Source organism: Biomphalaria glabrata, chromosome 10 (genome assembly GCF_947242115.1).
Source record: "Biomphalaria glabrata chromosome 10, xgBioGlab47.1, whole genome shotgun sequence".
NCBI lineage: Eukaryota > Metazoa > Mollusca > Gastropoda > Planorbidae > Biomphalaria > Biomphalaria glabrata.
Window position 1 is genome coordinate 7,690,317 of NC_074720.1, and position 52,577 is coordinate 7,742,893.

The 52,577-nt window shown below is 36.3% G+C and overlaps 2 protein-coding genes and 3 non-coding genes across 6 annotated transcripts in view; 1 reads left to right on the forward strand and 4 right to left on the reverse strand.

Annotated features, from left to right (window-relative positions):
- The window catches only part of LOC106068346 (metal cation symporter ZIP14-like), an 11,827-nt gene extending 7,052 nt beyond the window's left edge, over positions 1-4,775 (reverse strand). Inside the window, exons 1-2 of the mRNA XM_013227694.2 lie at positions 4,253-4,775; positions 164-341 (exon numbers count right to left, since the gene is read on the reverse strand). Coding sequence (XP_013083148.2) covers positions 164-341; positions 4,253-4,513 — 439 coding nt within the window. The 5' untranslated portion in view covers positions 4,514-4,775. The remainder of the gene's footprint in view (positions 1-163; positions 342-4,252) is intronic.
- Positions 4,776-13,503: 8,728 nt separating this feature from the next.
- LOC106068344 (metal cation symporter ZIP14-like) lies at positions 13,504-38,154 on the reverse strand. 2 transcript variants are annotated; one of them, XM_056045006.1, is made up of 7 exons: positions 37,603-38,154; positions 19,240-19,417; positions 17,564-17,733; positions 16,880-17,008; positions 16,281-16,584; positions 15,517-15,707; positions 13,504-14,350 (listed from the first exon to the last, which is right to left on the reverse strand). In XM_056045006.1, the coding sequence occupies exons 1-7, from the start codon at positions 37,891-37,893 to the stop codon at positions 14,201-14,203; spliced, it is 1,413 nt and encodes a 470-aa protein (XP_055900981.1). In that variant the 5' UTR covers positions 37,894-38,154; the 3' UTR covers positions 13,504-14,200. The 2 variants fall into 2 exon arrangements, with proteins under 2 accessions (XP_055900981.1, XP_055900982.1); XM_056045007.1 differs by lacking the exon at positions 37,603-38,154 and adding an exon at positions 27,138-27,611.
- Trnan-guu (transfer RNA asparagine (anticodon GUU)) lies at positions 29,296-29,369 on the reverse strand. The gene has a single exon. It is a non-coding gene; the product is annotated as a tRNA-Asn (tRNA).
- Trnan-guu (transfer RNA asparagine (anticodon GUU)) lies at positions 30,108-30,181 on the forward strand. Its single transcript has one exon. It is a non-coding gene; the product is annotated as a tRNA-Asn (tRNA).
- Trnan-guu (transfer RNA asparagine (anticodon GUU)) lies at positions 35,282-35,355 on the reverse strand. The gene has a single exon. It is a non-coding gene; the product is annotated as a tRNA-Asn (tRNA).
- Positions 38,155-52,577: the final 14,423 nt, after the last annotated feature.

A 52,577-nucleotide genomic window follows, 5' to 3' on the forward strand; every position in this document is an offset into this window, starting at 1 on the left:
TTGAAAAAAAAAAATTATAGTCGGTTGGTCTTTGCGCCAGCGACATGATACCCTTGTTAACCGTGGGCTGCAGAAACATTTGACTTTTACATTATCTGTCCAGTAGAACGCAAGGTCTGACAGGGAGACTTCATCTTACTTGACTTAAGAGTTGACCACTTACCTTCAGCTGCTGTTGGCTGGGACACTTGCTTGACATGGAACAAAGTTTCCCTGGCCACTTCAGAACAGTTCTCAGAGCTAAGCGTGTTAAGAACAACTGGCAGAGCCTTTATTAGGGCGTCAGGGGACAACACGCCATCAGCAGACAGCTTGCTGTAAATCTCTGGTATTCCAGGGCACTGAAAGTGTGTAAGTGGTCGTGTTAATCTAGATTAATGTATGTCATAAATACCATAACTCACAATGCACCGCCTCGGATTCAATCAGCACAAAGAACATATAACTAACAAGGTAAATATAACAAATACTTTTGTTAAAAACAAAGCATATATTCAGTGTAATTTTATCGACTAGTTGGGATCAGTCATGGGGATTAAATTTGTAATAGATCTAAACAAAATAATAAATGTGTGCGATTATAAATATTTTACCTTTTTTTTTTAATTGTTTAGAGCGATTTCATGTTTTTAGCTTTCTCAATGCGCTATAATTCTATCACTTGTCTGGACCAGTTTGGAGGGGGGGGGGTATCCAGTAAATGTTACCGTGATCGCTTTTTAAATGCATTTTATAAAAAAATGTGTGCAACTTGAATTCGAACTCGTTGGCTCAAGCCATCTCAGGACAACATACCAACCACTGAGCCAGCGAAGTGCTTATGAAAATAGAAAGTTAATAGTTATCTATTGTTAGTTTGAAACTTTTAATCGACGACCTAATTCTCTACACAAAGTGTAAATGGGACTAATTCAACGTATACCAGCACACCTGTCAAGTGCAATTTCTTTTCCTTGTTCGATACCTAACAAAATATCCTATTTCCACCTTTCTTTTTTTTAAACAATGTCATAAAATGGAAGATCTCCGGATGCCATAAATGGAAGAAAGAACATCGAGAGCTTCCCCAGGGCCAGACCTCTTTATAATTTCCCAGTTTTTTTAAGGAAGAGATCTTATTTTATGTTTACGTCGGCCATCTTAGCTTCCCATCCTATTAGACGTAACAAACCCTCCAACAAACCCTCCAACAAACCCTCCATCCAACACTGCAGGTAATATAGCAATAATGGAGAGACACAGACGATATCGACATTTAACACAGCAAGATAGTAATGGAAAGACGCGAGACGTGCGTATCACGTGCAGCTGGTCCTTATGCTACGGCCAAAACACGAAACCGGCCAATTCGCGATCTGGCCAGCCCATTCGCAAACTGGCCATTATCGCTTCACAACGACCGTCGCGGCGATAGATTACTGAGTGAATTGGATTAGAAGTACGTGACTATTCGGAGTCAACTGTATAGTATTAGCTAGTCATTAAATAATAGACATACTTTAAAGAGCTTTTCCTTATTAGTAATTAAAATAATAATTCAACAAAGAATTCACCACGCTAATTTACCAACTCTAACGTCATACCCTCAAAATACTAATTCATTGTCTTAGTCAGATGACCAGTACGTTTTACAGAACACCTGGACACCTGGTGCATATATTCATTTGTAAATGTATCTCCCTGCCCCTCCCTCTCTTAGATCACCATCTCTCTGCTCCAATGTATACGTTTCCTTCTGTTGATCACGTATCCATCCTACAAAGTGGACATTCACTACTGGACCAACAGCGGCAATGTTCGCCCCAGGGAGAGAAACAAAAAACGGCCTCGTTTGGAGATATCTCAGCATTAATCAAAAGTCTAAGTTTAAATATAGAAGTAGGTTATATTGATATAGAAATCGGGTACTTAACCTTTGACACCAGACCATAAATATGCTTACAATTTTTTTTTACATTGTTACATTGTTACAAGTAGAGTGTGTTTATTCATTTTAGTTTTAATCTGTTAAAAGTAGGCCCGAATCCTAATATACATTACGAACTTTACTCTAGTTTTGTTCAGTCTATTGTAATAGGTATCTGACTGTAATCTGACATTGGTTGGAGAAACGTTAAGACACTTGATCATTGTGCTGGCCACATGACACCCTCGTTAATTGCGGACCACAAAAACAGATGCCTTTACATCATCTGCTCAATAGATCACAAGTTCTGAACAATTACATTAAAAATGCTCACTCATTTTGTGTGGTACACTATATACTATATAGACATGCGAGTTTCACACTATACGTTTACCGCAGTAATCTGCTCTTTGCTATAAGTTTGATTTGTAAGATTCCATTTAGTTCTTTCTTTAAGCAATAAAATTTAGAAAAGAAACAGAAGAGAAAGCAATAAGAAGAAATGTAGTGGCTGTATAATGGAAGGCTAAGAAATAGGTTAAAGGATAAACAAAATAACCAATGTCAAGGACGAAATATTGAAAGATCCTTGTTGCCAACTAAATAACACAAATGTATTAGTGCCCTAACAAAAAGCTTAGAAATTTGATTCTACGATGCAGGCAAAATATTATCTAGTTCATCACAATATTTGGATTATGAATACTTCCGCATTCTGTACGCCGGATACACCAAACACCAAAAAAAAAAAAGCTTGCTTATTATAAATTTGTCTTCGATTGTGCTTCTTAATGTTATCCCCTTGCTAAAGTTTCCTCTTTCAGACCTTTGCGATCCACGGGGCAGATTGATGTTAAGACCATCTGTTTCTATGGCCAGCGGTTAACGAGCAGGGTGTCATGTGGCCAGCACAACGACCAACCGTCTTTACTTTTCCAAATTTAAGTCAGATACCCATTAGAGTTGGGTAATCAAAATCCTAGTCCTCACTGATATAGGAACCCAGGACCCCTGGTTCGGACGCCAAGCGCTTAACCACTCAGCCACCGCGCCCCATCCCCTTGCTAGTGAGTTAAAATTTCCCCTTTCAGATCTTGTGATCCACGGGGCAGAATGACGTTAAGGCCATCTCTTTCTATGGCCAACGGTTAACGAGCAGCGTGTCATATGGCCAGCACAACGACCAACCGTCTTTACTTTTCCCAACTTTAGTCAGATACAATCTATTAAGGGGACTAATTCAGCTTATACCACCACTTCAGTCAAGGACTATTTCTTCCCCTTGGAAAAGCGACTAATTATATCGTTATATAAACTCTCAAATTTATTTACTCGGGCTAAAAGTCAGCTTCGCTTTGTTTTCTTTAGTATGTACCTTCAGTTTATATTGAACTAATATAATATTCACTTACAAAAGCTTATAAAAGGATATACTTTTTGTGAGCCATTTTTCTGGCCACACAAATCGATTGTGTTCAATGTTGTATACTATCCATTTATATGTCGAAATGTTCACCGTACTATACATGTAGAAATCTATTCTCCGTTAGTATACCTTTGTCTTACACGCCTTGACTTTGTACATTTCAGAGTTTCCTCCAGAAGTAAAGATTATTACGTACCAGCCCGAAACTCCTGCAGTGCGACAAGGAATAAAAGGTCAAGGTTTGAACCTTGGACCAATGGGAAGACATTCCGAATGCTGGTATTCCACAATTCAAACCGAATGCGATAATCGCTTCTTCTCTTCCATATTGATTTCAACTGCCTTACGACTTTATAACAAGCAAAATAAAAAAAAAATACTTAAAAAACAAACAAACAAAGCCTGTATTAAGAGTATCAATTACTTTGGATCAGTCATGTAATTAAATTTGTAATAAGCCTCAGACGACAATCTATTAAGGGGACTTATTCAGCTTATACCACCACTTTAGTCAAGTACTATTTCTTCCCCTTGGTAAAGGAACAAATTCAGCTTATACCACCACTTTAGTCAAGTGCTATTTCTTTCCCTTGTTTGAGATACTATACAAAATAAACTATTACCAATAGTTAAATAACTAATTGGCTTTTTTTTTTTAATTGATTCTTGTGTTGTCAGGTAAAATAAATAAATGTGCAAAAATTCATGTTGATCCGAGATTTGGTGTCGGAGAAATAACGTGTACAATCTTTTGGCCAGACAGACAGAGTGAGTTAATATAAGCTTTGTAATAAAAATAAGACTAATTTACTCACATTTTAAAATATAATTAGTAAGGACGTGGTCAACCACATGAGTTTTTCAGCATATTAAACAAAAAAAAACAACAACACAAAAACCAATGCAACAATTCGACCTACCTGAATTTTCCAAGTACAGTTTCCATCAATATCTTTACACTCTCCGACCAAACTGTCCAGATACTCGGCGCTGTGAGATGTCATCTGCTGCAAGAGCACCGCGAACTCCTCTTGGCTCAGACCCCAGGCCGCGGAACCCGTGGTCCTGTTCTCCGCATAGCGTCTGACCAGCTGCAGCGCGGCCCCGTTGGGGCTTGAGTACTCGCTGTTCAACGGGGAGCTCACTGCAGCGGCAAAGAGAAGAATCAACATAAAGATCATGGTGACAAGACGTCCTCTTAGCTTGACTCTCTGTTCGTCAGATTCTATTCGTGGACAGCGCCAGTGATTCAACTTTAACCATCAACTGTGTTATCCCCCGAATATGCATTAACGACACCATATCCCTTTCAGAGTGACAGCTATCGAAGACTTTCGTTCACCATCGAGTCGTGAAAGTTTTCCAATGTCCAAACAATGCTTTTATATCATATTTTTAACCCCTAGCCAAGACAAAGAGGTGTAGAGCAGGGATAGGTGGGGGCAGAGTTGGGCTACCGTTGTAGACATATAAAAAGGTCATAAAGATGATCAGGGTACAAATGGCCTTAGCAGGTAGACTAAACTGTTTTTACCTACACCGTGTTGTCTGTTTATGGCCCTTGAAGTATTCCAAAAATAACACAAACCATAAATGTCATGCGCATCATCTCCCCTTTGCTATATCTATGTAAATATGTTAATGTCTTTATAGATCACTGACTTATGTCTTCACCAAAATAGGCACGAGACGCTTAGTGCGTAATTTGTATTGTAAAACTTTATAGTAATTTAAGTTTTCTTGATAAAAATGGAGTAGAATCGGTCGTAGATTTGAACAGTCATTAGAATCAATCAATGATAACAATTAAACATTCGAATCAATCGTTGATCCGATAGATTTAGTAGAGTCACTCGTGCAGTACTAACAATCAATCATTAGAATCAAAATAAAGTATTAATTGCATACAATTTAGAAATTCAACGTTTACCAATATTGGAGATATTTACAATTTTGGGTTTGTAACATTATAATGAAAACATAATAAATAATAATACTTTAAAAAGGCTTACACGAAGTGTAATTGTATCAATTAGTTTGGATCAGTCATGTAAATAAATTTGTAATAGATCTAGAAAAACAACTATAAATCTGTGCAAATAGAAATATTATTACCAAATGTTGTTTTCTTTTTAATGCTTTTTCATACTTTTAGCTTTCTCCATACTCTATGGTCTAATCACCTGTCTGGACAAGGAAAGAAAATAATGTGGGGGTGGGGAAAGAAAGGGATATCTGGGTGAATTTGTCCGCAATCGCTTTTTTAAAGCATTTATGAAAAAAAAAAAGGGGGGGTGGGCCTGAATAACTTCAGCCTCGTCAACAAGACATATTAACCACTCCGCTTGATAGGTGCGTACGAAAATAGAAGATTATATAGTTATGTATTGTTTATTTCAAATTTACTTTAAAGCAGCGACCTATATAAGGGACTAATTCAGACTAATTACTTCAGTCAAGTAAAATTTCTTTGCCCTTTTCGAGATACCAAACAAAATAATTAATTACCAATATTTAATTAACTAATTGGTTAATTTTTTTTTTATTGATTCATGTTTTGTCAAGTAAAAGAAATAATTGAGCACAATTTTTATTTTATCCGAGATTGGGTGTGGAAGTCAATATAAGCTTTGTAAAAATATTATTGTAGATTTCGATTACTCCAGATATCTTTTAAGTAATATGCATGCAACGAAAACTCTAAATCCAACCTCTGCTAACCTGTGGCTATAACATGGCAAAGGTTTCGGCAGTCAACCAAGAGAAGCCGTTGACCATTAGAACAAATGGTAGCACCGGTGACGCCACAATATGTATCGGGTACATGCCTATAAATAGAAAGTATTGTTGATTGTCCATATCATATACAAAGTATTCGATACATCTTGCGCCCTTGTTACCGCTGTTAACTCACATTTCTAAGCTATTTCGCTTGAAGAACAAACTATTTTGTTACTATTCCTCTATTCAGCTTGCAAGTTCTTCAGCGGGTCAAAAAAACAACAACAAGCAAACCTGGATGGACACGGTTCTCAAAAAACGGATCAAAAGACATCCCTAGAACTTTGACAGTTAATGCGTATCTTTTGGGAAAATAATTACTAGCGGATTGGCCACAGCAAGAAAACTTTTAACGCAAAGTATAATTAAAAAGTAATTTCAATTTGGCTTGAGGTCTACACAATCTATATTTAGAACACATATACGTCAGCGGGTATTCCCGTAGGGGCGCACGAATACATTAAATTCATATATTCCGCGCACCGTCTTCTAAGTCTGGATCAGACCTATATATTAAATCTAAACTGGAAAACGGACACAATTCTTATCTGATTCACTTATCACGAACTGTCAAGTTCTTTTTGTCTATGTAACCTAGATCCAACCATATTTGACAACAGAGTTAGCAAAGAAGCTTGCTGCGGCAAAAGGAACCTGGCAGTTCGTGATAAGTGAATTTGTACTTTTTTAGCATTTTAGAAGTCTCAATTTTAACTGCCAGGTTCCTTTTGTCTATAAAACCTTGAAAATTTCCTTGACAACTCTTTTTTCTTTGACGAATACATTGGTCAGCTCTGCAAGGGCATATATCTGCTGCTGCATATGCAAGACCAGATCCAACCATATCTGACTACAGAGTTAGCAAAGAGGCTTACTGTGGCATTCATATTCTCTCACATAGACTACTGCTATGCTGTGCTGGCGAGTATACCAGTTCGCAATAGTCACAAAACGGCAGCGAAATCGCGCTCCCTTGAGCTCCACTACATTCAAGAAAAACATTACGGCCTAACTGTTCTAAACATATATTTAGATTGAATATTTTAAACTGCACTAAAACAGCCAACTATTGCTATTGGGAGATTCCCTGTTTTCATCACAAATACCAATACTTACTTTGAAACTACTATAGGTTATCTAAAGGAGATGAATGCCTGGGCTTGCGCTATGGTCGAAACAATGTTGCCCACACAGCAGTTCCACCCTCTCCACACAGCTGATCTGTCTAAAGGAACGGCAAGTGCCAATGCAGTTTGGGATCAGGGGTTTCGCAGACTGGGGTGTAGCACTTTGTGCTGAAAGTTGCCTAAAAGTCGCCGGCTCCTGATTTTTCCTCAGGGTTGACTCCCAAAGCCTTTCCCACTGTGAATCTTTAAAAGTTCACTCCAGACATATGATACAATTTGATTAATTTCCCATTCAGCAAACATAAACCAGTTTTCTACATATTTTTTTTTTTAAGGAAACCTCAGAATTTGCGCTATGCAATTTTAACATTATCGTCATAGGAATCCTTGGGCCTTAGGCCTCTTTTCTTAGCCTCTTTTTTTGGGCACTCCTGCCTCTTTTGTGGGCTTTTATTATTATTATTATTATTATTATACATTGGATATTTATCACATGGACTCAAAGTTTATCAACAGACAACTAAGTCAGAAGACTAATCTTCACAAGACAGATCAAGTTTTGTTTGTTTTCATTAATCTTGAACTTTCTACCTACTATTTATGTAGATTCACTATTTTAATTACTAATTAAGTATGGATTAATCATATTTCAAAGTTTAATTTTAATTCTTTATAATTTAATATTTGTGAAACCAGTTTTCTACAAGGTATACAAATGTACAATATGGTTAAAATTAAGCAAACATTAAATATAAATAGAATTACATGCTTATAGTTGGATCTATTTTTAAGAGTAGCTATTTTAATGTCTGGCATGAAGTGCTATAGAAAGTATGATATATAGGGTAACACTTCAGCTAGTGTAGCTATCTATAGACAGAAGGTACCTTGCATATAGGTCTCTACGTGCGTCAATGTGCTGGGCAATAAATAAATATCTTATCAGGGCAATGCACAGTACGTCATCGAAGTGAGGCACTCCAGCGAAATTTTAGCAGAAGAAAGGGAAACAACTTAACCTCCACTGAATTAAAGTGTGCAAAGGGACACCACCGTGTTATTGTCACCAGACTGCGGCGTTCTGTTGAGGGTTCAAGAATTGAGACAATCAAGCACCCGGCTTCTATCTGTTTGGAGGATTTATTTGGATTTTATTCATAGACTTTAAGTCATAAAGCTATCTTCAGTAGTCGCTTCTTAAAAAAAAAATAGGCCAGGGTTTGATATATATTTTTTGTGATTTTAATATTGGACGCCATGCTAAGTTTTCTTGTACCTACTCGTGCCGGAGAGGTTATTCACCTTTCTTAGTGTCAGACCTTTGGTGATTTATGAATATTGCAGAAATAAGCTAAAAGTACATCACCTGATAACTATCATACATTTGTCTGTATTAGATTGTTGACTTTTACCCAAGATTGCGGATACGCACAGAACAGAAAAAAATTGCTAGATATTGTGTGTCTTATGTCTAAAATATAAATTATTTCAAGATAGTTGCAGGTCTTGGTGCTATATGTATTTCGAGCTGTCCACACGTTGAATCTATCTCAAAATGCGATCCTTGCCTTGCAATTCTTCTTGCCCACTCAAACAGGTTACAGGTACACAAGAATCCAGTTCTATGTCTCCAATTTGTTTGCTGTCTCAGACCATAGACCAAGAAAATTTGATATACCTTGGGAGTGTAGTCAGTGTATTAGGTGGAACAGATGAAAACATTAAACGTCGTATAACTCTAGCGCGTCAGACATTTACACAGCTAAAACCAACCTGGAAATCTACGCACATCTCAAACAAGACTAAACTAAAAATCTTTAACTCTAATGTCAAGGCTGTCCTACTGTATGGTTCTGAAACATGGAGAACAACTGAAGCGACAACAAAAAAAGTACAGACCTTCATCAACAGATGTCTGAGAAATATCCTGAAAATACACTGGTACGACAAAGTAGAAAACACCAAACTGTGGGAGATGAGTGGACAGAAAAATATAGAAGTGCAGATCTTAGAGAAGAAGTGGAGATGGATTGGTCACACCCTTAGAAAAGATAAGAGCAACAGAGCTAGGCAGGCCTTAGAGTGGAACCCCCAGGGAACAAGACGTAGAGGAAGACCAAAAAGAACATGGCGACGCAGTGTACTACAGGAAGCCGAGAGGACCGGAAAGAGCTGGGAAGCCTTAAAAAAACTCGCAAGAGACCGTGGAGAGTGGCGTGTTTTTGTCGAGGCCCTATGTTCCATGAGGAATCCAAAGGAATGATAATGATGATGATGACAGGTACACAAGGCTCCTGTCTCGGAAGACAATGGATGCACCCAGCTGAGTCAGTGGTTTTAGTTTCTTCTTGAGACGGGACAGAATCTGTTGTGGCTAATGAAGCCTATTCCGGAGTCGCTAATTCGGTCACAGGCTGTGCAAAAAATGTGAATGCATCTGTTTTAGAGCTAGCTGATAGAGCAGCTTTCTTTTTCTCTTGACTGAGGCCGCTTCGTTTCTTTTTCTCTTTTCGAGGTCCGTGCCAGCACGCACAGCATGTCTCCATGCATCCCGGGCTTGGGCTATCTCCTACCACATACTTTCGCTGATGCCTGTGGTGTTCATGTTTCGCTTGCAGACATCCCTGTAGGTTAGTTTTGGGCGGCTCATGGGTCAGACTACCTCCACAAGCTGAGCATAGAGGATGTCTTTAGGAATTCTTCCATCTGGCATGCGGTTGACATGCCCGAGCCAACGTAGTTTTCTCTGTGTCAAAAAAAGCAGAGATACTGTGCATATAGGCCAGTTTCAAAGCGTCCTGTTTGGAGATACAATTGAATACAAGACGGTATGTACGTTAAAAAGGATTTAAAAATAAAACTTTCGTTCTAATTATGTGACCATATTTTTGGAAAGACAGCTACCATCTCTTGAAAAGCTTTTTCATGTTTTCCACTGTTACATAAGATCTGAATGAAGTGGTCGTCTCCTTTCCATTAGGACTAAAACAGAAAGATTTAAAAACTCCTTTATCCCACTTTCGGTCAGAGTGTTACAAGATCATCTGTCGTCATCGAGAAGTTCATAGAAGTCTAATTCATTAAGCGCTGGTTGTGAATGTGTATGTGTTTCGTGTGTGAATGTTGTTCGAATTTGTAATTGTACAGTAGTTACGCTGATGTTGTCAATTGTAGTCAATCTAAATTTCCATTTGATTGGATCAATAAAATTATCTTATCTTATCTTATCTTATTCAGAAAAAAAAGTAAAAAAAGTTATGTTATATAATAATCTAAAAAATATACACTATTCTATGCAAATAAATAAGACTTGTTGAAGATTTCTTATGTTTTAGCTTAAAAACACTAAATTTATCAATCTCGTTTCTCAAATGTTGAAGCTATCGTTGAGTATTATTTATAGAATTCAACGCAAGGAAAAACAAAGGCCAGTGACCCGACAAACGATACGTGCCGCAAATTAGGACATATCAGAAGTGCGGGCAAACAGAGGTCTGGGGGGCATCTATCAGATGATAGCTCTAGTCACTCCGCGATACGAATCTCCATGTTTAAGATGTCCCCTCAAAATGAAAGAGTATTACATCCCCAGCCACTACCTTCCACATGATGGCGGTGGGGAAAGGTTCAAACATGGGACCATCTGAGACGACAGGCCAGAGAGCACACCACAGGACCAGGCAGCCATTTGTTGGGGGAGCAAAGAGAGATATTACCTGGCCTAGCCCTGTGGCTATGAATAGAATCTCTAGCTAGCCTATGATTACTGGGCATTATTGTTTGTAATGTGTTGTGCTATGCATATTGATATTTATGAATTTTTCGGCTCGAAGTTCAAGGTTACATATATTCGGAATAATTATAAACTAAACCCCCTCTCCCCCGCCTCCAAAGCAGGACATTGAAATAACAGTGTTAGGTAGCAAGGTGGATTAGAAATAAGTTACTTATCTTGTAAACCGTTACTTATCTTGTAAACCGTTACTTATCTTGTAAACCGTTACTTATCTTGTAAACCGTTACTTATCTTGTAAACCGTTACTTATCTTGTAAACCGTTACTTATCTTGTAAACCATTACTTATCTTACATTGAACAAAAAAAACAAAGTAAAAAATAATTAAAAAAAAACGATCTTGTATATCGGAAACAATTGCAATTACAGACATATCTCTCAATACTGTAAGATTTATTTCCCTCATTACATATAAACCAAAAATGAATTTTATACCATAAATGCTGCTCTTTGACTCCTTGTCAGCCGCTCTTCCACACACACGCACGCACACACACACACACACAAACACACACACGCACCAACAACTTTGGTGCAGGCTCGGAATATTTGAAACACAGACCTACAGAAAAAAGGAAATTATGCACATTTTTAGAAAGCGCAAAGAGTACCTGACAACACAGCAATCAATTTTAAAAAATTAAGCAATTGCTTAATTAACTATTTGTAATAAATTATTTTGTTTGATATCACGAACAAGGGAAAGAAATTGTAATTGACTGAAGTGGTGGTATAAACTGAATTATTCACATTATAGGTTATCATCTGAGTCTTAGTGAAAACAAACCTGAAAAATAGGTCGAGACTAGACAAAAAATTGTATTATACAATCGTCCATGTACGTAAGCTCTCCACTAGCAAAGTGGTTATCGTGTTGGCTTCAGAAACCGGCAAAGGCTTGAGTCATGAGTTCGTAGTCAGGTCGTTCTCCATGGTTTTTTAATTTTTATAAATGCTTTTTTATTTTTAGTCTAGACGTATTACAAATATTTATTTTTTTCTTATTTTATTGTTACCTCACATCACTGTGACGCTGAAATCATATACTCATCTTAATACTAAATTTCAATGATTCTCAAAATGGTTGTTAAAAATTCACATATATTTAGGAACATCTTTAGCCCCCTTTAATTTAAATCTTTTATAACTACTGAAATTTTAAAGAAAAAAATGAGGAGAGGGGGAGATGATAGTATGTATGGTTTAACCCCTGTCCCGTCTTGGGCCGCCATTGACCCCACAACTTTGATGTACGAACTATTCATTTATTTGTTTATTGTAGCCGGACACACATACTTCTTTTTTATTTCAGTAAAATGGCCCACACCCGGATGCTCCCTTTTATATACTTTTGTATTAAATTATGTCTTTATGAGTAATTTATTTTAATGTTCATAATATCAAAACAGACATTTAATTTTTTTAAAATTAAATTCTGGTTAGTCTATGACATAATAATAATAATACTAATAATAATGCTTGTTCTCGAGTCCGAAGATTCTCGAGGAATGCAGTATTTTCCGTGCCTATGCAGTCCCAGCTGTGACCTACATACTTTGCCACATCCATCGCAGGCATAACAATTGAATGACAAACAGAAGTTAACGCAAATAACTCAAGACGTTTGATAATGAATCTCATGTATACTTATAACAAACACTTTTGTTGCATATGCAGAAAATGTATTCTTCAAAATGTCAAAGGTGAACAAAATAATACACTGCAGTACAGTGATGACAATACAGCCATCATGCCAAATAATATCACAATGTTCATTTTGGAATCCTAGTTCAACAAATGTTCACAACAATTCTGTTTATGTAAAAAGATATATATATATTATATATATATATATATATATATATATATATATATATATATATATATATATATATATATACACACACATATATATAAGCTTAGTCCGATTAAACTGATATGAAATAAGGACCTGGGCCTTTCCACTTGTTACTGACGTAATACAATGGAAGTTTAACCTTTTTTCTTCAAGTAGCACTTACTCAATCATATTACCCCCAGCCCCCAACACACGCACACACGCTCTTTAATAACTCAAGTATTATAGGAGTACTTTAAAATATGGTTTCGCCACAATATGGCCCCTCTAAGGGGCTATACTCTTCGCTTTTCATTCCGGTTCAGCCAGCTCTTCTGTTGTTCATTTCATGTTTGGTACAATCGTTACAATTCCAAGTGTTTTTTTTCCCTTTTTAAAACTATTAAACCATTATGTACATCACAAGTTAAAAGCGCTGCCTCGAAGAATATTTATAATCACACATATATTACAATGTAACATTGGCTATTTCACGTTTACAAAAATGTTATCACAATTTTCAAGACTTGTTAAGAAATGGTATTGCACAAACTAACGCACAGGATTGAAACCCTCTTACAACAGAGTTAATTAAAAAAAAATAATTTTGTAGAGATGAAAAAAAATGACATTATTTACTAGGTTCTTTGAATTTTTTTTATTAATTCACACCTTTACATTAAGGAATTTTTAAATTTAGAGAATTCTAGGTTATTGACAAAAATATAGTATAATCCTTAACAAAATGAGTTTCAGTATGCAAAGCAATCAGCGTTTGTGTGGTCGTCTCAGGTCATGTTCTTGTGTTGAAGAAGCCTAATTGTATAGAGATAGAGCTTGCGACATTAAGGATCTTTTACCTCGCATATTCCTAGCGTCACTTCTGAAAGCGATTCATTCTGAAACAAAACTTTTTACTGGCACATTTGAGCCATTCTCTGTCGGTCAAATTTCTATTTTTGTTCCCTCAAAGATTACTGTGCATTGTATCGAAATATTAATAATAAAGTATGCAATAAAGTAGGCGACCTGTATAGTGAACAACCAGTATAGAGGACGACCAGTATAGAGGATGACAGTATAGAGGACGACCAGTATAGAGGATGACCAGTATAGAGGACGACCAGTATAGAGGATGACCAGTATAGAGGACGACCAGTATAGAGGATGACCAGTATAGAGGATGACCAGTACAAGTAGTCTACTACAAGTGTTGAAATAAATAGCCTTGATAGCTAACCTACTTACTGAAAAGAAAACCAACACTTTCAAAGATGAACAACTGTCTATAGACTTCCTCTTTCATGCGCAATCATTTACGACATAATTTATATAACAATTAATGAACTTATATTGACAATGAAGATGATGATAGCAGCTCCTATAAGAAGACCCCCTGTGTGTAGAAATGCGACTATCCTAGCTTCACGACCACCGTAGATTAAAAGAGAATCAAGATGGTTTCTCATGTCTGGCAGCTGAAAAGAAAACAAACAAAAAGCGTATGAAATAAACAAAAATAATACTTCAAGAGTTGTGAAGATTAAATTGATTATTAGGAGGCGCGGTGGCTGAGTGGTAAAGAGCTTGGTTTCCGAACAGGGGTTCCTGGGTTTGAATACTGTTGAAGACTGGTCCACCTCTAATAGATACCTGACATTAGTAGGGGAAAGTAATGGGGGTTTGGTTGTTGTGCTGGCCACATGACACACCTTGTTAACAGTGGGCAACAGAAGCAGATGACCTTTACATCATCTGCTCTGATCGCAAAGTATGGAAGAGGTACTTTTTAATATAACAGCAATTTATAATTAGCGTTGTTAACAAACATAACGTTGGTTCGAGGAGCTTTGAAAACATGATAATAAGCATAATCAACTTTTTTTAAAGCCACTTTCTGTTGGATTAGTACCAGAGTTGAACTAAGACATGTTTCATAACTGAAATGACTACTTGGTGCTCTTGCAAGAACGTGGCCTGTACTGCCTCGTAGTCTCTATACAGACCAAATGATCTTCCAAAAATTTCCCCTTTTGACCTGGAGTCATAGTTTGGACGGAATAGTGCAAAGTATGCGCCAATATGACAATGTTCCGTTCTACACTGCGCAATCATTCAATGTTCGACCCTACACTGCGCAATCATTGAATATTCGACCCTACACTGCGCAATCATTGAATGTTCGGCCCTACACTGCGCAATCATTGAAAGTTCGGCCCTTCCTATCCGCCCCCATCCGCCTATGTTGCCAGACACCTTTGTTGGAATCCTCCAAGGATTTATGATTTATGTATACCTATCTCGTTTGTTTACTGTTGGAGTCAGTTAACACAGAATGTATAACCCCTTTGTCCTCTAAGGGAAACAACAAAATTCTCCAAAAATATCAGCTGCTTAGACTTCTGCTTACCATATCGACCAGAGCGAGTCTGTTGGAGTCAGTTAACACAGAATGTATAACCCATTGTCCTCTAAGGGAAACAACAAAATTCTCCAAAAATATCAGCTGCTTAGACTTCTGCTTACCATATCGACCAGAGCGAGTCTGTTGGAGTCTGTTAACACAGAATGTTCAACCCAATTGTCCTCTTAGGGAAACAACAAAATTCTCCAAAAACTATCAGCTGCTTAGACTTCTGCTTACCATATCGACCAGAGGCACGTAGAGAAACAAGCCTCCAGCTATAGCAAAGATCCACTTGCTGGCTGCAGCAATGTTAGAGCCAAGAATAACTCCGATAATTAGACCGACGTAGCAGACACACGCAGACAGGAAGTTGACCAGCAGTGACTTCTTGATGGACAGGCCAGAATGAAGGAGAATGGCGATGTCCGCTGGAATTAAGTAATAATCATGGTTTATCTTTCTATCTACTTATCTATCTATAAAATGTATCAAATCTATCTATCTATCTATCTATCTATCTATCTATCTATCTATCTATCTATCTATCTATCTATTTATCTATCTGTCTGTCTGTCTGTCTGTTTGTCTATCTGTCTTTTTGTCTATCTCTCTGTTTGTCTATCTTTCTGTTTGTCTATCTGTCTGTCTCTGTTTGTTTGTCTATCTATCTATCTATCTATCTATCTATCTATCTATCTATCTATCTATCTATCTATCTATTTATCTATCTATCTATCTCTGTCTATCTATCTATCTATCTATCTGTCTGTCTGTCTATCTGTCTGTTTGTCTATCTATCTATCTATCTATCTATCTATCTATCTATCTATCTATCTATCTATCTATCTATCTATCTATCTGTCTGTCTGTCTGTCTGTCTATCTATCTATCTATCTATCTATCTATCTATCTATCTATCTATCTATCTATCTATCTATCTATCTATCTATCTGTCTGTCTGTCTATCTATCTATCTATCAATCTACCATTCTAAAACCTACCTAATTCATGTGGTAGCTCCTCACAAATGATAGCTAATGATATATTGATTCCCAGAGTGATGTCCTCAGTGAACGCTGCCCCAATGGACAACCCATCGACAAAGTTGTGTATGACATCACCAGACATCACCATCCAGGCCAGGGTGATTCGGTCATTATGGTTTTCATCAAATCCATGTGAATGACCATGGCCCATCTCTTTCTTCTCCATTAGAGCCTTGGTGTTTTCGTTGTTGGTCGTCAATGGGATATCAACTCCGCTATTTTCAACTACCAAGGAATTGGATATATCATTGATGTCTTTCTGAGAAAACACACATTTGTGAATCGAATCATACAATGTAGTCACACGCTATTCATATAATGTAGACACAATACAAATATAATGTACACACAAATGTACACACTATGCTTACATTTTAAGTTAACACATTCTGCTAAAACAGTTTTCACACACAGCCTGTACATACAATGTAAACATATGTCGTACATACAATTCGCAGAGCTTAATAACTTCCAAAATTATGAATAGAAGAAGTAGATAGGTATGTACACTATTTGTACCCTTGTAATATGTACGAATGTAATTATGTACTCACTGTTCTGTTATATAGACATGTCTTGAGGATTCTCTCTAAACTAAAAAATACGTAGATTGATATTATAGCCACAGAAGCTTTCCAGATGTAGTCATTCCCCATCTCTTCGACTGACATGATGTCAAACGCCTGGGAAAGGAAAGGATGAAGAAATACAATTTTGATTAGAGCGATAGGAGAGAAAGAAAACATGTAATTACTGGACCATGTCCTTCCTTTTAAATTAAGATTTTAATTCCATGAACCAGTACGAATTAAATAAATCTGTCAAAGAATACATCTAAATTTGAGAAATGAATCTATCTACAGTTAATCAATATCATTCATGTAAAAACTTTACAAAAAAAACAAAAACAAACAAAAAACCACGACAACACTATTAAAATACGGCACATTTCTTATTCCATAAGCTAGGACAAAATCATACAAGTGGTTCCTTAAAGCATGGAACGGGTTGCCTGAATCAGCCAGGAAAACCAACGAATTAATAGATTATAACTCTTTAAATAATTTGGGCAACTAGATTAACACATGGATACGCGTAGGACGTAATTATCTTCTGTTTTGAAGGAACGTCTGTAATTTAAAAGATAAGAAATATATTTATACTTTTTTATTTTAATATAGGTATACATATATTATACATTTTAAATTTTCATATGTTTTTGATGTATACCTTCTTACCTCTGGTATGAGAACTAATAACCCAGTAGAAGCAAGAGATCCTGCTCCCATGGCCACTAAAAACTGTAACAAACGTTTGAAAAACTTTCTCTCCATGATGGGCCCCAGACATATCCCGATGTTTGATATGACAATGATCAAAGATGAAAAACCGATACTGTATCCCCAGGCTGGAAATTAAAACGACATTAACATAAGCTATAGACAAAGAAAATTAAAAAACCCTAACATAAGCATAAATATTCTAGAAATATTTGTTCTTAAATCTATAATTAACACACTCTCTCTCTCTCCCAAATCGACGATACCATCGTTGACTTTACTAATTAAATTAAATTAATGTTTAACTTTATAAACTTAACTTTGCGTTACATAAAAAGAGCATGCATTCCCCTTTAATTCCATACCAAATAAAACATTTTCTGATAACAAACAACAAAGCTATTGAAGTTTAAACATGACAAGGAAGTGAAATAGTAATGAGCCAAATGAAGAATTCCTTGGGAACGTGGAAAATAATTACTAAGAGAAAGAGTTAAGTCTTCCAACATTTCTGCCACAAAGAGTTTGATGGAAGATTCAGCCAATGTTTGTCAAAACCGTTTTCGGCCGAATGCTCATTTGTAGGACAGACCAAACGGATAACTTGTATTATTTGTGTATGTTGTAACTATTTTATTTTATTATTGTTTGCATTTTTGTATTCCAATATTTTGGGTAATCAGACGATTGTATTTGCCCTGTCGAACTTTCAAGAAAATCACGTGACGAAATGTTTACAAGCCATCACGACTGGCTATTCAACAAGAAAAAATTTGTTTGCTCCAGATTTATAGAAGACTTTATGTGCTATGTTATGATTCACACTGTTACCATCGCGATTGTTTTTAAAACAGAGTAGGGTTAGGCTGATAGAGCAAAAAGAGAAAGAATTTGTAGAGCGTCGCGTGGACTAGTAGAAAGTTACTAGAAAGTGAATTTCATGAATTTTCCTTGGTTGAATGTTAAGTTTAGTTGTAGTACTTATTTTGACATTAATTTCTTGACGCAGTGAAAACTAGTATACAAATATTCCAACAGTTTGTTGCAGAATTAGCAGTATAAAAATTTAGGTCCCAAAGACAGCAAAGTAAAAATGAAATGCTCACTAATCTCATTTTTATATACTTCACCTTTACCTGCACCTTAGTCTGATAAACTGTCGAGGTACAACCTATGATCCGTCGAGCGTCTTTCTACATTCCCCTCTGTCTTTTGCCAATGAATCAAATCTCTTTCAATTTGCATTTTTTCCCTTTTCAATGCTATGCTAAATGTATTTATTATTATTTTTATTTCCTTCTACACAAATCAAATTGCCTCAATGCTGTTTCCACCCACATCTACAATAATAATAATTGCAATGACATTGATTCTCAAGATAAAAGATGAATGCAGTGTTTCACATGGCTCCTCGCACACCCAGTTGCGACCTACATATTTACCAACATTTGATGCATACAAAGCCGTTGTCCACAGGGGTTGATTTAATTTTCCAGTCAGTCTTCTACGCCTGTCTTTTTTGGGGGGCTTTGGTATAATTGATTTAAATTATCTATTTTAAATAAAATTCAATTCTTTGATATATTTTGTTTCCTAAATAGATATCTATAACATTGACTGTGGCTTTGCCTCACCTTCTGCAGACGATGGCTTGGTTTTATGCTTGAGATGAAGCGTAGCATCTTCAAATCCTCGGGCGCAGCTTTTGGAGTTTAGCGTGTTCAAGGCCACGGGGAGTGCTCCGATGAACCCCTCCACGTCCAGAACGCCATCGATGGCCAAGTTGTAAAATATTTCTGGAATACCTGGACACTGGTCAAGAAAGAGGAATTACAATTTGAATGTTAATTGACATTCTATAAAAAAATAAAACATTACGTTTTTAAGCATACTGTTATGGAGTGTCTATGTGTGTTTCCAATGCAGGGGCGTAGCAAACGTAGGGGGAAGGGGGTCCAAGATGAATCTACCTCTTTTACTAGAGGCACTTATTCGACAAAACAATTTAGCGTCGAAAAATGACATAAAAAAATATATGAATTAAATCATTTCCCCTTTCAGATCTTGCGATCTAGAGGGCAGATGATGTTACGGTCATCTGTTTCTTTAAACAACAATTAACGAGCAGTGTGTCATGTGACCAGCACAACGAACAACCGCCTTTACTTTTCCACAACTAAAGTCAGGTATCCTTTAGAGTTGGGTTGACTCAGGGACTCTCCTAAAATTCCCGAAATTGAATATCCCAGTCTTCACCGAGATTTGAGCTCAGGGCCCAATGTTCAGAAGCCAAGCGCTTAACGTCTCAGACACAGCGCCCCAAGAATTGAATATCCAATTAAATATATACACATAAGGTAACAAAGCTAATGACAAGACAATCTCATTATATTATTATGAAAATTAGTATCCTGAAAAATTGTATAATTATTGCATATGAAATAAATGAAAATATTTCAAACTACATTGAAGCGTCATTTCTTACGTAAGAATACTTAAATGTTTTTCAAATGTTTAGTAACATTGTGTTTCAATAAGAGAAACAAGTTAAATGTCATTTTTAAAATGTCACTTAAGCTGACTGAACTGTTTGTGATTATCACCAGCCCTGCTTGCTGCTAGGGAAAAGCTATGGAGGAGACCACCGTTAAATTACTGCTACCATTATAGTAAGGTTTATCTCCCCTTAGCTTAATACATTTCCCATGAAAACAAAATTAATTCATTACAACTAATTGATTGACTAATCGATTAATGTTTGGATTGATTCATGTGTCGTCATCGACAATAAATAATTGAGCAAAGTTTCAACTTGATCCGAGAATTAAAGTGGAAGAAATCAAGTGTAAAAGATTTTGACAAGAAGACAAACAAACAGACAGACAGACAGACGGAGTGAGTTGTTTTAAGTTTGGTAAAAATACGTTCGATTTAAAAATGATTGACCACAACGCGCACTTTTGGCACAAGGAAAGATGAGCAATTAATGATTGTTATAACGGAGTATTTATGCCTTAGAAAGAAAATGTTGTTTTAACAATCTGTACATCTTAATACTTTATTATTTCTATTATTAATTGAAGAAGAAGAATTAATAATAGAATTTTGGCTGGAGGCTACTTTAAGTAACTAAAACACTCTATTGACGAAATTATTCAAACAATTAAGCATTAGGGTTTATCAGAATAATAATGTGTACAAATCAAACAAACACTCGAGGATAAACTTGTTTTTGCCAATATTAAATTATACGTCGTAGTTTTGGGCCACTCAGCTTAAGAAAATATAAAGAATCTAGAACATGAAAATAGAGATTTACGTCAAACGAATATTCACATCTGATTAAAGAAACACCATTAATAAAATCTCTAAACTTAGAGACACTTCATGGCAGAAGAATAAAAGGTAAAGTAGCAATAATACATAAAACATTGAACCAGAATTTAGAAATAAAAACAAAACAAAACCTAACAAGAAAAACATAACAAATACTTTAAAAGAAAAAAAACAAAGCTTACATAGAGTCCAACGGTATTGCTTAGACATAATAAATCTATGCGATTAGAAATATTTTCACCAATTGTTTTTGTTTTGGCTTTTAGCTTTCTCAATACGCTATGATCCTATCACTTGTCTGGAACAGTTGTGAAAAAGGGGGGGGGGAAGAAGGGGGGAGGGAAAAAGGGGGTATCTTTGTGAATGTTTACATTATCGCTTTTTTTTTATGCATAAAAAGGGGGACTAATTCAACATATACGACCACATCTGTCAAGTACGATTTATTTCCCTTATTCAAGATAACAAACAAAATAATTAATTACCAATAGTTAAATAATTATTTTTTTTTTCAATTGATTCTAATAAAAGAAAATATTGTGCGAAATTTCAACTTATCCGAGATTAGGTGTGGAAGAAATAAGTGTACAAACCAGACAGGCTGAGTGATTTGATTTAAACTGTGTCTTAAATTACTCAGAATAACACGAAGATAAAGGCAAGTTTCTTATCCCATACGCTAGGCTAGATTTCTACAAGTGCTCCTTCTTCTCTATTGCGATTACAGCATGAAATGGATTGGGTGATTCAGCCAAGAAAACCAACGACTAAGCAGAGTTTAAGGCACTGATTAACAAGCATGACTAAATTAACCCATGAAATGCGTAAGGCGTAATTATCTTCTCCTTTGAACTAACGTATGTAATTTATAATTTAATGTAGTTTAAAAATCATAAGCATCTAGCTTTTATAAGAGTTTCAAAAACAACAAAAGTAATAATAAGGTAAAAATAACACTTTTATTCACCCTCTCAGCTCCACCCCCCTCCTTTTTTCCCCCTGTACTAATGCCCTGTGCACTCTAGGAGGTGTAAGTAGAAAATATCAGGCGAAAGAGACTACCAAGCAGATATTGTTATCAATAAGCCAAACTCAAAACATACTGGTTATCTCAAGTGTCCGATGTCTCTATCACTAGGCGGAACTCTAGCCCCCCAGGCAATGACCACACGAAACTGTGTCATGACATAGGCTACAAGATATCTACACATAACTGTGTCGTGATATAAACAACAAGATTATATTATCAGCCTGGCCGCACGAAGCAGTTTCGTGATATTGACAGCAAGATCATATCAACATAAAGTTGATTCTAGTACAAACTGGTATGTCCTTTTTTTTGTTGTTGTTATAGTGTCCCAGCCAAATAAACCATTATGGGTTTTCGGATTACCCTCTAAACAGAATGCAACAAAATATGTACAGTTTTTTGTCATTGTCCTAATATTAGCTATGAAACAAAGTAAGTGAACCATAGACTTAAATATATTATATCAAGACTGGAAACCGGAAACAAATTCTTATCCGCCATTGATCGATTCACTGACCTATATATATATATACACTAGACATATGTTACCCGCGACCCGCGGGTCTTTATTTGCGCATTACTGTCGATATAGTCACTGAGAGTGTTTGTAAACAATTAAACGAAATAATAATGTAATAAGTAAAGCGAATGTGTCAATGTAAAAATAGTGTGAATGAAGCTATCAGATCAAAATAGCTAATAGGGGAAAATCCATTTTTTTTTAAATTAAAACATTTGCTTTTGAATAATCTAGTGGATTGGATTTAGATGTATATTAAACTTAACTAATGATCATTTCACGTTATTTCTCTTTCGCTACGAAAATAAAATTAGTTTGGCGAAAATGGGTTTACCCGAAGCCGATATATTCATATCTATTAAAAACGAAAAGAGCGATAGCTTTGTTAAATGAATGGGATTATAAAGTGAACAATTAAACGAAATAATTTTTAGTACGCGATTCATGAATGAATATAGATCTAGGCCTTTAACTCGGCTTCGCAGCTTTCGTAAACGAATGTAGCTTTAGAAAACCAAATTTGAATGTTTATTTGATCAAAATATGAAATGAATGGACTTTAATTAATTAAAACATTTGCTTTTGAATAATCTAGTGGATTGGATTTAGATGTATATTAAACTTAACTAATGATCATTTCACGTTATTTCTCTTTCGCTACGAAAATAAAATTAGTTTGGCGAAAATGGGTTTACCCGAAGCCGATATATTCATATCTATTAAAAACGAAAAGAGCGATAGCTTTGTTAAATGAATGGGATTATAAAGTGAACAATTAAACGAAATAATTTTTAGTACGCGATTCATGAATGAATATAGATCTAGGCCTTTAACTCGGCTTCGCAGCTTTCGTAAACGAATGTAGCTTTAGAAAACCAAATTTGAATGTTTATTTGATCAAAATATGAAATGAATGGACTTTAATTAATATGTTTATGTGTTAAAGTATAAGACTATCTGTGCGAAGAGAAGTTTTATCATCTTAGTGTTGAATTAGAGTTTTAGATCTAGGGATGGGATTATAAAGTAACAATAAAACGAAATAATTTTTAGTACGCGATTCATGAATGAATATAGATCTAGGCCTTTAACTCGGCTTCGCAGCTTTCGTAAATGAATGTAGCTTTAAAAACCAAATTTGAATGTTTATTTGATCAAAATATGAAATGAATGGACTTTAATTAATATGTTTATGTGTTAAAGTATAAAACTATCTGTGCGAAGAGAAGTTTTATCATCTTAGAGTTGAATTAGAGTTTTAGATCTAGGGATGGGATTATAAAGTAAACAATTAAACGAATTAATATTTAGTACGCGATTCATTACTGAATTGTCTAATGAAAGAATGTTCGTCAGGAAATCTGTAATCACAGATATAAGGAACTAATTAATGTAAAAAATGCTTTTGAAACACAAAATTGAAGGTTAATTTTATTATATAATGAAATCAATGGATCTTCTTTTGTCTTTTCATGTGTCAAAGTAAAAAACTATCTGCGCAAAGTGTATTTCTTAAAATTAGATCTAGGTCTAAATCCTTTCTATCTTTTCTCATGTCAACATTGTAGACATGGCCTAGATCCATAAAATACTATAGCTGTAATAGAGTCGGACAACTTTATTTTTTTTGAGGGTCTTACATTTGTTTTAGGGCTACAATACATTCACTAAGGTCTAAGTTGGTACCCAAGGAACATTCCTGCCTAGTTTTATCAAGATTGGTCAAGCGGTTTTGATGTCTATAAGTAACATACATACATACATACCCCTCACATTCTACTTTATAATATAGATAGATAGATTTGTATGTACGTAACCTTTTTTCAAGCTCTAAGGGAAGTCACCCCAATCAATCTTTTCTGTCTTAGAAAAGTAATGATCTTTAGTTTTCAAAGTTTAGAAATAATGCAAAATAATTTCTCAGATTTTCTTTCACAGATCTATACATTCACGATAATATATGAAACAAAGCCATTTCCTGTTAGTTTCCATTGAGATAATGTTTCAAAAATACAAGATCGAAATAATTCATGTCTGTGGATTTTAATCATCGTATGTACATTTAAATAGCTTGATTACCTAGATCAGCGGTTCTCAGCCTTTTACGCTCGGCGGCCCCTTTTTTACAATCCCCCACTCTGCGGCAATCCCCACCCACACAGAAATAGAAGAATAGACAAAAACAATCCTTATTTTCTGAATTCCAATAGCTTGAAAGATTTTTTTGCTTCTGAACTTTTAATCATATTATTTTAATAAAATTGTGATCAGTATTTATTCTTATTTGTTCAGAATGGGTAATCAATTTTCATGTTTCCAGAACATTAAACAGTTGTTCCCCTTGATAAGTGGACTTATGACAATAGGCTAGTCTCCACTGACCACAGGTTGTTACATTAGAGGCCAGTGTTGAGCCCTGCTCTAACGATTGGTCGTGATACAACCAAATTAGACTTATTTATTAATTAGCATTACATCAGAAACCTGTACACACGGCCACAAGCTCAATCACAAAATGAAATCCATGTCTAAATCTACAAAATTATCATTATAAAATAAATGCGATATTATTCGCGAAGTTTGTAACCAATAATTGGATTTATAGCTTAAGCTAAAAAAAAAGCGATGTTAATACTATGGCGAGCAGTGCCCTAACAACAGGGATGTCTGCATAATAATAAGGTGTTTGATCCTAATCACTTGGAATTAACATTTAGAAAAATAATGGACTTTGGGGTAGAGAATTATCTAGTTTGATTTTCATATACCTGCATAATGCTCATGTAGTTTTTCAGAAATAGGGTGTTGGGGGTCAGGGATATCTGATATTGTGTTGATTGTTCTGGAGTAGAGTATACTTGTATCATTTTTCTGTCTTTAGGGGGTTCATTGGTTAGGTAGTATGTCTTTGATATTAAATAATATTTCTATTACTGTTATTATATTTTCAGGTTAATCACTTTTCAATTGTTTATGATTTAATACTTGTGAGTTATGGTAACTTACAAATAAAAACATTAAAAAAAATAAATTAAAAAAAAAAAAAAAAAAAAAAGCCCACAAAAGAGGCAAGATGGCCCATAAAAGAGGCATATAAAGCCCAAAAAAGAGGCAAAGAAAAGAGGCATAAGGCCCATCCCGGAAACGCCTTAACCAACATAAGCATGTGATTCACATTTGGGAGCAGACGGCAAAAGGAAAATCTAAATCGGCCACCGGCAGAAACTTGTCTGCACTGGGTAAAGCAAAGTATGTAGGCTGCAGCTGGGGCTGCTAAGCCACGGGAATACTACATTCCTCATTTATCTTCTGACTCGATGACAAGCCTTAGTAATACCTTTGGTATTAGTATTTTATACATGCTGATACAACAAACACGAGGACGACAGAGCAGTATTTAGGTCGACGATACACACGATCTAGGTTAGGGGGTCCTCACCAGGTTAGGGGTCCTCAACAGGTTAGGGGTCCTCACCAGGTTAGGGGTCCTCACCAGGTTAGGGGTCCTCACCAGGTTAGGGGTCCTCACCAGGTTAGGGGTCCTCACTAGGTTAGGGGTCCTCAACAGGTTAGGGGTCCTCAACAGGTTAGGGGTCCTCACCAGGTTAGGGGTCCTCACCAGGTTAGGGGTCCTCACCAGGTTAGGGGTCCTCACCAGGTTAGGGGTCCTCACCAGGTTAGGGGTCCTCACTAGGTTAGGGGTCCTCAACAGGTTAGGGGTCCTCACCAGGTTAGGGGTCCTCACTAGGTTAGGGGCCCTCACCAGGTTATGGGGTCCTCACCAGGTTAGGGGCCCTTACCAGGTTAGGGATCCTCACCAGGTTAGGGGTCCTCAACAGGTTAGGGGTCTCACCAGGTTAGGGGTCCTCACCAGGTTAGGGGTCCTCAACAGGTTAGGGGTCACCAGAGATAGTCAGAGTGCGCTTGTTGTGAAAAATAAATGATTTCAAGCAAAAGTTAAAGATGAATTTGTTAACATCTATAAACTTGTTACTAACATATCAGTCAATTAAATCTAAGTTAAAAAAAAAAAAGCGTATTTGGCACTGATGTGCTATATATGGATTTCTGAAGCGCCAATATTTCAAATTGCCTAGCGCCTTTAGTAGCCTACATACGGTTTTGTATAGTAATAATAAATACACTATGTTCAGTGTATTGCAAGCTTCCGCTTGAACTCCGAGCTTCAAACTGTATAACAACAAAAAATAAGACGCATAATAAGACCTACCTGGTTTAAAAACTGTGTAGATTAGTTTGTCATTTTAGCTCTCGTGTTTGTGTTTGTAATGTTATCACAGCGCCTTGAGCTTACATTTGTCAACAGCGCTTTATAAATAAAATGATTATTATTGTTATTAAGTTCCCCTTTCAGACGTTGTGATCTAGGGGGCAGATGATGAAAAGGTTAACGAGGGTGTCATGTGACCAATCCAACGCCCAACCGTCTTTACTTTTCCCCAAGTACCCATTAGAGATAGATGGACTCAGAGGCGCCCTAAAGATCCCGAAAAAAAAATCCATGCTAAATAAGGACTCGGAAATATCATTTCAAATAGAAAAAAAATGAAAATATACAATTCTTCCAGAGAAATATAACCAAGTTAATAAGTCTTTATACATAATGTGTACATAGATCTAGTTACCTCATCTTTCCAGGAGCAATTGGCTAGTGAGGAATCACAAGTTCCAAGTAAATTTTGAATGAAGTGCGGGGAGTGCGATGTAACCGTTTCTAAAGCTGTGCTGAACTCTGCGGGGGTTATCCCCCATAAGCCAGACTGCGAGTGATTGGACGCAAAGTTCTGTAACAAAGTCTCGGTCCACTCGGTGACGAATTCCTGGTTCAGTACGTCGTAGGAGTGCCCAGACGAGGCTGCTATATAAGAGATGGCATACGGTACAACAAAAATAATCCAAGCTCCCATTTTAATTGAATCGAGACGTCTGTGCTGAGTTAGAAAGAAAAGCGGCGGGCAGCTAATCCGAGGCTAATTAGAAACACGCAGAAGAAAACACACAAAAAAAACACGCGATTGCTTTCGAGTAATATCTCGCATTGTCAACTTGCCCCAGGAGCGACCAAAAGTGAGATACGCAAAGATACACAAGTGAGATAAGCGACTTCTTGACTGATACTGGGATAAGTAGGTCTCGTGATCGCCCTGGCATGTTGATACACAGACGAGACAGGACACTGGAGATATTTATCTGTAGTCATTAAGACAACAACATGAAAGAAAACATTCGTATTATTACGACTAAGCGTGCTTTGTTTTTAGGTCTAGACGACAACGTGAAACTAAAACAAAAAAAAAACAAAAAAAAAAACAGCATGAAAGCAAAAAACGAGACGCTAGTTGAGCGCTCTTAATTAGTCTAGATGAAATTATGCTTAGAGTACAATGTATCAGTTATTGTTTTTTTTTTCAGTAATCTATAAGATGTTTTCAAACCAAACAATAATCTGGTCTTCGTTTCGATTTTTTTTACAAAACTTCTATTTAAGTCATTCCTTCATGGAAGCTGGATCCAGAAGCTGGACAGTTTATCAGAAAAAAAAAGGCTCTAATGATTCTTTGTAGAAATTTAATAGTTGATGTATATCGCTGACAAAAGAATTACTAGCTCGTTGGCCACAAGGGGAACACTCTAGTTTAACCGTTATCATTTTTCAATTTAAAAAAAAATATAAAAAATTAAATTTGGCTAAATTTAGGATTGTAGGTCTAGATCCAGCATCGGTTTTGAAAGGACTACCGCTTTAGGAAATTTCCGAAAGTAAGGCTGTATTGATTCAAGAGTTTATCAATTATCATCGACTTTTAATGGTAGACTACTCTCAGATCTACAGGCTTATCAATGTAAAGTGTACTAGATCTATTCATTCGTTTCACCAGGATTCTTACTCCTGGGTTGGGGCGGGGTAAGAAAAAAATCCATTGTTTTTTAATCTAACATTTATTATTAAGAGAAAAACCACCGCTCTATAAGTTGTATAAAGGAGGTATTGTCTTTTTAAACAAGTATTGTAAACGTTTTTAAAGATTCGGTTAATATTCTTATTAAAAAAATTTTTGACATGTTTTGGTTGGAGTCATAATTTTTCGTTTGCTCTATCTCCGAATAGATTTAAAATATTCCTGATGGCTGCCTCGTCGTGCGGTACGTGCGGTTGTCTCGATGGTCCAGGGTTCACACCCTGCTGCTGTCTTTGTACGACTTAAATTCGAACTAGAGGGCTCAAGCCTCCTCAAGCCAATGCACTAACCACTGTTCTAGCGAAGTGCTTATAAAATAGAAGGTTTTATAGTTATCTATTGTCAGGTTCAAAATTTTACGGACAAAGTATAAAGAGGACTGATTCAACTTATAACGACGCATCAGTCAAGCACAATTTATTTTCCTTGTTCGATACCAGACAAAAAAATTAATCACCAATAATTAATCGGCTAATTAGTTTTTCTGTTTTTAAATTGTTTGTTTTGTTTGCTACAAGTAATGATTGTGCGTGAGACAAACAACGTGTTCAAACTTTTAAAAAAACCAGACAGATAGACAGAGTGAGTTGATATAAGCTTGGTAAAAAAAAAAAAAAGAAAGGAATGGAGAAAGACGGTGCCCTAACGGTCCATAAGACTAATGATTAGGTAATGGTAAAAGGTAAAGGTAAAATAAAAATAAACTTTGACCTACTATTTGCTCATTAACAATCTTTAACAAAGCAGCAATTATTATTTTTGTGTTTCAATATCTTTCTTCTGCGCTGTAAAAATTTCTCAAGAGAATAAAAAAAAAAAGGACCGTCCCTGGGTGGGCTTGAACCACCAACCTTTCGGTTAACAGCCGAACGCGCTAACCGATTGCGCCACAGAGACAGATGCGAATTCAAAATATATGTACCATCTATTCTTGGCTAGCAGGTTTTAAAGCGCGTTGTCTTTGTCTCAACAGACTTAGATTAAGTAGGTCAAGACATAGCTCATTCTGGGAAGTATGCGAGGGTCTGACCATACGGAAGTAAGAGCTCTATCATCGGTCGGTAAATAACACCATCGACACACCAACGACACCATCACACACTAGCGATCTGCTCCCCCCCCCCCCCTCAAAAAACAAAATCACACTTCACAAACTTGATTATTTCTTTAAAATTGAAATAAGCTCTCTCTTTCTCTTTCTCTGTGTATATATGTATACTTTTATAATGGTGTAAAAGAATAAAGAAAAAAAAGTTTCCATAAATCATTTTATTAAAACAAAATGTTTTAATGTGGACTGCAATAAAATATTGTGAAACCTAACATTTAGAAGCGCTTTTAGTTTTTGAGAACTAAACGAGACAGACGGACAGACAGGAAACACAAAGCTACTAGTAGTTTTTTTTTTTTTTTGGGAGTGCCAAAAGTCCATAATTTTGATAGCATTATATCTGTCAGACGTATTAAAATATTTCACTAGTCACTATAGAGTAGATTCTCAGTAGATGACAGTTTATACGAAGCTTCATGTGTTCTAAAAATGTTTACATTATGGGACCAAGAGAGAAAAAAATAAAACAAATAACACCACAACGATTTCAAGACATAAACTTTTATTTTCCATCTTTGCCATGTGTCTCTGTGGCGCAATCGGTTAGCGCGTTCGGCTGTTAACCGAAAGGTTGGTGGTTCAAGCCCACCCAGGGACGTTAATTTTATTTTTCTTGTCTATTCGTTTATACAGAAAATACAATGTACAAATATTTTGATAGCCAAAGAAAAGGGTTTTGGGATGTAATCCTATGATACCGAAATATTAAAGAAAATATTTCTATATTATGGCTCGCATTTCGCCAAGATTTGCTTAAGTTTATTTTCTTATATATATTTTTTTATACATCAAAGTGTTTGAATAGATAACGTTTTTACAGCAGATACACTATAAAACTATTTGTTATAGATTTACACAATGTAATAGTGATTTACAGGGGAAGTTAAAAATATCTTAATCTAAAAATAACTTCAAAAACAACCAAAAAAACAAAACGAACTTTGACCTTATTCAAAGTGATCATGTGGTGTTAGCTTCGGACTGTGGTCATGAAAGTCCCGAGTTTGAACCCTGCCCTTTTCCAACCTCTGCTGTCCTGCATGGGAGGCTGTAAAATCTTCCTTTTTGAAGGAACATTGACATTTATTTTAAGCAAGAAATAAATGTACTTTTAAAAATACAAGACCTCCATTATATAAGACTTGTGTCCGAGTGTGAAGATTAACGACAAGTGAAACTTATATAGAACAAAACGTGAAAGTTGATTCAATATTCTTTGTTTCTTATAGCGCGATTATTGTGCACAGATGTAGATTACATTGGACAAAAAATTACGGTGCGTAATTCTTTAGTTTATATAATTTACTCATTTAATTTATTAAACTCTTGAATCAGTTTAATGCCTTACATTTGGAAATTCCTGAACACGATATTCCTTTCAAAACCGATATAGATCTAGATCTAGACAAAGTTGAAAAAAAATGAAATTTATTTATTTTTATACTTTCAAAAAATTATTAAAGTCACAACAAATCCGTTTTGGCCTATGAGCTAGTAATTTTTTCAAAACAATATTCATCAACTATAAAATTTATTGGGAAATCGTTAAAGACGTATTTTGAAATCCGTGTCCACCGAGGTTCCACTCAGCCAAGTTCCATGAAGTTATGAGTTTAATAGAGGTTTTTTTTTTAAAGTCACGTGGAACATACAAAAGAAACAAATGTCTTGGCTCATCAAAAATGTGAACCTGAATTTCGATTTTCAGGTTTGGAATAAAATAATGGTTATAATGCAAGTCGTTATGTTTCTTAAAAACTTTCACCTGTTGTTTGAAACTACAGATAAGAAAAGAAATAAAAATAAACATATTAGACGCTTATTTTTTAAAACTATTATTAGAGTGTATGTCTCCAATGTCATTGAGTAGATTGTAGACACAAAACACTTGAAAATATGTGCGATAATCTAATCTTCTCAATCATAAGTGTGTTTAGGGATTTTTTTAAAAACTTAACAGTTGACAACACACGTCCATTCGTTTGAACTGATACATTCTTTTATCTTTTTATTACAAAGCTTAAAACAACTCAATATGTCTGTCTGTCTGTCTGTCTGGTAAAAAGTTTGTACTCGCTAGTTCTCCCACACCCTCAGATCAAGCTGAAAATTTCCACAATTACTTCCTTTAGTAACTTTTACCTGACAGCAAAAGAATCAATAAAAAATGTTGACTAATTATTGGTAGTTCATTATTTTGTTTGATATCTCAAACAAGGTAAAAATGTGTACTTGACTGAAGTGGTGGTATAAGCTGATTTAGTCCCCTTGATAGGTCGTCGTCTGAGGCTTAGTGTACACAGCATGAAAAATAGGAGGAGACTATAGAAACATTACTTAACTCTACAGTCTCCTATGATTGTAGGCCCTCCACTAGCAGAGTGTTTACCGTGTTAGCCTGAGAAGGCTTGAGACATAAGTTCGAGTTCAGGTCGTCCCCCCCCCCTTTTGGTGTTTTTTTCTTAAATGCTTTTTTATTGTTAGTCTAAATCTATTACAAATTTAATTACGACTGATCCAAACTAATTGAAACAACTATGCTTAACATAAGCTTTGTTTTTTTTTTTATATTTTTTTTTTTATTTTCTTGTTTTATAGATTACTGACGTTCATTCTAAAGAGAAGATAACTGTTAATCTAGACGTGCATGTCAACTAGAGACTTACAGTCATTGGTTTCCTGGTTGATTCAGGAAACAGGTTCCATACTCTACCGACACTAGGGAAGAAGGAGCCTTGTACGAATTTGTCCTAGCTTGGGGAACAAGAAATGTGCCTTTGTGTCTTTCTGAGTATCTCACTAAGTTGTGTTTTTGTGATTGTTTTTGTTTTTGTGATTGTATGCTATGGTTCATTGTTGTATGTATTACAACTTTTCGTCTTTTGTCCTGAATGGTCTCTTAATGTGTGATTCTTCTAATGGCGTTACTCAACTCAAATTAGAATATTCCTTTGTTATAAATCTCACGGCTGCATTTCGCGTATGTTCTAGTTTTCTTGAGTTGAGGGTTCCCACATAGAGTATGCATATTCTAATATTTGTTTTACCTAGTATATGCTTTAAAGCAGTGTTTCCCTAAAAGAACTGCTCTTTAAAGCCCCTAAATTAAATACATAAATTATAATTATATATATATATATATATATAAAAGAAAACCAATGCAGAAAGCTTTAAAAGTTTTGATAATTTGAGTTCTGTCTTCTTTTCATTCGTGATTATGTTAATAGAGATTCAGCTGTAAGCGAAACATAAGAGAAACAGAAGAGAGAGAGAGAGAAGAAAGAAAGAAAGAGAAGAGAAAGGAGAGAGAGAAGAAAGAAAGAGTAGAGAAAGGAGAGAGAGAAGAAAGAAAGAGAAAGGAGGGAGAGAGAGAAGAAAGAAAGAGTAGATAAAGGAGAGAGAGAAGAAAGAAAGAGAAAGGAGGGAGAGAGAGAAGAAAGAAAGAGTAGATAAAGGAGAGAAGAAAGAAAGAGAAGAGAAAGGAGGGAGAGAGAGAAGAAAGAAAGAGAAGAGAGAGAAGAAAGAAGAAAGAAAGAGAAGAGAAAGGAGAGAAAGAAGAAAAAGAGGATATAAAGAAGAGAGAGAGAAGAAAGAAAGAGAAGAGAAAGGAGGGAGAGAGAGAAGAAAGAAAGAGTAGAGAGAGAAGAGAGAGAAACAAGAAAGAAAGAGAAGAGAAAGGAGAGAGATAAGATAGAGAGAGAGAAAGAAGAAAGAGACAGGGAGCAAAAAGAGTAAGAGCAAAGAAAAGAGAGGGAAGAAAGAGAGTGATAAGAAAGGGAGAGAGAGAAGAGAGGAGAGAGAGCTAGGAAAAAGAGACAAAAAGATAAAAAAGAAAGAGACAGAGAGGTAAATTGAAGCTGTAATAGAGACAAGTCGTATAAACCAATGGTCTCAAGTTCAATTACTGGTAAGGTAAGGTTTTATTTTATCTATGATTTTTGTTCTAATACATACACGACATTTGGAAATGGAAGACAAGGCTGCTGGTTGACCTAGCCACAATAGGCTTAAGAGAAAAATGTAACTAGGCTGCAACTTATATTCCCGTCTAAAAATTTTCAGATTTTCAACACTCCGATAAAGATTGCGTCTTACATTGGGGAACAGCTTAGATTTGATAGAGCACGGCTCTTTATTACTACAGTTATAAGTTAATGTAAAGGTTTATATTTGTTTATTACAAAGCTTATATCAATTCACTCTGTCTGTCTGTACATAATATTTCTTCGAAACCCAATCTCGGGTCAAACTCAAATTCGGCACAATTATTTCTTTAACATGACAACACAAGAATCAGTTTTAAAAGTTAACCCATTAGTTAATTAACTATTGGTAATTAATTATTTTTTATCTTGAACAAGGGAAAGAAATCGTACTTAATAAGTATAAGTTGAATTAGTCCCTTTGAGGACTATTGGGCCCTGAGTGAACATTTTTTTATGCATTTAAAAAACGACCATAAATACATTTCCCTCCCCCTTTCACAACTGGTCCAGACACGTGATAGAACCATAGCGAATTGAGAAAGCTAAAAACTAAACAAAAACAATTGGTAAACATATTTCTAATCGCACAGATTTATTATTTCTAGGTACATGATACGTATAAGAACATGACTGATTCAAACTATTTCATTACACTCCATAGAAACTTTGCTGCTTTTATTTTTTTGTTTTTCTATGGAATTTTGTTGTTGTTTTTTTTTTTTAGTTATTTTCTATAGTTCTCTTTTTCTGCCTAGGTCCCCACTTCCAAAATCAAAACCAACAAAAGAGTTCAAAGGTCACGTCCACACACACACACACACACACACACTTTTTTGTGTACCATTTAAGATTCACCACAACCCCCCCCCCCCTCTCCCACAAAGCAGAGGTGAGACAATAATCGTGTCTTCACTTGTCGCTGCTTGTTTTTCCTGCGCAGCTTACCACTTGACCTGCGTGGCACCTGCGTGTCGTGATCGTATGATCACCTTGTGTTATCGCAGATAACAGACACCTGCGCAAGAGGTCCAGAATGCAGCGACAGAGACTTGATGATTGCACGATGTTGTTCGAGCTATGCCTGGATACAGCGAGCTTGCCCTCGAGAGAGAGATACAGCACAGAGGGAGAGGCAAGGACTTACACTGGCGGGTAGCCCAACCTGTCGTAAAATTTGCGAGACATTACGTAAAAAAAAATAAAAATTCAAGCTAATTTTACTTGTCTTTAATATGTATTTTGATTATAAAAATTATTTTTTCAATGACATAATTGTATCGAATGTTATAACAGATTAGATAAGAAAAAAAAGGAAAGGGCCGTTTTGTGTGACGGATACTGTCACTGTAGCTCATAGAAGAAAATGGTGGGGACTTCGGCCTCGAAAGTCCTTGAATACTAGCCTTCGCGTATAGGGATGGAAATTTTCCATTTGTTTTGATAGCCATAGAGTATAGGGATGGAATTTTTCCATTTGTTTTGACCCTGAGAACAACAGGGAGGGAGGGGAGTTGGTCTTGACCAGACTAGACTTCCAAGTCTTCCACTCAACTCTAAAACAAGACACATTTTACACAGTTGCTCGATGTAATAATACGTCTCGATGTACCTGTGTCCGATGGTCAAGAACACATACAGTATATCACGTTCTTCTCACGCTATAAACAAATATTTTTATCTCGAGCAGAAATCTAAATTTAAAAAAAAAGATCCGTCCCTGGGTGGGCTTGAACCACCAACCTTTCGGTTAACAGCCGTACGCGCTAACCGATTGCGCCACAGAGACACATGCAGGAACATGTCGTTTACAATGACCAGCTTTTATCTGTTTTAGGCCTACACTGGATAGCGTTACAGTTTTAGTCTCAACACACGTAGCATAAGTAGGTCAAGATTAAGTCCATCCTGGAAGGAACGCGAGCGTCTGACCGTGACCTCCGTGACCCCTATTGAAGGTGCCGGTCTGACCATGCCAAAGTCGGTAACTCTAACTGACACACTCGAAACATCAAAGGTTTATTTACGCCCTCCGAGCTTTAAGAAAATGTATACGAATAGACTAAGAGTGGCTCAGCAAAAAATGGATTTGGGCCGCTAAGTTACAAAGATCGAACAACTTGCAGGAGGATCTAAGTCTAAGCAAGTATATCATAGAACAGCACATTTACTGTAAATGTTATTGCAGGGCCGGCCTTATATCATTGGAGGCCCTTGACGAAGTGGATTTGGTAGCCCCTAAATGAAATAGAAAAATAATAAATATATAGCCGAAAAAAAATTACGCAATAAATTTAAAACCGAGTGTACTCCAGTAATAACATTGTACATAAATTTCGCTATTTGATCACAACAATTTTTAAAGAACACTGTGCGAGGCCCCCACCAATCTGAGGCCCTACCTATTTTGCCTATGCCTAAGGCGGACCTGGTTATTGACTCAGATCATTTGACATAGTGACTTAAGATTTAGTGTCGCTATTCCTGCCAAAATAACAAACGCCATAGACCTAAGATCTAGTCATTTATCTTATCTTTGTTACAAGTACTTAACTGTGGAATGAAATATCTGAAGTACTTCTGACATGGCCACTAAAGGAAGAGCTGTGACATAGAAGATCTTATAATTAAACCCAGAAAGAAATGTTAATGAACCTTGAAAATACTGGTGGACACTGCTATTACTTTAAGTAGCCAAGCCTAAACATAGATTAAACTAGAACTGAATCAAAGATTTAAGAACAAGTTAAACATAAGAAATATTTTTCGATAACCCCATTAAGTGAAATGGCATCAGTTATTTTAGATCTATCAACCATGGTCACTATTTTATACGTTATTCTTCAGGTCTTGGACATTGTCGCGTCAACTATCCTGTATGTCCGATTCGCGGTTATGGCGGAGAGCATCGTTCAATACCCGCCATATCTCTCATAATTCCTAGGCTTATCTCACGTTTTCCATATAAAACGAAATTAATTAATTACAACTAATTGATTAACTAATCACACATCAGTAGGTCATTAAAATAGCTAGGAAGTAGTTCAATAGGCGAATCCGTCAGGGATCCGACTCCGACGGTGGCCGCCTCTGAGTTTGTTTATGACAACACAAACTCTCTTTGTAATCTTGTCATATTTGACATTGGAAATACTCAGCTATGAAGCCAAAGTCAAAAGATGTTTTGATTCCAAAACCAGTGGAGAAGTTTTTAAATACATCTTCTTATCATGAAAGTCTTTGCGGATCTATAACGAGAGCCACGAAATTGTTGCAAACTAAAGACATAGAATTAGTTTATGATTGTTAAAATTTCATATCCTCATGCTACTGACAGCAATTGCCTGGTCTAACCACAGTTAATACACAGACACAAAAACAGTTCCATCTTCTTAAATCTGATCTAAACCAGAAAGATCCTGAGCATCAACGACCGCATCACAAACGAAGAGATTAGAGACAGAATTGTCACGACGGTTGGACCTCACGATGACCTACTAACTACTGTTAAAAAAAAGCAAACTAAAACTCTATGGCCATATTGCAAGGTCTTCAGGGCTGATAAGGACTTTCCTTCAGATAACAGCACCAGGAAAAAGAAGAAGAGGCAGACTGAGAAAGACAACATAAGAGAATGGAAGGGCCTGTCTTTGCAAGAGGCTTTAGCCAAGACAAAAGACAGAGAGGAATTGGGAAAGGCGGTTGATAGATCGTGTCTTATCTTATCTTATACAATACAGACGTTACTTCCAAAAAGAAGATGGTTACGTCCTACGCGTCATGCATTCTGTCATGCATATTAACCAATGACTTAAATTCTGCCAAGTCACTGGTTTTCCTGGGTAGCTCAGGCAACCCATTCCATGCTCTAATAGCACTAGGGAAGAGGGAGCACTTGCACAAATTTGTCCTAGCATATGGAACGAGGAATGTGATTTATCTTTGTGTTGTGCCCCAATGGTCCAACAGACTAAAGGATAGGTGAAGGTGACATCGGGTACTTTTGAGAAAAAGATATGTCAACTTACAAACTTACCTGAGCTTTCCAGGTACAGTTGCGGTCCTTTCTTAAGCACACCCCCAAAACGTTCTGGATAAAGTCCATCTTGTGTGATGTGGACACCTTCAATAACTGTGCGAACTGTTGCTGGGTCATCTCTGGCCTGGCTGTGCTGGCCTTGGAGTACTCCCTCAACAGGGACTCCGCCGAGCTGACCACGAACCTGGAGTGGTTCATATTGAATGCCTGGACCACGTGACTCTTGCACGTGCACATAATAAAGAGCATCACTAACATGGGAAACAAAGGAGCCATTTTGTTGTGCATCGATTATGTTGCTTGCTTTATGTAGGTATGTGATGTGGTGTCACAAGACAAGGGCATTAATTTATATTCATTTTTTTTTATTACCTACTCTGTGTCTCGCTTTACTGAGTTATCCTCTGTTGGATGATAATCCTCTTTCCTCTTATTATTTTTTCCCATGACGTCAGACGTTCAATAAATTGGTTAACATTCTGAGATCAGGCCTTGGACTTCGACAAATATCCAGTCAGAGGTAGAGCGAATCACTCTTTCCTTTTTTTTTGTGTCTTTAGATAAAGCTGTAAATTTAAACACATTTTTTTTTATTAGTTTTGGATTATTTCGTTTATTTGATAAAAATTTATCAGCAGACTAATATAAACAAGACAGTTTGTGTGGAAACACAAACTCAAAATCGGCCCCTGAAGTGGCCACCCAGGCAGAAAAAAAAGGCAAGTTTCAATATTTTCAGAAAGAATATCAGAATGAAATTCTATCAGAGAAGGTTGACAGATCTTGTTTTGTATAGGGTCAATCTATTATTCAAGGTCTCATTACAGTTATCACATTTCGTAAAACAAAATATAAAAAATCCTTAGGTGTCTTCTTGATATGGTATCAATATGCAGTTCACGCGATAATATGAAAAACTACTTATTTATTGTTGTTTTAAATTATATTGCACTTATATGCATATTAAATCAATTTTTTCTTTTTTTGTGTGTAAATATAGTATTTAATATGACATAAATTACATAACTTAGTAATGCATTTGTAAAAAAATTTTTTTTTATAAAAAACCTAAAACCCGTTTGCATAAATGTGTTATAGATATGGTGAATTATAACCTCCCTTACTTAATAGCCTTCTGTGTTTGTTACTGTTAATAGTGAATAGTTGTAAAAGTGGTGTATTTTTATGAAAAAACTGATTGCATAGTTGATTTAAAAAACTAAATTTTTCACTTTCAGAAAAGAAAAAAAGTAGCCGTTGCATCAGAACTCTGAAAGGTCTAAAATAGGCTTTCATAATGTCGGATTTTCAATATATATTTTAGTTTACGAGATTTAAATTATTAAAAATAATAGTAAACATAAATTAAAAAATATTCCCAATTGTTCATTTCAGAAAAATACGCCCCTGTAGACATAGATATAGAGACCAAAAAAATATTCCCTATTGTTGATTTCAGAAAGATACGCCCCTGTAAACATAGATATAGTAACCAAAAAAATATTCCCTATTCTTTATTTCAGAAAGATACGCTCCTGTAAATAGATATAGTAACCAAAAAAATATTCCCTATTGTTGATTTCAGAAAGTTACGCCCCTGTAAACATAGATATAGTAACTTATTCCAGAAGACAAAGGTCTGAATGTCAATCTGATAAGTGTCACACTAGGCGGATGTTGTTTCTGTTTTGTATGACAAGGCGATCTGGATTCGAACCTTGCCCAACGTTATCTCCTATGACTCCCAATCAGGTTGACCAGTGGGTAACATTTTATGTTTTATGGTTTCTATAAACATTTAAATAACTTCAAATTATAGTCAATAAGATCAATGAATTATGTTTATGGGAATATCTTATTAGAAACACATGTTCCTTCTTAACAGAAGATAATTTTGTCCAACGGTAGATTTGTTAACACGAAACAGATTATCTTAGAGTTAAGTCAAAACTTTTACTGGGAATTAGAAATGAGTTCTTCTTATCCAAAAAAATCTGGACTAATAGAAGACAAGTACGTTCAAATGAGTCTAAAGTTATTTATAAGGAAGCTCAGTGTTATTAGAACTACAAGATTAGACTAGGCACAGCTCTTACTGGTCTTAAATAATTATATCACTAATTGAAATATCCTCCAAAAATTGAAGACGTCATCTATTGAAGATCACATTTAAGAACAAAAAGTAAATTAGATTTTTCGAGGCTAAAATCTACACACTCACAGCACGTTTGAGTCTCGTGTCAGGAAGATCAATAGCCTCCATTTGGAACCATCGTCCGTGGCATTCAATGACCTCACGCGCGAAAATCAATAGAAGCGTCATGACCTCGTTTCGTCTTTTTCCTTTGTAAAAAGCATGAGCTACTCTTGAGATATAGACCACTACCAAAATATCATTGTGACTGCGAAACTTTGATTTCTTGTCAATTGTGAACATTGGTGTGCTTCTTTATACAGTAGTCAGAAGTAGTCCTTAACATGCACAAGTCACATCTATTCAGTTCAATACTGTAGACATTGCTATAAATGTCACATCTATTCAGTTCAATACTGTAGACATTGCTATGAATGTCACATCTATTCAGTTCAATACTGTAGACATTGCTATGAATGTCACATCTATTCAGTTCAATACTGTAGACATTGCTATGAATGTCACATCTATTCAGTTCAATACTGTAGACATTGCTATGAATGTCACATCTATTCAGTTCAATACTGTAGACATTGCTATGAATGTCACATCTATTCAGTTCAATACTGTAGACATTGCTATGAATGTCACATCTATTCAGTTCAATACTGTAGACATTGCTATAAATGTCACATCTATTCAGTTCAATACTGTAGACATTGCTATAAATGTCACATCTATTCAGTTCAATACTGTAGACATTGCTATGAATGTCACATCTATTCAGTTCAATATTGTAGACATTGCTATAAATGTCACATCTATTCAGTTCAATACTGTAGACATTGCTATGAATGTCACATCTATTCAGTTCAATACTGTAGACATTGCTATGAATGTTAGAGTTCAAAATGAGTTTTTCGCAAATGGGTAGTTTCCAATAAAAAGCTAATGATAATACAAGCCCTTCAGGCCCCCCTTCAGTCGTAGAACGACAATGTTTCCCCTCGAACACTTTTTCTTGTGACTGTGGCGCCCTATTTTAGAGACATTTCAGTCCACAGGTTAAGGCGGCTTTTGCTTTGGTGGAGGAGAGCCGGCAATTTTTCGTATGACACGCCTTTCTTCCATAGCTGAGGCCCATGTTTTTTCACTGTCCATAGCCTTCTTGGTCACCGTCTCTCTCCATCTAGTGCGGTCAAGGGCTATGTTTTCCCAATGGTCAGTATCAATGTCCACTGATTTTAAGGTCCCGGCTTATAACACACACGTAAGAGCGGTGGGGGCGACCAGTTTTTCTTGAGCCAGACGCCAGTTGCCTGTAGAAAATGACTTTAGGGATGCGATAGTCCTCCATCCGGCGAACATGTCCGAGCCATTGCAGGCGCGTTGTCTGAGGATTGTAAAGATGCTGGGATGAATAGAAGCCCCATACAACGTCTTAACAAGCCTTGCTGGACTAAATTCTTAATCATAGGAGTTGTCGCTTTCATGTCTAGGACTCTCGTTACAGTTTTTTGTTCCCTAGTTCTGTATTCATCTGTTCCAATAGAACAGTGTTCCCCAAATTGTTCCGCGAGGCCTGAATAGTTGTTCCAGGAACTACTGGAATAATTAACTAGTAGGCCACCAAGTGAATTAATTAATCATCTCTGAAAAAAACAAAAAGTGTTCCGCTAAATACTCCGAATGTGCGAAGTGTTACGTTAAGCAAAAAGTTTTGGAACCACTGCTGTAGAAGACCCCCTCTCTGATTATATTTTTTAAAAATCTTGATAAACAATGGATTCCACAAATGTTACAATGTGTTATGGCGGTAAGGTTTTTCTTATCTTATAAATTGCAGTTCCGGTTTACCTTTTTAATTCTAATAAGCATTATAGAAACAGGCTATTGGCGATCTGTGCACGAAAAATATGTATTTCGATTGAGACGAGTAGGCCTGCTGCTGTGAGAGTTGTGTAGTATTTATTGTTTACAAATCAGAAAACAATTTTAATCATTTTGGAAGGAGGGGATTAGAAAGGGAGGTGTGTCGTCCGTAGAGAAAGACCGTTTTACCTTCCACGCTGTTGTTACTTACATGTTCAGCTACATTTCCTAATACTGGAGAAAGGATTGGGTGACTTGGTCTGTTCCGGTGTACTGATGAATGTTACATTCCTCTCGAGTAACAAGATCAAGTGGATGAGCCACGGAAACGCAAAGAATTTCACGACAGTTTCTTGCATTTAGGGCGAAGTTAGAGTCATTCAGAAGTTAGAGTCATTCAGAAGTTAGAGTCATTCAGAAGTTAGAATCATTCAGAAGTGGAGTAATTTGAACATAAACTAACTCTTCGGCATAATATAAGAGAGATAATAGTATTTATTTAAATCTTGGTATGATCTCAAGAGTTACATTTCTTCCATAAATAACCTAACCTGAATACAATTCTCTATATACAACTATTTAATTGTGCTTATATTAAACCTAACACTGTATCTTCAATTTCGTATTTTCATTAGCAAGTGGTACAAACTGTTTTATAATTCAGAAAATATAAACGGTTCACTGTTATTTCCAGGCCAGAACAAATCTTTGAGTGCTAAAATGTAGAAGGTAATGGTTACCCTAAACAAAGGGGAAATAACAAAATATATCCATCTTGATTAGAATATTGTACGATTGTCTCCCATGTGTTGTACCTCTGACTCATGCTGAGATAATGTAAAGCGGAAATGGACAAACTATTAGTACAATGCATATTATACTACCCATGGGCTCGTACATGTTAAATATATTGATTCAACGTTTATTACAATACAATACAAATGTTTATTCACAGGATATCACAAACACATAACAATGTCTGTCTTAAGCATAGCTTCTTCATCAGCTCTACACTTGGGCCGAACTCGCTAATGTAAGCATCCTTCTCAGCCTTGTCTCTAACTGTGCGCACCTTCTGCCCAGTGGCGTAGCAAAGTACCCGTGGGTTCAGGAATGCGAATGGTGACTGAACCCAAACTGGGCTCTAATGTTTATAATGAGTCGGAGGATTCCAGCTACCTGTCACCTCAGCATGGTGCCTCCGTGGAAACGTCTAGTAGTGGAATTAGATACGCTAAGTAGCGAACCAGGCCACTGCAGGACTCCCTGGGTGAACTTTTTTTTTTTATCTTATTCAGGGTAGGGATGGAAGAAATGGCCTGCACACCAGTCAAACAAGTCCGCCACACAGTTCCACGCAGGGGATCGTCATCAGTTAGTCGTTAAGCTGGAGGGGCGGTCCTTACACGAACCGTGGCGTTAACAGTATAGGAATAATAGGTAATCTCCCCATGGTTAGCGCTGCTCTCGGACACTTGTAGCGAGTGGACCCAGGACAGGGGGCGGTGCGCGTGTGCGTGGTACGGTCCGCTTTCTACCCAGTCACTATGGCCGCTACTAATGGGAACCCTCAGAACAGGGGTGAAGAGCCCCATCTCCAGGCCTGTTCGTTTGATAAGGTCCTTTCTAGCAATCAACTGGACTTCATTGAAGGTATCTAATGAGAGTGTACATGTCAATGAAAACAACTTCTACACCAGGCAGTACACAACATACAACTTCCTCAAGCTTTGGATCTGTCCTGTCTTGTCCTGTCTTGGATTGTGAGTGTTGTCTTACACTGCGTCACTTAGTCTGATGCGAGTCCGAAAACATTCAAGGCACACAACAATTAACTATAACACACTTGATAAAACTTGTGAGGACTTCAACTGGTGTTTATTTACAGTAATTACAGATGGGGATGATCGTATTGTCTCTCTATCCGTCGTTTCAATTAGCAGTCCATCTAATATACATCTTTCTACAAGCCCTAGCCATATTTATCTCACATTTATGCATCCGTATTCTGCAACGTTATTCGTCTGTCTGACTACGGCACTACTTTTACCGTCGTCAAAAAAAAAATGTACAATCTATTTATTTACAAAATTAACATAATCTCTAAACTAAACCAAGTCTCTGCAGATCATTTGAGGGGCCGATGTCAATGGTCAACTATGTAGCATTTCGGGACTCCGAGTCACATGCTTAATCTTCAGATATTCTGAATGTCTATCGGTCATCACAGGTATGGGAACCTGAGAACTTCCCACAATGCACTAGTCCTGTTTTGCATCAGCTTTGTCTGGTTAGCAGTCGATGGTATTTAAAGCAACTTTGTCAAGAAATGAATATTCAACCTACTGAGTAGAAAGTCGATTATGATCTCAAGCTCGGTTACTATCGCACAATTATTTGTTATTTCTAATAATTAGAAGACATAGTGTCTATGTATGTGATTCGTGTATTTACATATATTGGATGTACAGTCATTTCTGCTATATGTGTACATGTATATTCTAAATAAAGCTTATTCTAACACAAACAAAAATGTGATCTACCGTTTACTCATACAATTAATTCAAGTATTTCAACTAGTCAATATGCATTGTAATATTAAAGTAACAAATTACACTTGGACCAAAACAAAAGCAAATATAATACATCATATAGAATACTTTCACAATGAGTAGGCTTACACGTAGTTATTATTATGATTATTATTAAATAAAAAAATCTAACACGTTAGATTTAACTGAAATACCGTACTGGCTATTTAAGAGTTACCTTCCATTACTTTTATAATTATATATATATATACTAGACATATGTTACCCGCGACCCGCGGGTCTCTATTTGCGCATTACTGTCGATATAGTCACTGAGAGTGTTTTGTAAACAATTAAACGAAATAATAAGTAAAGCGAATGTGTCAATGTAAAAATAGTGTGAATGAAGCTATCAAATCAGAATAGCTAATAGGCTTCAATCCATTTTTTTAAATTAAAACATTTGCTTGTAGGCCTACATATATTTGATTAAAATTTGAGATGAATAGACTTAATTTTGTATGTCCATGTGTTAAAGTATAAAGTAGATCTTGAGGTAGACATAGATCTAAATCTACACTAATCTAAATTGGCTTTTATAGAGTTCATTTTGTGTTGCGCAAGCGTGACCTTTTTTCATGAATGAATATAGGCCTATCTCAACACGGCTACGCAGCTTTATTTAGAGAACAGCGAACGAATGTATTAAAAATGCTTTAGAAAAACAAATTTTAATGTTAATTTGATTAAAATATGAAATAAATGGGCAATAATTAGTATGTTTATGTGTTAAAGCATAAAACTATCTTTGCGAAAAGAAGTTTTATCATCTTAGAGTTCAATAAGAGTTTTAGACCTAGGCCTAGGAATAGACTCAGTAGAGAGATGTGTTAATCACTGTTAATGTGTAACCATTTGGTAAAGGATGTTCGCCAGACATTACCCGCGGCCTACGGGTCTTAGTTTGTGTTTACTAATCTAGTGGATTGGATTTAGATGCATGTTATACTTAACTAATGATCCTTTCGCTACGAAAATAAAATTAGGTTTGCGAAAATGGGATTACCCGAAGCCGATACATTCATATCTATTAAAAACGAAAAGAGCGATAGCTTTGTTAAATGAATGGGATTATAAAGTGAACAATTAAACGAAATAATTTTTAGTACGCGATTCATGAATGAATATAGATCTAAGCCTATCTCAACTCGGCTTCGCAGCTTTCGTAAACGAATGTAGCTTTAGAAAACCAAATTTGAATGTTTATTTGATCAAAATATGAAATGAATGGACTTCAATTAATATATTTATGTGTTTAAGTATAAAACTATCTGTGCGAAGAGAAGTTTTATCATCTTAGAGTTGAATTAGAGTTTTAGATCTAGGGATGGGATTATAAAGTAAACAATTAAACGAATTAATATTTAGTACGCGATTCATTTCGGTATTGTCTAATGAAAGAATGTTCGTCAGGAAATCTGTAGTCAAAGATATAAGGAACTAATTTATGTAAAAAATGCTTTTGAAACACAAAATTGAAGGTTACTTTTATTATATAATGAAATCAATGGATCTTCTTTTGTCTTTTCATGTGTCAAAGTAAAAAAAACTATCTGCGCAAAGTGTATTTCTTAAAATTAGATCTAGATCTAAATCCTTTCGATCTTTTCTCATGTCAACATTGTAGACATGGCCTAGATCCATAAAATACTATAGCTGTAATAGAGTCGGACAACTTTATTTTTTTTTTGAGGGTCTTAAGTTTGTTTTAGGGCTACAATACATACACTACGGTCTAAGTTGGTACCCAAGGAACATTCCTGCCTAGTTTTATCAAGATTGGTCAAGCGGTTTTGATGTTTATAAGTAACATACATACATACACCACACATTCTACTTTATAATATAGATATATATGGTCACTCTAGACTTGGATTGATCAGTCATTTCAAATTCTGCCCCGTCTCAAGACGAAACCAAAGCAATTTATTGAATTTAAGTGGCTCATCTGGGTGCATCCATTGTCTTCAGAGAGACAAAAGGAGACATATATATATATATATGGCGTGGCTTGCTTTTAAACGCCCTCCCAAACACACTTCTGAGCTGTTCCTTTGATAGCCCCTACTCTCCCCCAAACCTTTCGCTCCGCCCATGCCACCACCCACCTTTTAGAAACTTTAATTTTTTAACCTGCTACACCTAATTGACAGAGCCCTCTTTCTAACCCTGCCCCTCCCAACCATGTACTTTTCCAGAACCGGTAGGCCTATTACTCCCCCCCACCCCAAAACTTACCACTTTAGGAAATAGTCCTACATTAAATCTCTCAAGTATGCATGGATGTCTCTGCTCTGCATCGAACTATTTCAAAGACTGATTCTTTTTTTTCTCATGTACGTTTTTAATAATGTTCCATTCTGAAGGAAAACCCGAAATATAGGCCCTGTCGTGCCTTTAAATCCTAAGTGGGCAATCCATTTCCTGACTCCCATGGAAACTAAAATGGAATACTGAAAAACTATTACAGTTACAATTCAAGTATTTAAATCATCTCAATGGTGTGTTTCAAATATTAATAAATCTTTAATTCTAGCTATTAACAGGATAGGCCTATGCTAAAGAATAGTTTGGTGCTTAATCTTAAAAATTCTTAAACTGATACTTACGTGGCATGGCTGCATGGTCGTGCGGTATGCGCGCTGGACTGTCGTTTGGTCGTCTCGATGGTCCCGGGTTCACACCCTGTCCCCCTCCACCCCCACCCCCCGTCGTCATCCCGTCATCCTGTAGGACGTTTGGACTTGGAAGTAAACTGATTGAACTCTAAAGGAACAACCGAAGCAATGTTAAACAAACAACAAACAATGACCCCATGTGAAGGCTTATGGTTTGGAATAACTCGGTAAAATTTTACATTTTTAACGGCCCCGTAAGGAGAAAGGCCGCTATTGCGTTTGTGCAAAATGTTCGTCTGTCCGTCTGTCACTCTCAGATCTCGAAAACTAGAAGAAAAATGAACAATTTTATTTCACCATGCGACGCGGCTTGCAAAGTTTAGGTGCAACGGCTACTTTTGGTTTTCTAAAAGCAAACCCTCGGGAACACCCGGGCCCCTACCGACTCATGAGCAGCAGCTCAACCACAGACGTGGGAGTTGTGACCTTCACCCAACGATTGAGACAGTATCACGGATAAGAAAAAGAGAGCGAGTTGTATTTCTACTAGACATATAATCTTCCAATGTTAGGCCTTTAGGTCCAGATTTAGAAGACGATGCGCAAAATGTTCCTGAACATTATTTTATTGAACTCTCGAATAAATGCGGAACTCCCCGGAATATATCATCCGTTCAAGATATATATATAGAGAGAGATTTTTAGCCAAATTTTAATTATTTTTTGTTATACTTTAAAAAATTATAACAGTCAAACTAGAGTTTTCCCAGTGTGGCCAACGAGCTAGTAATTCTTTTCCAAACAATGTACAACTACTATCAAATTTCTATAGAAAAATAAAACAAACTAAAAAGCACACTAGAAAATAAAGAGCACTTAAATCTATGCGATTGTGTCTTCGTTGTTTATGAGGAATAAGAAATTCGCCTTTATCTTTCTACAAAAAATGATCATTGTAACATCATCATCATCATTCCTTTGCGTTCCCCATGGAGCATAGGGGCCTCAGTAAAAATACGCCACTCCCCACGGTCTCTTGCTAGTTTTTTTTATTTTTGTAACGATCATTTCTATTTGAGTGCTAGAAGTGAAGATGTCTTGATGTAACGATGAGATTGTGTTGATCAGACCTTTGAGTTTCTGATATTTAGTGTAGATTTCTAGTTTAATATTACTGAACACTCAAATAATATCGTTATGCCAAAGATTCGAATGTAACCTATCGATTTAAACAACGAAGATCCTTCAACAATAAATACAAAGCTTTAATACTGGAACTAGGAATCACTTGAATAAAAAATATGCACATTGTACAATACAGTTAAGAAATATTCATGAACATTTGTATTGAACTCTTCAGTCAGAAAGGCTTGCAGTTGGAAATTCCCGAAAGCGATAGTCATTTCAAAATCGATTCTGTCTACAAACCTAGATCTAAATCTCTAGCAACATTTTAATTTATTCCATATTTTACTTGAAAAATGATAACTGTCAAACCAGAGTTGCCCCAGTACGGCCAACGAATTAGTAATTCTTTTCTCAGCGATCATCAACTGTTACTGCTACAACATTTAGCCATGTGATACAATTGATAAAACAATGGAAAAAAACGTATCACGTCACAGCCTTTATGGACTAAGACTAAGACTAAGACTAAGACTGCTTTATTGATCCTTACGGAAATTTGTTGTGATTACAAGGACTCGTTTCTCATATAAAGACAACACAACAGAAAAACTACGTAATTTGTATAGAAGAGATAGAGAACCACGTGGCTAAATGTTGTTTGTTTACGATTGGTGAATGAGGTCCATTACTTCGAAACGTGGAAATATAATTACGGAGAGAAAGAGTTAAAGGCTAGTAAAAATTCATAAATTTGAGTCTTTAAAGAGTTGGCACCATGTCTATCCCATGATTCTCCTTCTCTAGTATCTATATGTGTCGGACTAAACAGATTGTCATGTTGAAAAGTTTAAAGCTATTTCGTTACCGTGTTGTTTGGTTGCGCAGGTAAGCACATGTGTCTTTTAAATGTGCCCAGACACCAGGCCAAAGCCTCAGTATCAACACATCAACGCTGTTAACAGTGTTGATACGTCTGTGATTCAACAATGAATGTCAACAATCAAATTGTATCACACTTGGGCAGAAGTACATCGTATGACATTATCCAGCGTTCACACCAGACACGTGGGCAGCCCACGAGTCCGTCTTACGACATTACCCAGCGTTCACACCAGACCACAGTTTAGATTCCTATCGACCATTTTACCAAGCATACACACTAGACAGCTATCAGGCCGCATCGATCATTACTCAACATTTACCCTGACTCAATTTTGATCGTATCATTGTATATTGTAGCTACGTATCGCAATAATGCGAATCAGATGATGCACCATTGAAGCGTTGCATTCAGCGACGTTGCTTTCATGGATGCTCCCAGAGGCGTTATCTAAATGTGCTCCCAGGGGCGTTATCTAAATGTTCTCCCTTTCTTCTTTCGTTTAGCAATTAGTAACATAATTGTGTGTCTGTTTCTTGAAGTTTCTGTTTCAGATACGTATTCGAAACATTTAAAAAGAGATGAGGGGGGGGGGTAAAAAGTTTCCCCTTTCAGACTTTTCGATCTATGGGCTAGATGATGTAAAGGTCATCGGTTTCTGTGGACTACGGTTAACGAGGGTGTCAAGTGGCTAGCACAATGACCAACCGCCTATACTTTTCCTCAACTAATGTCAGGTACCCATTACAGCTGGGTGGACTCAGAAGCGCCCAGTATTCACCACGATTCGAACCCGGGACCCTACGGTTCGAGAGCCAAGCGGGTTACCATTAAGGTTAGGTTAAAAAATGGGTGACAGACCAATACAAAAATTAAAAAAAAAGAAAATTATTTTAAAAAAATTATATCAATTTTGAGCAGTTCTTTACTGTACAACTGACTTCAATGGAAAAGTGTTGTCAGGTAAAATTAATGGGTACCTGACTTTAGTTGGGGAAAGTAAAGGCGGTTGGTCGTTGTACTGGCCATATAACACCCTGCTTGTTAACCGTTGGCCAAAGAAACAGGTGACCTTAACATCATCTGCCCCAATAGATCGTGAGGTCTGAAAGGGAAACTTTTTACTGACCATATCTAATGCCCAGGCATTCATCTTATTTCTATGTTATGAAGTGTATGTGTGTGTTTCCAAGGTAACGATGAGGAAAGGGAACGTTTGTTTTTGGTGATGTATGCTGATGAAACCTCGAGCTGGTCTGTCATAATAGATTTGAATTTAAGTCACTTGGGTGCAATGGCGTATCTAAGGCGGGGAGGAGGTCCAAATTTAAAAATCACTCGGGCCTCCACTTGAGGGTGGCCACAAATGAGTGTCCGAAATTAGTTTTTACATTAAATATTACGCCATTATCTCATGTCATGATGTCGAAGGTCAAAATGCAGGGGCTTAAAAAAGAGGTCAACACCCCCGCGCCCCCTAATCCCTAGCTACACCACTGCGTGGGTGATAGTTAATGTTTTTTTTTTTTTTTTTTTGGGGGGGGGTGTTGAAAGACGTGAGATTAAACGACATTTGTGAAGTCAATTCTATTTTGTTCAATATACATTTATCTTCATGTTCAGTCTGTGTATATTCATAAATAAAAGTTATATTCAAGTTTGCTTAGAAAGAACTCTGTTCAAGTCTTTTCAAGTTTATTCGCTAAGAATTTAAAACGGCTACATTGGTTTAGTTGTTCTAGCTGTCTGGGGCTACAAACCAACGACCGAACAACACATCTGAAGGGAGTCATTCTTGTTCTCCTCAAGAGAAGAGTTCCACAATAATTAAAAAGCGTGGTTTTTAAACACTGAGCGTATGATAGGAAACGAATCGCCCATGTTGTTTAAGAGTTTTAAAATAGATTCAGTGAATTTATCACATACATTTTTAATGAAAAGTTTTGAGAGGATGAAACACAAGCTTAAAATTAATGTAGTTAAACGAGATGCAAACTGCACAAGCTTCCAACTTTTCCTTTTTTTCACAGTTTAAGACACTAACTTGTATTGTTGACCTTTCGACTGTGTTATTTGATTTCGTTACTTGAGTGTTACCTCCGTTTGACTTATCTGTATAAGACACAGCGCGGAAGAGTCTACAAATGGATGTCTCATTTTCGTATTTCTACTTATTCACATCAGTAAAATAGACATAACCTAAATATTGTTCAATCAGAAAGCGATGTAAAGTAAGTAGTCACACGTTGTACACTCCACAATTACTGCCCCGGTCTTCCACTTGACATCGACATGCCTTTAGGGCAAAGCTTTAATGTTAATATTAAGATGCACTCTAAGCTGAAGGCTGCAAAATGTAAATGTCAACACAGACCTGTTGCCTAGTGCCCCTTTCCCTGCTGCTGCGGTTAAAGCTGTTGTGGTCATTTCAGCAGGAGATAATAGTCGCTATTTGTACAGATTCCTCTTGGTATGAAACTCACTGAAGTTCATGCTTATGTGTACAACTTGGTTTGGCGTATTGTGTACATTTGTACATCTACTTTTTGTAATTGTGTTCTTCACAGTTAATCACATTCTTTACCCCTAAACGATTCTCAAATTTCGCCCACCAACCGGGACTTAAAAAATTTTTGTTGCGAAGAACAAAAAAATGAAAAAGACATTCAATACGTCCTCACCAAGGCCATTCTAGATTATACTGTCAAATTTCTCACGAGTTACGAGCCATAGTTCTTTTGACGTCTTTAAAAAAAACAAAAAAAACAAGCCCCTTACAAGACGTCTTGCTGAGTATGTCAATAATATAACTATGATCAACGCATATTATAAATATACCGTGCTTTTTTTGTGTAAAATAATAGGTGTCGACACTCAGTGATGAATTGCTTAACCTTTAAATACTACTAAATTAATAATAAACGTTAAAATACAATAACAGTAGTAATTTTTCCCCACATTGAAAAAGGGTGCCGGTACGCCATACCGGTGCGTACGGTCACAAAAAAAAAAAGCACTGCAAATATATATGCTCTAAGCTTCAAATGTCTTTTAGACTTAAGTATCGGCCTGTCCCGTCCTTCTTGCTCTTCCTATTTAAAAAAAAAAATACGTTGATGACGTCAGGAGAATCCATTTACGAAGCTCGCAAATGTTGCTTGGACTTGATTTTGACTTGATCTTCTCTGTAAATCTTGCAACTTCAGACTTGTTGCCTACGCTTTTCGAGAAAACTGTATGCAATTTGTAACTGCCCAAGAGTATAATTATAATCTTCGGAAATGAAACTTTTGTTTTGGATTGAAGTTACATAACTCTAGCTTTCTATTTCACGTCAGAAATGGTGCGTAGAAATAATAAAATGTAACGAACTTCAAGCTCTGAACGCTGTGATGATGACACTTCGTAGGAAGAAAAAAAAAAAAACAATAGCAAGTTGAAATTTAAAGCTGAAAATGTAGGCGTTGGAAAATAGTAAAACTCTTGCAATTATTATCATTGTTTTATTGAGTTTCGACCCAAAACTACTTCCAGTTCTAGTTCACATTTGCATATTTAAAAATACTTGAACCACGTGGAGATATTACACTACCGACCGTGACATAAAAACTTTAAGTCCTAAAAAAGTTTTCATGAAAGCTAATCATTTTGATTGAAGTATTCAGCGCCAGTGAGCAAATAAAGATTTTAAATGGGCGTGTACTTCTCGGCTTGTATTTGGGGTGTAGTTCATTTTGTTGTACAAGCCT

Bases quoted from the DNA above. Each gene is read 5' to 3' on its own strand.
- LOC106068344 (XM_056045006.1), bottom strand. From the start codon at position 37,893: ATGCACAACAAAATGGCTCCTTTGTTTCCCATGTTAGTGATGCTCTTT. The intron at 19,418-37,602 runs GTAAGTTTGTAA...TTTCTTGACCAG, and splicing joins ACTGTACCTGGAAAGCTCAG to TGTCCAGGTATTCCAGAAAT. The intron at 16,585-16,879 runs GTGAGTACATAA...GTGTTTTCTCAG, and splicing joins CATGTCTATATAACAGAACA to AAAGACATCAATGATATATC.